The 72,089-nt window shown below is 41.1% G+C and overlaps 1 protein-coding gene across 32 annotated transcripts; it reads right to left on the bottom strand.

Annotated features, from left to right (window-relative positions):
• Nucleotides 1–15,837: 15,837 nt before the first annotated feature.
• Nucleotides 15,838–55,466, bottom strand: LOC112825159 (armadillo repeat-containing X-linked protein 1). Of its 32 annotated transcripts, XM_073889987.1 has the most exons (9): nt 55,304–55,366; nt 54,755–54,827; nt 53,920–53,987; nt 53,603–53,686; nt 53,248–53,338; nt 41,593–41,773; nt 27,058–27,119; nt 19,520–19,625; nt 15,838–19,258 (listed from the first exon to the last, which is right to left on the bottom strand). In XM_073889987.1, exon 9 carries the CDS (start codon nt 19,118–19,120, stop codon nt 17,744–17,746), a length of 1,377 nt encoding a protein of 458 aa, XP_073746088.1. In that variant the 5' UTR covers nt 19,121–19,258; nt 19,520–19,625; nt 27,058–27,119; nt 41,593–41,773; nt 53,248–53,338; nt 53,603–53,686; nt 53,920–53,987; nt 54,755–54,827; nt 55,304–55,366; the 3' UTR covers nt 15,838–17,743. The 32 variants fall into 32 exon arrangements, 31 of the variants coding, with proteins under 31 accessions (XP_073746088.1, XP_073746085.1, XP_073746086.1 ...); XM_073889984.1 differs by lacking the exon at nt 27,058–27,119; XM_073889985.1 differs by lacking the exons at nt 19,520–19,625; nt 27,058–27,119.
• Nucleotides 55,467–72,089: the final 16,623 nt, after the last annotated feature.

Below are 72,089 nucleotides of genomic sequence, written 5' to 3'. Positions count from 1 at the left end.
CATCAATGAACTGAAATGGGAGCGGGGGGAATGAAATGGAAATTCTAAAACTAAAAAATATAATAGTGACTTTTACTTTCAGCTCCAACATATAAAGAGCTTGGAAGTCCTCACCACCCTCCTCACAATAAGAAAAAATGCTGAACAAATAGAAAATCAACAACTTTTGTAAGATTTGTCAGAGAACTGAGGTGACAGGACAAACCAACACCCCCAAAATCTGGAGATATAGGCAGAATCACAGGTGAGACGAGCTTACTTGAAGCAGAAGCCTCTGGAGCAAATAACTGGTTAGAACATGTAAGTGGTAACTTTGATGAATTGCTAGAGGCTGAGTGTGTACTAACTTAACAGTGAAAATTCATGGGGGAGCGTTTTAAAGGGGGAGTGCCACACTTTCACTGATTTTACCTCAGGAAACCCCAACAAGTTATCACGACAAAGATTAGAGAAAAATCCCCTCTTGTTTCTGGCAGGGGAAGGAGAAAATAACCATTTTAAATTGAGGTCAGGGGAAAAGTAATCATTCTGAAATATGTCCAGAGTGTTTTTCATAACAGGGCTGTCCTGAAAAAGAAGCTACTTTTTCTTATCTGACCCAAGGGACAAACAACAGGCCAGCTCCAGCCCCATTCTAGACATCCTGTTTCATGTAAAGGCGGAGAAAAAGTACCATTAATCAACCGGATCATATTTCTTAGGCTCACATGAAATATTCACCAAGATAGATCACATTTTAGGCCATAAAACACATCTTAACAAGTTTAAAAGAGTAGAAAACATACAAAGTATCCTCTCAGATCATCTGGAATTAAACTAAGAATCAATAACAGAAAGATAGCTGCAAAATCTTAAAATATTTGGAGATAAAACAACACACTACTAAATAAACCTGGGTCAAAGAAGTCTCAAGAGAAATTTTAAAACATTTTTTAAAGATTTTATTTATCTATTTGACAGAGAGAGAGAGAGAGCAGCAGAGGGAGAGGGAGAAGCAGACTTCTCTGCTGAGCAGGGAGCCCGACATGGGACTTGATCCCAGGACATGAACCACCCAGACACCCAATTTTAAAATATTTTTAACTAAATAAAAGTGAAAATGCAATTTATCAAAAATTGTGGTACGCAATGAAAACAGTGCTTAGAAGAAATTTGTGGAATTTAATGCATGCATCTATTTAGAAAACAAGAAAGATATAAAATCTATAAACTACCACCTTCAAAAACTAGGAAAAGAAGAGCAATAAGAGCATAAGGCAAGCAGAAGAGAAGAAATAATCACAATTTGAGTAGAAATTAATGAAATTGGAAAATAGAAAACAATAGAGTAAATCATTGAAACCAAAAGCTGGTTCTTTGAGATGATCAATGAAATTGAATAACCTCTAGCCAGGCTAACCAAGAAAAAAAGAGAGAAGATACAAATTATTAATATTGGAAATGAAAGACAGGTCATCTCTATTGATTCTGTAGACATTAAATGGATAATAAAGGAATATTATGAAAAATTCTATACCCACAAATCGGATAACATAAAGTGGACTAATTCCTCAAAGGACACAAATTACCAAAAATTCACACAAGGAAAAATAGATAATCTAAATAGGCCTATTTATATATTAAAGTAACAGAATCAATAATTAATACCCTTCCAAAAAAGAAAGGACTAGGTATCAATGGTTTCATTGGTGAATTATACCAAATATTTAAAAAAGAAATTATACCAATTCTTTATAATCTCTTCCAGAAAATAGATGCAAATGGAACACTTCTTTATTTAAAAAAAAAAGATTTTATTTATTTATTTATTTATTTATTTATTTATTTATTTATTTCAGAGAAAGCACACCAGTGGGGAGAGGGACAGAGGGAGAAGGGGAGAGAGACTCTCAAGCAGATTCTGCACTGAGCTCAGAGCCCAACACAGGGCTCGATCTCACAACACTGACATCATGACCTGAGCCCAAATCAAGAGTCAACCAACTGAGCCACCCAGGCACCTTCAGAGGGAACACTTCTTAACTCACTCTATGAAGCCAGCATTACCCTAATGTAAAAACTAACGGCATTACAAAAAAGAAAATCTATAAACCAATATTTTCCATAAACATTGATGCAAAAATCTTCAACAAGATATTAGCAAATCAAATGCAGCAACATATAAAAAGAATAAACAAGTGGTTACTTATTACAAGTATGAAGGCTCATTCAACATCAGAAAATAATGTAATCCCTCACATCTACAAGCTAAAGAACATTCATATGATCATATCAATAGATGTAGAAAGAGCATTTGACAAAATCCAACACCCATTAGTGATTTTAAAAACTTTCAGAAAACTAGGAATAGAAAACAATTTCAACTTTATAAATCTACAGAAAAACTACACCTTGAACATTATACTTAATGGTAAAAAACTACATGCTTCCGTCCTGATTGGGAGCAAAACAAGGACACCCCCCACCACCACCACTCCTATTCAACACTGTACTTGAACTATAATAATACAAGAAAAAGAAATAAAATGCACACAGATTGGAGAGAAGCAAATGCCTTCTCTTTGTTTTGCAGTTAATAGGACTGTCTATATAAAAAAATTCCTAGGAATCAACCCAAAAACTGAAACTAACAGGCAATTATAGCAAGGTTGAAGGATACAAAGTTTATATACATAACTCAACTGTTTTCCTATATACTGGCAATGGACAATTAGAAAGCTAAATTAAAAATGCAACAGTGTTTACGTTAACACCAAAAATAAGAAATATTTAGGCATAAATCTAATGAAATTTGTACAGGGTCTATATGAGGAAAACTAGAAAACTTTGTAGAAGGAAATCAAACAAGATGTAAGTAACCGAAGAGATATTCCATGATTGTGGATAAGAAGACTCGGAATTGTTAAGATGTTGGTTCTTCCCAATTTGACCTATACATTCAATTTAATCCCAATCAAAATCCTAGCAAGTTATTTTGTGGTTATCAAGAAACTGATTCTGAAATTTATATGGAAATGCAAAAGAGTAGCCAACACAATACTAAGAAGAAGAACAAAGTCAGAGGTTGACACTACCTTACCTCAAGATTTACTACGAAGGTACAGTAATCAACACAGCATAGTATTGTGACAGAATATTCAAATGGATCAAGGACAAAAAGAAAAAAGAATCTAGACACAGATATTATTACCCTTTTCACAAAATTAAACCCAAATAGGACCATATATGCAAATGAAAATGCAAAACTATGAAACTTCTAGAAGATAACATAGGAGAAAATTCAGGTAACCTTGGGTTCAAAGATGAATTTTTAGAGACAACACCAAAAACATGACTCACAAAAGAAAAATTGGTAAGTTGGACTTATTTACTAAAATTAAAACTTCTGCTCTGCAAAAGAGGATGAAAAGACAGACCACAGACAGACTAGGAGAAAATATTTGCCAAACACATATCTTATAAGGAACTTGTATTCAAAATTTTTTAAGTTGGTAGACTTAAACACAAACATTGCAGTAATTAAACTGAACATAAATGTAGTAAATAAAGTGAGGAGTAAATAAATATATATATATAAATAAAACAAATACTCCAATTGGAAAAATAAGAGTGTCACACGGGACAAAAACCAAAATCCAATTGCATTCTGCTTATAAGAGATGCAACTTAAGTATAGGAACACTTAAATATCTAAAGTAAACAAATGGAAACAAACACACTATACAAATTTTAACCAAAAGAAAGACAAGAGGAGTTACTTGGGATGGAGGAGAGAATTTTATAGTGATAAAAGGGTCAATCAACCAAGGAGATACAACAATTCTAAATTTTGATGTAACCATAACATAAATTCAAATATATGAAGCAAAATGAATAGACTTAAAGGTGAAAAAGACAAATTCACAATCATAGAGGATTTAATATACCTAGCTTAGTAATTTATGGAGCAAGCAGATAAATTTATCCAAATATTTAAAGAAAAAATCATATTTTATAGAAACTCTTCTGAAGAAAAGAAAAAGAATCAGGATTCTCCTCAGAACAAAATCAATAGGAGGTATATATAGATAAATAGATATGGATATAGATATAGATGAAATAGAGAAATATATACAGAGAAAGAGAGAGAGTTTACTCATAGGAATTGGCTCATGCAATTATGGAAGTTGCCAAATCTAAAATCTATAGTGTGGGCCAGAAGGCTAGAGACTCAGGAAAGAGTTGATGTCCCAGAATGAGTCTGAAGACAATCTGGAAACAGAATTCCCTCTTCCTCAAAGCACCTCAGTCATTTTCTCTCAAAGCCTGCAACTCATTGGATTAGGCCCACTCACATGATGGAGAATGATCTGCTTCATTCAAAGTCTACTGATTTAAATGATAATCTTATCTAAAAAATAATTTCACAGCAACATCCAGACTGGTGTTTGGCCAAGTATCTGGGTACTGTGGCCTAGCCAAGTTGACACATAAAATTATCTATCTTACTACCCACCTTGTTTTATGATTCAAACACAAATGTATGATACCAAACCTGAAAAATATTACAAAAAATATGGGTGGCTCAGCGGGTTAAAGCATCTGCCTCTGGCTCAGGCCATGATCTCAGGGTCCTGGGATCAAGCCCTGCATCGGGCTCCCTGCCTAGCAGGGAGTCTGCTTCTCCCTCTCCCTTTGCCCCTTCCCCTACCTCCCTCCACTTGTGCTCTCTCTCTCTCTCTCTCAAATAAATAAAATTTTTAAAAAAAGAATATTACAAAAAATAAAATTACAGGCTAATCCTTCTTATGAACATAGATGCAAAAATTCAAACCAAATAAGAGCAAACCAAATTGAGTGATATACAAAACAGATAATACATAATAATCAAGTTGAGTTTCTTCTAAAAATGCAAGCTTAAATCAACATTTAAAAATCAATCAATATAGGGGCACCTGGGTGGCTCAGTCAGTTAAGCATCCAACTCTTAATTTCGGCTCAAGTCATGATCTTAGGTTTGTGAGATGGAGCCCTGCATGGGGTTCCTCACTGAGCATGGAGCCTGCTTAAGATTCTCTCTTTCCCTCTGCCCCTGCCCTCCCCCCACTTGCATAATCTTGCTCTTAAAAAAATAAAATAAAAACCCATTTTAAAAAAATCAATCAATATAATTTGCCACATTATTGTAATTAGAGGGAAAAACTTACATAAACATCTTCATGGATGCAGAAGGGACATTTGATAAAATTCAACCCCATTCATGACTTAAAACTCTTAGAAAACCAGGAATAAAAGAGAACTTCTATAATTTGATAAATATTATCTACAAAAACAAATATCATAGTTAATATTGAAATATTGAGAACTTTCCACCTGAGATTAGGTAACAAGAAAATTATGGCCACTATTACCACTTTTATTCATCACCATACTGGGGATGCTAGACAGTACAATAAGGGGAAGAAAAAAATAAAAGGAACAATAATTGAAAAAAAAAGACAATCATAATTCACATACAAAATGATTGCATATGTAGAAAATCCAAAAGAATCTATAAATAAACTATAAAAATTAATAAATGATTACAAGTCCACTCAACACAATGTCAATATAGTTTTTTAAATTTTTTTAAAATTTTTTGTTTAAATTCGATTAACCAACATATAGTACATCATTAGTTTTTGATATAATGTTCAATGATTCATTAGTTGCCTATAACACCCAGTGCTCATCCCATCACGTGCCCTCTTTATTGCCCATCACTGAGTTACACCATCCCCCATCCACCTCTCTTTCCACAACCCTCATTCTGTTTCCCGGAGTCAGGAGTCTCATATGGTTCATCTCCCTCTCTTATTTCTTCCCATTCAGTGTTCCCTCCCTTCCCCTATTGTCCTCTTCACTATTCCTATGTTCCACATATGAGTGAAACCATATGATAACTGTCTTTCTCTGATTGACTTATTTCACTTAGCAGAACACCCTCCAGTTCCATCCATATCGATATAAATAGTAGATATTCATCTTTTCTGATGGCTGAGTAATATTCCATTGTATATATGAACCACATTCTTCTTTATCAATTCATCTGCTGAAGGACATCTCGACTCCTTCCACAGTTTGGCTACTGTGGACATTGCTGCTATGAACATTTGGGTGCATGTGCTCCTTCTTTTCACTACATCTTTATCTTTGGAGTAAATGCCCAGTAGTAAATATACTTTTTAAAATCAGCTCTACTCCTATATACCAAGAGCAAACAATTAGAAAATGAAAATTTTAAAATGAGGTCGTCTAAAATAGCATTGAAAGACCACATGTCCTAGGAGTCATCCTAACAAAATGTGTACAAATCTGAACTAATATGAGTGTAAATTGGCAAGCTTATTTCAATAATCAATATGGAAATGCAAAGCACCAAGAATAACCAAGACAATTCTGAAAAAAAACAATAAAGAGGATTCATACTACCAAATATTAAGATGTATTAAAAGCTATAGTAATTATGATAGGATTCCAGGGCATTGGTGCAAGGATAAACAAAGAAACCAATGGACAGAATAGCAAGTACAGAGACAGACTCATACATATATGGCAACAATTTATCACAAATGTGACACTGTAGCATAGAGGGGAAAGAGTGATCTTCTCAAGAAATGGTGCTGGGTCAGTTGGATATCCTTATGGGGAAAAAATGGAATCTTGACCCTTACTTCACCCCATATATAAAAATAAATTCCAGGTGAATTGTTGATCTAAATGAGACAAGGCAAAACAATAAAGCTTCTAGAAGATAATCTTCATGACCTTGCAGTATGGGAGAATTTCTTTATAAAGAATAAAATAGATCCTGGAGCAAGATGGCAGAGGAGTAGGAGACCTAAATTTCATCTGGTCCCAGGAATTCAGCTAGATAGTTACCAAACCATTCAGAACACCTACAAACTCAAAAGGAGATTGAAGAAAAGAATAACATCAACTTTTCTGAACAGAAAAGCAACCGCTTTCTGGAAGTTATATTTTTCTGGGGTCGTTGTTACCCTTTTAGCATTTTTTTAGCGTTTTGTTCTCTCATTCATCTATTCTCCTCTGGACAAAAACTCACCTCAAAAAAAAAAAAAAAAGAACAAGAGGCAGTACCAACTGCCAGGGCACTAATCAATACAAACATTAGTAAGATGTCAGAACTAGAGTTCAGAATGATGATTATAAAGATACTAGCTGGGCTTGAAAAAAGCATGGAAGATAGTAGAGAGCCCCTTTCTGGAGAAATAAAAGAACTAAAATCTAACCAAGTCGAAATCAAAAAGGCTATTAATGAGGTGCAATCAAAAATGGAGGCTCTAACTGCTAGGATAAATGAGGTAGAAGAGAGAATTAGTGATATAGAAGACCAAATGATGGAAAATAAAGAAGCTGAGGAAAAGAGAGATAAACAACTACTGGATCATGAGGGCAGAATTCGAGAGATAAGTGATACCTAAGATGAAACAATATTAGAATAATTGGGATCCCAGAAGAAGAAGAAAGAGAGAGAGGGGCAGAAGGTATACTGGAGCAAATTATAGTGGAGAACTTCCGTAATTTGGGGAAGGAAACAGGCTTCAAAATCCAGGAGGCACAGAGAACCCCCCTCAAAATCAATAAAAATAGGTCAACACTCCGACATCTAATAGTAAAACTCACAAGTCTCAGAGACAAAGAGAAAATCCTGAAGGCAGCTTGGGACAAGAAGTCTGTAACCTACAATGCTAGAAACATTAGATTGGCAGCAGACCCATCCAAAACTGAACCAGGAAGAAATAGAAAACCTGAACAGACCCATAACAACTAAAGAAATTGAAGCAGTAATCAAAAATCTCCCAACAAACAAGAGCCCACGGCCAGATGGCTTCCCAGGAGAATTCTACCAAACATTTGAAGAATTAATACCTAGTCTTCTGAAGCTCTTTCAAAGAATAGAAATGGAAGGAAAACTTCCAAACTCATTTTATGAGGCCAGCATTACCTTGATCCCAAAACCAGACAAAGAACCCATCAAAAAGGAGAACTTCAGACCAATATCCCTGATGAACATGGATGCAAAAATTCTCATCAAAATACTAGCCAATAAGATCCAACAGTACATTAAAAGGATTATTCACCACGACCAAGTGGGATTTATTCCTGGGCTGCAAGTTTGGTTCAACATCTGCAAATCAATCATTGTGATACAATACATTAATAAAAGAGAACAAGAACTATATGATTCTCTCAATAGATTGCAGAAAAACCATTTGACAAAGTACAGCATCCTTTCTTGATCAAAACTCTTCAGAGTATAAGGATAGAGGGTCCATAGCTCAATATCATAAAAGCCATCTATGAAAAACCTACAGTGAATATTATACTCAATGGGGAAAAACTGAGAAATTTTCCCCTAAGGTCAGGAACAGAGAGCAGGGATGTCCACTATCACCACTGCTGTTCAACATAGTACTAGAAGACCTAGCCTCAGCAATCAGACAACAAAAAGAAATAAAGGCATCTGAATCAGCAAAGAAGAGGTCAAACTCTCACTCTTTGCAGATGATATGATACTTTATGTGGAAAACCCAAAAGACTCCACCCCAAAACTCCTAGAACTCATACAGGAATTCAATAACGTGGCAGGATATGAAATCAGTGGCATTTCTATACACCAACAACAAGACAGAAGAAAGAGAAATTAAGGAGTCGATCCCGTTTACAATTGCACCCAAAACCGTAAGATAACTAGGAATAAATCTAACCAAAGAGGCAAAGGATGTGCACTCAGAAAACTATAGAATACTCATGAAAGAAATTGAGGAAGACACAAAGAAATGGAAAAGCGTTCCATGCTCATGGACTGGAAGAACAAATATTGTGAAGATGTCAATGCTACCTAGAGCAATCTACACAAAGAAATGGAACAAATAATCCTAAAATTTGTATGGAACCAGAAAAGACCCCGAATAGCCAGAGGAATGTTGAAAAAGAAAAGCAAAGCCGGTGGCATCACAATTCCGGACTTCAAGCTCTATTACAAAGCTGTCATCATCAAGACAGTATGGTACTGGCACAAAAACAGACACATAGATCAATGGAACAGAATAGAGAGCCCAGAAATGGACCCTCAACTCTATGGTCAACTCATCTTTGACAAAGCAGGAAAGAATGTCCAATGGAAAAAAGACAGTCTCTTCAACAAATGGTGTTGGGAAAATTGGACAGCCACATGCAGAAGAATAAAACTGGACCATTTCCTTATACCACACACAAAAATAGATTCCAAATGGATGAAAGACTTAAATGTGAGACAGGGATCCATCAAAATCCTTGAGGAGAACAAAGGAAGCAACCTCTTCGACCTCAGCCGCAGCAACTTCTTCCTCGAAACATCGCCAAAGGCAAGGGAAGCAAGGGCAAAAATGAACTATTGGGACTTCATCAAGATAAAAAGCTTTTGCACAGCAAAGGAAACAGTCAACAAAACCAAAAAACAACCAACAGAATGGGAGAAGATATTTGCAAATGACATATCAGATAAAGGGCTAGTATCCAAAATCTATAAAGAACTTATCAAACTCAACACCCAAAGAACAAATAATCCAATCAAGAAATGGGCAGAAGACATGAACAGACATTTTTCCAAAGAAGACATCCAAATGGCCAACAGACACATGAAAAAGTGCTCAACATCGCTCGGCATCAGAGAAATCCAAATCAAAACCTCAATGAGATATCACCTCACACCAGTCAGAATGGCCAGAGTTAACAAGTCAGGAAACGACAGATGTTGGCGGGGATGTGGAGAAAGGGGAACCCTCCTACACTGTTGGTGGGAATGCAAGCTGGTGCAGCCACTCTGGAAAACAGTATGGAGGTTCCTCAGAAAGTTGAAAATAGAGCTACGCTATGACCCAGCAATTGCACTACTGGGTATTTACCCCAAAGATACAAATGTAGCAATCTGAAGGGCAGATGCACCCCAACATTTATAGCAGCAATGTCCACAATAACCAAACTATGGAAAGAGCCTAGATGTCCATCAACAGATGAATGGATAAAGAAGATGTGGTTATATATATATAATATATATATACATATATACATACACACACACACACACACACACACACAGTGGAATATTATGCAGCCATCAAAAAATGAAATTTTGCCATTTGCAACGACGTGGATAGACCTAGAGGGTATTAGGCTAAGCAAAATAAGTCAATCAGAAAAAGACAAGTATCATATGACCTCACTGATATAAGGAATTTGAGAAACAAGACAGAGGATCATAGGGGAAGGGAGGGGAAAAAATGAAACAAGATGAAACCAGAGAGGGAGACCAACTATAAAAGACTCTTAAACTCAGGAAACAAACGAGGGTTGCTGGAGTGGAGGGGGGTGGGAGGGATGGGGTGGCTGGGTGATGGACATTGGGGAGGGTAAGTACTATAGCGGGTGCTGTGAATTGTGTAAGACTGCTGATTCACAGACCTGTACCTCTGAAACAAATAATACATTATATATTAATAAAAAATATTTTTAAAAATGAAGGAAAATATTGATAATTTTTTCTTTATAAAGACTATTTTGTAAGTGGAAAATAAGCCACACAATCTTAATATCAAAATTTGATGATATAGGAATAGACCTAGAAGGTATTATGCTAAGTGAAATAAGTCAGATAGAAAAAGACAAATACCATATGATTTCACTTATACATGGAGTCTGAAACAAAACAAAACAAATGAACCAACAAAAAAGCAGAAACCATAAATACAGAGAACAAACTGGTGGTTGCCAGAGGGAGAGGTAGGGAGTGGGCAAAATTGGTGAAGAGGAGTGGGAGGCACAAGCTTCCAGTCACGGAATGAATTAATCATGGGGATGAAAGAGCATCAAGAATATGGTAAATGGTATTGTAATAGCATTGTATGGTGACAAATGGTAGCTACACTTGTGGTAAGCATAGCGTAATGTATAGACTTTTTGAATCACTGTTGTACACCTGAAACTAATGTGACATTGTGTAACAATCATATTTCAACTTAAAAAACCTTGGTGATATAAAAATAAAACTATGGATTAATCCCACCAATGGTGTATATGCAAAAATTCAAAATATCAAAATAATAAATACAATCCAGAAGCATGGCAGAGAAATACTGGGGACACCTGGGTGGCTCAGTCGGTTAAGTGTCTATCTTTGGCTCAGGTCATGATCCCAGAATCCTGGGATCTAGTCCCAGTCCTGCATCACATCAGGCTCCTTGCTCAGCAGGAAGCCTGCTTCTCTCTGCCTGCCACTCCCCCTGCTTGTGCTCTCTCTCTGACAAATAAAGTCTTAAGAAAAAAAAAAGAAATACTACACCATGACAAATCAATCAATTGCTACAGTAAGAATTCAAACAATTGTCTCAGTCCCAATGTCCCTCTTACACTTACTTCATTTTATCCTTATATTATTTTCTCTATTTGTACTGAAAACTTGTTTAAAGTTTTATCTGCATTTTACCCACTTTGTCAAAGAGGATATCACTCCCCCTTGCAGGTGTTGGCAAAGATGTCTTGATTAGTACTGCTCATGTGTGCAAGATCTAATAGCATGTCTTATCCTTGGTTGCAAGGCAAGATGACAATATGTAATAACTTGAACAACAGAATTAAGCAACAGATTTGAAAATGCTTAAATGCACTGATTAACTCATTCATTTTCATATATCCTGAGACAGAAGACATTATGAGCACTTTACCTGCTGACTCAGAATTTTTGGTCCAGACCACATTTTCAAATTGTAGAATTTGCATGGCCCTATCCCCATGGTGCTTTAGCATCCTTCACAATGGACTCATACCACAATTATTAGTATCACATTTCCCAATTCAACGTACATACCATCGAAGTTCCACTTGGCCCAACCACTTCCCCTCGCCATTCCTGGGCCCTGCCAACTGCCTCGCTTGAAATCCAGAAGAAATACAGCAATGACCCATGCTATTTCTGCTGCTGCCATTGTCACTGTTGTTCAAGCCACAGCTTGAGGAATGACCTAACACAGCATCACCTAACAAGAATAGACTACTACTGCTGCAAACTAGCCAAACTACACACATGAAAACACAGTGGACTTAATGTTCCAAGGGTTGAACTTTGACAAATGGAGACTAGCTACGTTCCCTCAATAACGGCTTTTCTAAGAATGATTGTGATTATTTTCTTTTTTTTTAATGTTTTATTTATTTATTCATGAGAGTCAGAGAGAGAGAGAGAGAGAGAGAGAGGCAGAGGCAGAGGGAGAAGCAGGCTCCCCACTGAGCAGGGAGCCCGATGCGGGGCTCGATCCCAGGATCCTGGGATCATGACCTGAGCTGAAGGCAGACGCTTAAGCATCTGAGCCACTCAGGCGCCCCTGATTATGATTATTTTCAATGTTACCTTTTTACACTCATTTTACATCACATCCCAAGCTACAGGTTTTTTCTGGTTTCTCCGAACTGTGGCTCTTCCTTGCCTTTAAACAAGAACTATCTTGCTACCATCCTAGGGTACAGAACTAGGATAATGGCCCTTGGTCTGCCCTGCTCTGAGTTGTGGTTTTAAGCAGGATAACAGATATTTATATTTCAGAATGGTGTACTTCCACACTTGATCTTGTCCATTGGGTCCCTCTCAGGCCTTGTGTTAAGGGTTTGGACAATGTGTATGTTTGCGGATAGGCCTGGGGGGAGGGAGAAGGGAGGTGGGGAGAGCAGGAAGCCCTACTGGAGGGATAAGTTCATCCTTACAGGTTCATGCGCATATAATTCGGTCCACCATTGAGATTGGGGTTAGTGTAACTCTCTGGCCCTGTTGACCATTGGAAGGGTAAGTGTAATAATACAAGGCCTTTGTTTGGGCATAGAGTGCCCTATTTATTGAACATTTGTAAGTCTGCAGAGGAAATAACACATCATCAAGTGGGGTAGAATTTCTTTTTGAAAATAAAAAAGAATGATAATTTCTGTTACTATGAGAAAAATAATTACCAATAGACCAGATTCTTAGTGTTTGCTACTTAGAACAATCCCTATGATCAGTCTACATCAGAAACCAAATTATTATAAGACGATTATTTATTTGGTGCTCAGGGAATCGGGGCAAGCTGACTTAGCTAGATGTTGGTGCTGTCAAAGTATGTGGATATCTAATTCATTTAGTGTTGCTCATCTTTTTCCCTATATAGATGATCAACTATAGGTAATCAAATCTTTCATATTTTCCCTTTATGGCTTCTAGATACTTGATCACACTGAGGAAGATCCTTCCTACCTCTCTCTAGGTTATAAAAATAGACTCTTTGTTCCCTTCAAGCTTTTTATAAACACATTTCAATGTTTTCCATTTTAAGTTTTCTGTTATATACAGTTGTATGTATTATGAGGTAGGTGTCTATTCTCAAAGCTTACCTTTTTCTGACAGCATACTTTGTGGAAGGACTTTTTATATTCTGTTAGTTCTTGGTTACCTCCAAAATGTTAATTTTCTCCATAAGGAGACACATTATTTTTATGTTTGGTACTTTTGAGGCATGGTACACTGAGCTGCTGTTGGTAATGTCTTATATTACAGAACTCACTTTCTTAAAAACAGAATGAACAGTTTGGGTGGTTTCTTAGCTCAAGGTTAGAAAACAGGGCCTGGGGCAACAGTTTACCTTGAGATGTATAATACAAGGAAACAAGTGTGAGGGAAAAGGGAAGCAAGGCAAGGAAAGAAGGAAAGCAGATACACGGGGGTTAGCTACCCATCTGGACAGAACTTTGCAACAAAAACACAGCTGATTATTTATATCACATGATGTCTTCAGTAAGGGTACATAAAATTAGTTTCTGAGCACAGTCTATGTAAGTGGAAGGATGGAAAAGAATTTATCTGTCAGCTCTCCTGAGTAGTCTCCTTTGCTCAAAGCCCACCCCACAGGGTGAACTTGGCAGAGAATTAACCAAAAAAGAGGTATAAACACAAAATTTGCCTGAACCACAGCAATTTGCTAAACCCACACTTAGGATGTTTATTGAGACAAGGCAAGTAAAACACGAATTTAAAAAAAGAAAGCCGCTTTGGGTGACAATTTATAAGAGAACTATACTCTATTTTTGTAAAATTACCTTTGAACACATTTGACTAGGGTAGACTCAAATTCCTAAAACCCTTAGATGAGAACAAAACCAAAATATCCTCCCAGTTTCTAATTTCCTCGGTTTCCCAGGAGCTGCCATCATCAGGACATCAGCATGTGGCTAGGCCTGCCATGTGGCCTGCCTGGACCAGGCTGTCACACATCTGTCTCACACAGCACTTCCCAAAGTCCAGGCGATTTGGTTCCAAGTAACACCAGGTGTGGGACATCCCAAGTACAGGCAGTGCACCTAGGGCTGTGCCACGCTAAGACTAGTTCCTTCTCAGTCTCTGTTCTACAAGACTTCCAGAAAATGTCTGGCATCCAGTCACACCCTGGGTCACCACATTACCACAGCAATGACAATTATTACTCTGTATTCAATGCCTACTGGTGCGTGACCTGGTGTCATGGGGATTAAATGGTCACAGAAGCACAAAGAGACTACAGCCAGTGATCCCCCAGCAGGAGGAAATCAAGATTGAAGCGGGAGGCAGGGAGAGGGGAAAAAAACGGCAAGGAAGGAAAGGAGGAGAAATCTGCTGAGAGCAGAGGAAGGCTGGTCAGGCCTGTGCCCATGCCACATGGTGGCTTTTTATGACTTAACCTCATTTTTACCCACATTTAAAATGAGGTTAAGCGATCAAAGTCACTCAGCACCCCAAATTCAACATGGCTTGATGTGAATATTTTCTAAGGGTTTTTTTTTTAATTCATTTGAGAGAGAGAGAGAAAGCTTGTGTGCACACACACAAGAGTAGGAGCAGGGGGAGAGGCAGAGGGAGAGAGAGAGAAGCAGACTCCCCACTGAGCAGGGAGACCGACGCAGGGGGCTGGATTCCAGGGCCATGGGATCATGAGCTGAGTTGAAGGCAGATACTTAACTGACTGAGCCACCCAGGAGCCCCATGAATGTTTTTTTAGATGTTCAAGCTATACATCTGGGTTAGAAAACCAGTCTCATTGTCTCTATTTTCTCAAGTATCTCCAATGATTATTTTTTAGGAGAAAATTAGAAAAATTTTTAATCAGGCTCCAAAAATTTAGTTACAATATCATCTAATTTTATAAAAGTCACTCAGCACCCGAACTTGAACAAATCAATACAAAGGTCATTATTATTTGCTCAACACCCAAACTGTTCATCCTACTTGACATATAGGAGCATCAGGATAAATATTATTTTCTCTGTTTCTCATCTGAGAAACAGAGAAACTCCCAAGAGTTTACTCTTTCTTCTACACCTTGCTATGTGGGTATCTATAAAGTTATGGACTCGACATAAAGAATATCATCTTCATCTGTGTCTTCATCAAGGAGAGTTTTGTGTCGAGTATCTAATAGAGGCATTATACAGACATTTGTTTCCATACAAAGCAATTTTAAAGCAACCAATTGCTCAAGTTTGGAAGGCTAGTGGCTCTAGCCCTTACTAATAAAGTGATCTTGGGGAAACTTACTTAGCTTCTCCAAGTCTCATTTCCTCTGCAGTAAAAATATAAAACTTACTTGACAGGATCATTGAGAAGATTAAGTGGAGGGGTTAGGAACTATATAAAATGCCAATCAGTGTCTGAAAAATATTAGGTACCACACACTTTTTTCTTCTATAATATACATGTCTTGTACATAAATGTGTTGCTTATCAAATTTGAGTAATACTATTCTTTAAAAAAGAGAAAACTCAAGGGCTTCTAGTTTTGCCTGAAATTATCACTTTAATCAAGAGAAAAGCATAGAAATTTATTTAACATCAGTTTTATGTGATATAGGAGCCCTTGTAAGGAAATGAAGATCCAAACAAGTGGCAAAATCTAAGTGCTTATATAGTAGGTTGAAGGAAGGCAGACAATTGTGTGAAAGTAACTAAAATATGGGGAAACCAAGGGAAGGTAAAATTTATTTTAACAAGATCTGTCTGTACAAAATTCTCTCAGCCTCAACTCCCCATCTCTGGTGATAAGAATTTGAATTTCCTCCTGGTATAGGGAAGACAATTTTCACGTGGGATTTTTATCTCCTGCCTTCAGGAAGAAAAGAGCAGGTCAGAGTGCCTTTCTTGTACCTATTTGCCAAATGCCTTTACTTTTTAATTTTTTTAAATGTTATTTATTTTTGTGTGTGTGAGAGAGAGCACGAGCAGCGGGGAGGGGCAGAGGGAGAAGCAGATTCCCCACTGAGCAGGGAGCCTGAAGCAGGGCTTGATCCCAGGGTCCTGGGATCATGACCTGAGCTGAAGGCAGACGCTTAACTGCTTAACCAACTGAGCCACCCAGGGGCCCTTCCAAATGCTTTTAGCTCAAAATAATCCTTATGCCAAAGGGGCATATTTGGGGGCGGTATAGTCTACCAACCTTCACTCTCATATAAAGTTTAAAACAAAACAAACCCACAAATTAAAAATAAACCAAGCCATAAAACTAAAAAAAAAAAAAACATTTAAATTAACACTAATGACATTGATTAAATGTTGCTTTGTTTGCTCTAAATCACTATCTGCAATATGAATACGGTAGTGTTGCAACAGCAGATTCCCTTGATTTAAACATTCCTTCAGTAGGGGGAGCTTGATGACTCCTCCTCAACCCTCTGCCAATTTCCTTAAACTCAAACTACCCCAAAACCTCTATCAGTACAAAATGATGTACTTATTATGGAGCAAATACACCCTTTAAAAGTATTAACACAGTTTCACATTTTTCTCGGTGACTAGAAACAGAATTTCACTGATCTAAGATGCCTCTGATTTTTAGATGCATCATTATTTTACATACCACTACAAAAGGAAAACAATACTTCTAATTAAAGTATGGAACAATGCTAAGGTGCCTTCAACTGTAAGATGCATCATAACTTCAGCGATACCACACTATGGGGGGAAGAAGTCTATCTAATACCAGTGAATACAGTAGTGCTACTTAGTGCCATGACAGTATTTAACATAACACGAGATTTGTCTCCAAGTCACCAGTTGGGTCTCCAAACATCCCCATTTTTTTCCTATCCTTCAAGCCCAGCTTACCTAAGTGTCCCCCTCCTCTGTACAGCTTTGCCTGAGCACTGCTGCCTGCAGAAGTTTCTGCACTGACGGGAAGGGTTTGGCCATGATCAGAGGCTTGTGGCTTTGGTAGCGTATTTTTGTTTCCACACATCTTACCTTTCCAAAGAGATCATAAACTCAAGGATGTGATCCAATTTTTTTTTTTTGCTGGTTAAAACACACAACTTTATTGATGAAACACGAGTCTAAGATTAACAAATGGAAACCAAAAAAGTGTAGCTTATTTATGATTAGCCTGCTGTCAGTTTAGGTAAAGAGTAAAAAATATCTCAATCTAGGTAGCAAGATGGAATCAATAAATGCTCTCTATACAAGCTCTAGGATTCATTAAATCATTACAATGGTCCAGACTAAAACCAGCCACCACAAGTAACATCACTGTTGATGACCCTTGATATCCATTATTCCAGAGTAGGAGCTGAAAGGATCTCCTTGCCATGTAAGCACAGTGGAAAACAAAGAATTTACAAAATGCATTGTTCCCAGTGCACACTAAAAAATTATCTCGAGATTGTTTGGGACCTACTCCCAATTAGAGTTTGGTCAATACTTTTAGGACTTTTACTTTCACCACCAGATCATTGTGATTTGCTAATGCCTTGATTTTCTTAACACACACTCCAGATTCTTTGAATAAGAAAAAAAGTGAACTTCTGCTGAATTCCTTCTTAGATGATGCAAGCCCTTCGTTTTTTATGTTGTCATTTATATTTTCAAATAGAGTAAGGATATTAAGAAGAATCTCTCTGTCCCATTCTTTATTAAAGAGGGAAATCAATTCTGATGGTACTTTACAACTGACCAGCTCTCTTGTCATGGCTGGATTTTCAGTAAAGTTTATAATTAGTTTCATAATCTGAATCTTGGTGAAGTAATTTCCCAGGAATAACAAAGCAAAAAAGTCTGGAAAAGAATAGGAAAGCAAATGTTGGTAATGATTAGTCACAGTCATGTTGGTTAACAGTCTTAGTCCAGCCATCTGCACAGCTGAGTCCAAGCGACAGATCATGGTATCATCACACACTTGACTGATATACGTCTTAATCTTGCCCTGATTTTCAGCATTCACACTCAAGTTATTAAGGGCATTGTAAGCTTTTTCCCTAATAATAGGATCTTTCGTTTTTATCAGTTTTGCAATAATTGGAAGACCACCCAACTCACGAATGGCATTTTGGTTAAAAGAATATGCTGCATTGTTACCCAGAGTGACCAAGGCTATTTCTTGAATAAAAGGATCATTTGATCTTTCCAGGATGTTAAGAACCTTTTGAAGGTCAGAAGCACCCAGAATATCATCAATTTTATAGGGAAAGTTGAACTTGCCCCTGCGAACAGGCCATGCTGTGGCTGGAGTCCTGGTGCTCTTCCCTCGGGTTCTTCCCTTGGTTTTTCCACTTGCCCTACCTCCAGCCCTAGCCCCACTCCTGGTGGGGTGGCAGCCTCCACCCCTGCCTCCTGGGCAGGGTAAACTGGGTGCCAGAGTCCTGTTCCCGGAGATAGTGCCCAACCGGGCTCCTCTGCCCACTTTTGCACTTGCCTGTTCCTTCAGAGTGCTGAAAAGGGCTTTGGCTTTGGCCTCTAGGCCACCTCCACTCCGGGCCCCCAAGTGGGCCTCTGCCTTTACATCCGAACCACTCTGGAGTTCCATGCCCACCTCAGCCTTGACCTTTGATTCACCCTGAAGTCGAGCCCCAGCCCCTACCCCAGCATTAGCCTTAGCTCCTTTCCCAGTCTCGACCCCAGTCTCTACAATATCACTAGATTCTTCCTCATCGTCCTCCTCATCGTCGTCCCAGATTTTCTCACTCTCATCTCTTCCCCAGGTCAGTCTGTAGACGCAGTAGCAGGCACCTGCCCCGATCACCACACCAGCGGCCACACAACCAGCTTCCCGAGTACGGCCCATGCTGGGGTGAAAGTCTGAACCAAATTCTTAACCAGGGTGGAGTGGGACTGCTCTGGCCCAGAGCAGGGCTCCTGTTGGGGGCGGAGTCTTCAGCGACAGCTGGCGGGCCCTGTGGCAGCTTGCAGGTAACAGCAGAACCTAGGAATGAAGAAAAGATTTAAGGCGTCAGTCTCCCCATTTTGTGCCTTTGCATGCGGACAGACTGAACTGCAGACCAACAAACGGACAGGGACGTGACAGGGACTCGGGGCTGGATCACTGATTCCTTTCCTCTACGGGGAAGGTAATTTTGGAAAATTTTCCCCACCTCCACCTCCAGGCTCTCCAACCTGACGTTCAACCATCCCACCCCAGCCCGTTTACATTCAAGGCATCTAATCAGTTCCCTACCTCCCCTACCCCTCCAGATGTCCTGGGGCTAGCGGCACCCCCACATACACCCGCACAGGTCCAGGCGGTTTCTTCCTTCTCTTCCTTGCCTGGGAGTCCACTGCGACCCGCAAACCTGCATACAAAGGGGTGGGGAGGAGGGTGCTGAACGCTCAAGGGACAGAAGAAGAACCTCTCCCTGGATGGGACACACTTCCCTCTCCGGAATCTCTGGTCCCAGTTCTGCGTAGCCCAACCCTCCACTCCTCAGTCACAGAGCTGTGGCTTGGAAATTCAGTTATCTCCCTTCCGCATCTCCTTTATCTCTTTCGATCCTCCACCCCACCCTGGTCAGTCACTTCCCTTTCCCTGTAATAAAAGGGATGGCGGTGGAGCGAGTGTGGAAGACAGACAGCAAAATGCACAAAGGTTTCCAACTGGCCCTTGCCTCCGCCACCCCCACCATCTCAGAGGTACCAGGACACTCCTCCCTCCACCCATTATACCAACCTCCACTGCTCCGGAGCAATTTCCTTCCTCCCTCATATCAGTTTCCGCCTCCTCCACTAAATCTAAGGACTGGTAACTCTTGAGACTGAGTGCTTGACCGACAGAGCAACCCCAGGACACTGTACTCCGAAGAAGAGTAATTTGGAGCAAGAGCCTCTCCACCCCCACTTCAGGATTCTCATGACACTCCGCCCCCCCAGCCACTTCCTTCTTTGTCGTCTACCTGCAGAGCACTTTGTTTTGAAAGCTCTGAAATGGAATAAAGAGGAAGAAAGGAGGGGGATGCGGAAGAAGTCCATGGGCTCCCCCGGGTTTGCAGTCCTCGCAATTCTCCACCCCAGGGGTCCCCGAATAGTGCCACCACCCTCACTCTGACCTACTTTTTCTGAACAATTTTCCTCTTCTGCTCGCTTTCTAGGGTTGAATTGGCCCTAAAGTGCAAGATCCACAGACACACAAACGACAGGACAGAGACAGACAGCTGGGCGGACAGGACAGCACTTCAGAGAGTCCCAATACCAGCTTTTCCAAATTCAGGATCCTGGTTGTCCAACGGATTTCATCTTTTGGTCTCTCACCCCTACCCCCACTTCTCAGGACTCTGCTGACATCAGCCTTCTTCCTGCCCGGCGTCCATTCACCCACTCCCGCAGCCCCCACCCTCACTGGTCGGCCATTTTCCCAGCAAAAACCACACCCCTTCTGAACAACTGGAAAGGGAGGAGGCGGGGCGAGGGAGTAAGGCAAACCTGAGGAGCAAAAGAAGAGCCCCCTCCCCGATGCATTTCCACCCCCCACGACAGCCATTTTCCCTGTGGGTACTGTCACATCCTTCTTCCTACATAAAATAACAGGAAGGCAGCTGAAGTCAGAAATGGGCCCAAGTTAAGTCAGGGACCGCAGCCACCCCCACCCCTCCGGGGACTGCGGGGCAATCCCACCTCCACCCAGACCTGCAGGGATTGGGGCAGATTCGTTCCTCTGCGTGGTACAGCGCCCTACTTAAAGACGTGGGGAATTACAGACGCACAGCCCCAAGATTCTGGCTTGGTAGACAGACCAGCACCCAGGGCAAGAATCTTACTATCCGCCCTTCCCGATTCAAGGCCCTGGATGCCAAAGTTTGCAGATTTCCTCCCTCCTGGTATGGGGTCGCCCCTGGAAGCCGCACCCCAGAGTCCACCATTTTTGTTCTTGGAAGGGCCAGGGATAGTGCAAGGCTGTGGAGAAAGCAGGCCTCGTCCCTCTTTGGTCTCCACCCTCCACTCCCCGCACCGCAGGGATTCCCCCAGGCAGCGCCCATCCGCACACAGACCTGCTGGGATCCCGGCAGTTACCTCCTCGTCCGTCCCGGGCCACAGGCCCGCCCTGGGGGTAATAGGGAGCTGGTAACCGGACCAAACCAGGATCAGGATTAGAAGGACGTCTGCAAACGTCGGCTCCTGCCCACGTGAGGGCCACGTCACCCGTGAGTTCAAGACCCCAATTACCACTCCCACCAGCAGTGCGTCAGGAGCTGGCCCACCCCCCCTTTCCTTCCCAGCTACATCGGGTCCTGCCACTCATTTTCTTCTGCCAATCCCAGAGACTGAGGAGAGCTTCTCCTTGTGGCCGGAATTTGCCTTTCTCTGGTTAACAGGGAGAAGATGCATCTGTTCCCTTGTCCGTTGGTCTTTTCTTCCTCTTTGAGGAATAGTTTATTTTCCCTTCTCTACTCCCTGTCCAATTGCTTCTCCCCTTCTCTCACTCCCCCCCACCCCCAGCCATGAAGGGCCAGCATTTTCCCTGCACCCCTCTATTAAATGGGAGGAAAGATCTCAGAAAAGATTATACGTAGTGGGAGTCTCTTACTTTCTTAAACTTTTCTGTTCATTTCTTAAAATCAGTACTGCATTACTTTTATATTGAGAAAATAAAATGATGCTATTTTCATTTAAGGGGGGGACCCAAAAGGCCTCATTAATTACGTTATATTTTGTTATAGTACAAGAAAAATGTTTCAACTGGTTATAACAAAATGGCAGCTTTCGAAACATACTAACCCGTTTTAAAATTGAAAACAAATTTTTCATACGATCTATGAATTAGTCCACAAAGAGATTTAATCCTTAGTCGTCTAAGTTTGGCCAGTTAATGTAAATGATCTACTACTTTTTCTACTTTGGGATCAACTTACAATTTGATAAAACAAAAGCAACACAATCCTGTCTTGTTTGATTAAAGAAAGATGTCTATTTACTGTCCCGAAGTCGACGAATGCTGCAGGAACCTGTTGTGATTTGATGGCTCTTCTGAGACCTGCCCCTGGATTACATTCCAGTCCAGGAAGACGGAGGCAGCCGAGGGTGTGAGGAATGTAGAAATGGTCTGATCTCTCAGCTTTGTCAAGTGGGGGAGGAAGGTGCTGACCCTCCACCTCCCCCCATATTCCAGAGCCTCTTATTCCCTGCATTCAGCCACTTGACTCTGTTGCTCGCTCTAAAAGTACACATGGACAGGTGACCAAGATGGTAAACGGCCACCTTTACTCAGGGGACCAACCTGAGCCATTGTTTCTGGCTTGCTTCTTCCCTTTCTCCCTCCCTCCCCCCAAATTCCCAGGGATGTGACTCAGGGATACATAGAAGGGACTGCTGTTCCCACATAGCCCTGCAGCTGTGGGTTTCCATGAAGAAGTGATTGCTGCCTGGGGGAAGCCCCCAGGTCGGCCTGCTCTGCCCTCATCCATGGCGCCTTGGTTAACATGGCTCCTAACACCACGGCTGCTATCACCTGGCTTGAGAGGTTCAGCCAGCTGGGCCTCTTACCTCTGGCCTCCTCGCCACAGGGCACCCCCGGGAGAACCTAACCTTGCTGCAGGGTCACTGCCTGCAGCCCACGCCCCCTTTGCTGCCCCCTCAGCCAAATGTATGCCGGGGTCCCAGAAAGTCTCCCCACTGAGCATACTGATTAACCTAGACTGGGCTTTCTCAACTGACCACTTCTGTGCTGTACCTGGAATTGTATCAACGTTATGCACATATGTTCATTTTAGTGGAGAGAGCAGTCATCGGTCTCACCAGATTCTCACGGGCATCTATGACTTTAACAAAATAATGGACTACTTGCCTAGGAAAAAAGATATATCCCCTGAGTAGAAATCAGTCTCTTCCTTTATCTCTCTGTCTCAATCTCTCTCTCTGCCTCTGTCTCTCTCATTATACACATTTCTTATTTTTTTAAATGTGCAAACAATGCAGAAATGTGTAAGGTAGAATGTGAAAGTGCCCTGCAACTCTTGTTCCACCACCAACCACTTTTAACAATTTCCACCTTTCTTCATGCAAATACAAAAAGTATATGTATGCATGTGTCCAGTTCCAGGTTGAACAACAATACACAGAGCGAGATGGTTGCCATTTAGTGACATAAAGTGTAATGAATCTGCACTTTGATTTGAGGACTGACATCTTTAAAAATTGAGTCTCTCTACGTCGACTTTTATGATCTTCAACAAATTTTGTTTCTTCAGGTAGGTTATACTCATTACTTGCTAAGTTTATTCCTAGGTAGTTTATTGTTTTGTTGTTTTGTAGGATGACATTCCTTTTATGATTATATTTTGTACTAGGTTATTGCCTAAGGAAAAATAATTAGTATTTCTTTTTTTTTTTAATAATTAGTATTTCTGATAATGTTTCAGTTGATACATCTAGCATCTGCAAATGATGATTTTGTTAATTTCCTCTTTTCCGATATTTATATCTCTTATTCTTTCATTTTCTGGATGTACTGCATTGACCAGAACCTCCAGAACAACGGTGAATAATGGTGATTGAGGGCCTCCCAACCTTGTTCCTGAAGTAAATGGGAATGCCCCTAATATTTCACCATTTAGTGTGAGTTTGCTGTTTGTTTCCAATGTGTTCTCCTTCTGTTTTTGTGTGAGTGGGGGGTGATGTCTAAAAGCTGCACTTCTCGCCCACTCCCCCTGCTTGTGTTCCCTCTCTCGCTGTGTCTCTCTCTCTGTCAAATAAATAAATAAAATCTTTTAAAAAGGGGGGGCGCCTGGGTGGCTCAGTCATTAAGCGTCTGCCTTTGGCTCAGGTCATGATGATCGAGTCCCATATCGGGGCTCCCTGTTCCGGGGGAAGCCTGCTTCTCCCTCTCCCACTCCCCCTGCTTGTGTTCCCTCTCTCGTTGTGTCTCTCTGCCAAATAAATAAATAAAATCTTTTTTAAAAAAATAAATAAAAGCTGCACTTTTAGGGTGCCTGGGTGGTTCAGTTGGTTAAGCATCTGACTTCAGCTCAGGTCATGATCTCAGGATCCTGGGATCCACACCCCCCCCATTGGTCTCCCTGCTCAGCGGGAAGTCTGCTTGTCCCTCTGCCCCTCTGCCTGCTCATGCCCTCTCCCTCCCCCCTCAAATAAATAAAATCTTTAAAAATCATTTAAAGCTGCAATTTCATAACCCCTTATATAAGACCGAGAAAAATTCAGTTGTCCACATCACAATATTGGGAGGGAGAGGGGACCAAGGAGAATTGCCATAAATCCTATGCTTATTATGAATATGTTGGTGAGCAAAAACAGACACTGATTCTGCTCTCATAGTGGAAACAAGACCTTAATGAAATAATCACACATGCATACAAACCGACAAAATATTGTGAATGAAAGGAACATTATTAATATAGTAAAAGAAGTGGCAGAGTCTGGGGATCAAAGAAGACTTCCTTGTGGGGGGAAAGGGAGTGAAAATTTGAGGTGAGATGAAGAAAAGCAAGTATTAACTAGGAAAGGAAGGGAGCTGAAAATAAGAATGTTCAAATTCTCCACCTTTCTCATAACCACCATGATAACCCATATACCTCAATCCTAGGATAAATCCTGGGAAAATCACTGTTAACTTTTCAATTGACTCTCCAGGTTTTGCTGTTGTTTTATATATATCATCAACAACCACTATATATATATATATATATATGTATATATATACACACACACACACACATATATATATATACACATATATAAGTAGGTACATTGTATGTGAGTGTATATACACATATAGCTTTTAAAAATAATTTTGGGTCATAGAATGCAACTATTTGTTCAACTAATATATCATGTATGTTATTTTATCAGATACAATAATATTCTGCAGTATGGATTTACCAAAATTTTACCAATCTATCACTGATTGATATTTAGCCTCTTCCCAATCTTGGTCTATTACAAAAATGCTAAAGTGGAAGCCTTAATACACATATTTTTTGACAATTGTGGCATTATTTTCTTATGATAAATTCCTGGAAGTGAAACCACTGGGTCAAAGTAGATGCTGCCAACTTCACCTCTTAAATTTTGATGTGTATATATTCCATGTTCTGCTCCAAAATTTTTCAATTTGTTTAATTATAAGTGAGATTAAGCATCTTCTCATAGGTTTGTTAACCATTTGTGTATTTCTTTCTATGAATTGCCTTTCCCCATTTTCCATTAAGCTTTTCATCTTTTTCTTATTAATACATAAGAACTTTCTGTATATCAAGGAAATGAGCTCTTTGACTATCATAAGTGTCATAAACATATTCCCAGTTTATAATTTTTTGGACTTCTGCAATATGGAATTTTTAAATCTTTATGATACAAAATTTATCAATTATTTATTTACATTTTTGGGGTTGTGTGCCCTGGTTAGGAAGACCTGTATTTTCTTCTAACGTTTTTGTACATTTTTTAATGTACATTTTTTAGTATTTAAATTTTTGGCTCATATGGAATTTTTTTGGTGGCATTGCCTTTGTTACCAGTAAGGCACCAGTAATTTTCCTCACCATTGTTTTTGAACCATTTGTATAAATGTCAACATGGTGAATAAAGCAAGTAACCTCCTAATGTCATTGTAAATACATTTTCTCCCCCTTTATTGAACACATGGAATAATTTTTTTTCCAAATAGTTAGGAAATTGTCCAGTGCCAATTATCAAATAATCTTTCTCTAGCTCACTGATTTAAAACGTCACCTTTATGAAAAAAAGAAGACAGAGAGAGAAAGGCAAACCATAAAACAGACTCTTAACTATAGAGAACAAACAAAGTTAATAGAAGGAGGTGGGCAGGGGATGGGCTAAATGGGTGATGGGTATTAAGGAAGCATTTGCTGTGATGAGCACTGGGTGTTATATGTAAGGGATGAATCACTAAATTCTACTCCTGAAACTAATACTGCACTATATGTTAACTAGCTAGAATTCAAATAAAAACTTGAAACAAAAAATAAATAAGTAAATAAAATGTCACCTTTATCGTAAGCTGAATATCCACGTATATTTGGATATATTTCTTGATTCTTTATTATGTTGCTTGAATCTGTTATTTTTTTTCTTTTTACATACCAAACTGTTTTAATTATAGTATCTTTATAATATGTTTTAATATCTGGGAGGATAAAGCCTCTTTAATCACTCTTTTTCATAATTTACCTGCCTATTCACGTGTGTTTATTTAGACATGAAATGTATTATCTTGTTATATTCCCTTAAAATCCTGTCTATTCCAATTTAGGTTACACTTAATTTATAAGCTAACTGAGGGATAACAGGCATCTTTATAAGAATATCTTACCACTTCACACAGGTCAGAGACAAAGGGAACCCTTGTGCACTGTGGGTGGGAATGTAAATTGGTACAGCCACCAGGGAAAACAGTATGGAGGATCCTCAAAAAATTAAAAATAAAAATACTATACGATCCAGTAATTCCACTTCTGGGTATTTGTCTGAAGAAAATGAAATCACTATGTCAAAGAGATATCTGCACCCACATGTGCATTGCAGCATTATTCACAATAGCCAAGACATAAAAACAACCAAAATGTTCATCAATGGATGACTGAATTAAAATAAACATATTATATTTATATATTATATATGAATATAAATGTGTTGTTGTTCATTCATAAAAAGAAGGAAATCCTGCCATTTGCAATAACATGGATAAACTTGGAGGGTATTATGCTAAGTGAAATAAGTCAGACAAAGAAAGACAAGTGCTGTATGATTATCACTTACATGTGGAATCTAAAAGAGCCAAACTCATAGAAACTTGGGAGTAGATTGGTGGTTGCCAGAGGCTGGGGAAAAAGAGAAATGAGGCGATGTTGGTACAAACTTCCAGTTATAAGATGAATAAGTTCTGGGGATCTAAATGAACAGCATGGTGACTATAGTTAACAGTACACTGTACTGTACACGTGGCAGTTGCTAAGAGAGTAGATCTTAAATGTTCTCACCACAACAACTACAACAAATAAGGTGGTAATTATATGGTATGATGATGTGTTAACTAACCATATTGTGACAATCATTTTGCAATATGTGTGTATCAAATCATCACACTGTACACCTTAAACTTACATAACATTATATGTCAATTATATCTCAATAAAACTGAGGAAGAAAGAATATCTTTCTATATAAGAACCTATTTCTTCTAGTCTTCATTCTTTTTCCTCAACGGCATTTCTAAATTAAAAAAATAATAATAACTCGTAGAGCATTGCCTGGCACACTATAGATTATTAATAAATACTTGTTGAATTAATGAGTATGTCTTGCAGATTTTTTGTTAAGGGTATTCTTAAGTAGCTTACTTTTCTCCGTGGCTATTGTAAGTTGAATCGTTTCTTTATCTTACATTTTCTGTTTATTGTTTTTATATATGAAAGTGGTTGGTTTTTGCAGTTGATTTTATAGCCAGCCTCTTTATGGAATTCCTAAAGTTTCAAATAGTTTTTAGTTGATTCTCTTAGATTTGTTTCATTTGCAGTAATGATCATCTTGTCTCCTCCTTTCCAATATGAATATCACATTCCCTTCTCAGATAATTGCATTAAGTAGTACTTCCAGAACAGTGTTAAATAATTGTGAAAAAACTGGCATCCTTGTCTTTTTCCTGATTTTTATGAGAATGCTTCTGGTGTTTGGGACTTCTTGGTCAGAACTAAGGTCATGGAAGAGGGACCTTCTGCAGGAGCTGAAGTCTTGGCCCATCACCGCCAGTATACTTATTGGCACTCACTGCCAATAAAACACAGCCCAAATCAGTGAGGAAACAGGAAAGAAAATAAATTGTCTTCTCTGTTCTTCCAAAGTTCTGTAAGTGTATTCCATTGGCCAAATCCAAAGAGACTCCAACTAGGAAAGGTGCTTAGGGAATACAGTCCATAGGAGTCAGCCTCCCAGGGCATAGAACAGGACCAAGGGGCAGGAAATTGATCAGGAGGTGAGGTAAAATAAAGTTTAGCCAACATGGTTCACCCCTTTAGCCACTCAGCATCCATTCTTGCCCTTTACTCAAATAAAGAAACTCATCTCCAACAGGGAAGAAGGGACAAAAAGACCCATCAGCCTCTGTACTGTCATTGAGTGATGTCAATTCATGCTCTCCACCTGAAACCTAATTCAGAACAACCATCTCCAGTATTTTTCATATATAACAGAAAGGAAGGAAAAAAATTATCAACAAAGATACGCCTAGCTGCCACAGCTCCCCTCTGTAGCTGGTCATGAGGCGAAAGTCAATAATCCATTTCATATGCCCCTTAGCTTTTCATAGTTCTTTCCCTGATATAGTGACCCTAACCTTCAATCCTATCTTTATTGGATTTTTGCATTTTCCCATTGACCAGGACTATTGGGCAAATGAGCACTAAGAGGTGCCCTAATGGGCTCCAAGCAAACTTCTCCTGTTCTCATTGTATAGCAGCAACTCTACTCCCCCTTGGTAATGGGATTCAATCACTCCAGCCAGTACAGTAACCCCTTTCTCTGCCTGTCAGTTCAATTGCATAAGGAGACCAAAATGGCCAAGCTGCAGTTTCAGCTTTCAATTTAATGGAACCATGGCCTTATTCCCTGTGGGAAACATTCATCCCTTGGAAGATGGAACCTCCAAACCTGCCGAGCCCAAGGTTGTGGGGACAAAAATATATTTATTTTCCTACTGGGTTAATTGGTGTGATAGTGAGAGGGGCCACTCCCTCCTCCATCCCTTCATTCCCAGACTCGTGTATCCTCACTATGAAGGAAATACCACCATATACTGGTCACTGGTTTTAAAGCAGCCATGTATTCTTGTAGTATTGCACTCTCAGCATGGAACATCTGATCCTATAACTGAGCTTTCAGTAATTCATTTACTTTTCTATCAGGCAAGCTGCTTCTGCATGATGGAGTAAGTAATACAGATTAGTGAATCTTTGGATATGACTCCATTATTGTACTTCATCTACCATTAAATGAGTTCCTTGGTCAGAGACAATACTATTACCTAGGATAACCCAATGATGATTAAGGCATTCTGGAAGTCAATGGATGGTGGCACTGAAGAATCATGAGCAAAGAAGATAAATGTGTGTCCAGAATATTTATTTCCATAAGGAAAAATGTTCTCACCATGATGAGTGGTGTCCCATATAATAATCCTACCACCATGGGGCTGACTGGTATCCCCAGGAAATACTGTCTTATTGTATTGAATGGTTCTTCATAATCTTATTTTGTTGTCAGTTTGGGCACTCAGCAGTGTTAGCACAAGATCAACCTTGGTGAGTGGAAGTCCATGTTATTCAGCCCATGCATAGCCTCCATAACATTGATGCTAATCTAATACAGATAGCACAAAGAATAGGGACCATTATCACTATTCTATTTACTACAGTGCTATATTGAATTTGATAATATTTTCTTTTGGACTTTTGCATTTATATTTATAATTTAGTGTGACTTCTGGTTTACTGTTTTAGTTCTAGTCCTCTTTGTTTTGGTGTAAGTCTTATGAAACCTTATAGAATTAATGGGGTAGATTTCCACCTTTCCCTATGCTCTAGAACACTTTAAATTATTTTTAAATATTTGTGGATCCTTGATGATGTTGTGGTAGGAAGAAGAATGTCTCCTCAAAGATGTCTACATATTGGAATCTGTGACTAAGTTACCTTATATGGAAAAAGGGACTTTGCAGATGTGATTAAATTAAGGATATTGAGATAGGAAGATTATGCTAGATTGGCTGGGTGGGCCCAATGTAATCACAGGGTCCTTTTTAAAAATTTTTTTACAAGGGTCCGTATAAGGGGGGCAGAAGTGTCATATAAGATGTGATGACAGAATCACACATCAGAGTGATGTGGGGCGATGGGCAAAGGAATTCAAGCAGCCTCTAGAAGGTGGAAAAAGCAAGGAAATGGATTCTCCACTAGAGCATCCAGAAGGAACATAGCTCTGTCAACCCATTTTAGACTTCTGACCTCCAGAACTGTAAGATAATGTGTCTTGTTTTAAGCCATTGAATTTTCAATAACTTGTTACAGCAGCAGTAAGGAACTAATACGATGTCATTACTGTTTTCAAAAAACAGAAGTTTTTTATATTTACCCAGATATTAACCATTTCTACTGCTTCTCCTTCATTCCTGAATTCCAGATTTCCCCCTGGTATCATTTCCCTTTAGGCTGGAGACCTTCATTTAGCATCTTTTTTTTTTTACAACACGTCTGTTGGCAACAAATTCTCTTGGTTTTCCTTCATCTGAGAACATCCTTATTACATCTCTGTTCTTGAAGTATAACTATGGTTTGGCAATTCTTTCCTTTAAACATTTTAAAGATGTTGTTATTCCACTATTTTCTGAGCTTCGTTGTTTGGGATAAGAAAACCACGGTCTTTCAAATTGTTGTTCCCCTATAAGTAATGTGTTATTTTCCTCTAGCTACTTTCAAGGTTTTTTCTTTACTTTTGGTTTTTAGCAGTTAGATAAGATGTGTCTAGGCATGCTTTTCTTTGAGTTCATCCTGCTTGGGATTTATTGACCTTCTTGAATATGTAAATTTATGATGTTCAAAATATCTGGGAAATGTTTAACAATTATATCCTCAAATAATTTTTCTATTCTAGGAGGGGCAAGCCCAAAAGACCAGGAACTGCTATCCCTTCCCAGCACCATCTCACAGAGCAGGAGTTTTACTCAGGTAAAAGCAGGTGCCTGCTTTCAGCTCTGGTGCAGTGGTTCAAGGGTTCTCCCCAAGAAGAAAGGCAGGACACAAAGATGAGGAATGCTGCAGCTCTGCCTGAAGGGACTGAAATAATTTGGAAAAGGTAGTAGAAAATTCCATGCATTTTGACAGGCACTGTCAAAAAAACAATGGAGATCTTGGTGGAGAGGCTAGTACCACTAATATAAGAAAAATGTCAGAACAGTCACAAGTTTCCTAGAAAGAACCAGGGAAAGAGACAAACAATAAAAGCCCTCTTGAGATCACATAAAATTGTGGGGATCAGGAAGACTGTGTGTATATGCTAGGCTGCATCCTCTTAGGAAAATTAGAGAAAGACATGGAACAAGCTTGAAAGGATTCCCCAAGCCACACAGAGACCCATAAACATAGGGCAAAAGCCTCACTGGCACAAAGAGCTTAAACACAACCTCTGACCAAGCACTGACTAAATCATAAGCTACTCTGACCCAGGGACAAATCCTAGAAAGCCGAGATTAAAAATAAAGTCACAGTCATCCTTGGCAGTCTGAAAGAATGTGCGAATGTCCAAGGCTATATCCTTTCAGGAACAATCAGAGAAGAAACCTCCAAGCTACTAGTCCCTGGCTGAATGGGAGAGAGGCAAAATATGTAAACTCACTGAAATGTGAGAGCAGCTACACACCTATCTAATGATAAAGGGTAAATATCTAACTGACTGAGGGAACTTAAGCACAACCTTTGACCAATAAATGACATGCTAACCCACAGGCAAAACCCAAGTAGCCAGGCTAAAAGATAAAAACAAGGGAAAAAGATCTGAGCTGGGACATCAGAGATGCACACTTTGAGTGTGTGGGGGGAATAAACTTCCCAGAATTAGTCCCACCAAGTCAACAAACAAATAAACAAATGACCACTGAGAGAAGCATCAGTATCCCGGGTTGCTGTATTACCTAAATGTCCAGCTCTCAACAAAGGATTAAAATACGTACCACAACTTATAGGAAACATGAAAGACAGTATAAATGTATTTTGTTGTAACTCTATTTTTTTCTATTTGATTTAAAAGACTTTATAAAGCAACATCTATGTTGATGTACACACAGTGTATAAAGGTGTAATTTGTATGATAATAACAATGCAAAGGAGTGGGTAGGGGATAGAGCTATTAGGAGCAAAGATTTGAAATTAAATTGGTATTGATCTGAACTCGATTTTTATAAGTTAAGTTGTTCATTGTAATTCCCAGGACAACTACCAAGAGAATATATTTTAAAATATAGTAAAAGAAATGACAAGGGAATGAAAATGGTACACTAGAAAATGTCTACTTGACATAAAAGAAGGCAATGGTGGAGGGATAGGGGAACAAAAAGGACATAAGTCATATAGAAAACAAATAACAAAGCGAAATAAGTCAATCAGAAAAAGACAATTACCATATGATCTCACTCATATGCGAAATTTAAGAAACAAAATAGAGGATCATAGGGAGAGGGAGGGAAAAATAAAACAAGACGAAACCAGAGAGGAAGACAAACCATAAGAAACTCTTAATCATAGGAAACAAACTGAGGGCTGCTAGAGGGGAGGGGGGTGGGGGGATGGGGTAACTGGGTGACGGACATTAAGGAGGGCAGGTGATGTAATGAGCACTGGGTGTTATGTAAGACTGATGAATCACTGAATTCTACCTCTGAAACTAATATTACACTATATGTTAATTCATTGAATTTAAATTAATTGACTAAAAATAAAATGTTAATGTGAAAGAAAACAAATAACAAAATGGCAGATATAAATTCTACCTTATCAGTGATTGCATTAAATATAAATGTATTAAACCCTCCTATTTATTTATTTAGATTTTACTTTTTTAATTTTATTTATTTATTTGACAGAGAGAGACACAGTGAGAGAGGGGACACAAGCAGGGCGAGTGGGAGAGGGAGAAGCAGGTTTCCCGCGGAGCAGGGAGCCCGAGGCGGTCTCGATCCCAGGACCCTGGGAGCATGACCTGAGCCAAAGGCAGACGCTTGACGACTGAGCCACACAGGCGCCCTTAGATTTTATTTTTAAGTAATCTCTACACCCAATGTGGGGCTCGAACTTACAACCCCAAGATCAAGAGTCACATGCTCCACTGACTGAGTCAGCCAAGCACCCCTTAAACACTCCATTTTAAAAGCAGAGATTGCAGAATGGATTTTTAAAATAAGATCTATGCTGCCTATAAAAGACATTCAGAATCAAAGACACAAGTAGGTTGACAATCAAAAGATAAAAAAAAGTTGTACCATGCAACAGTAACCAAAAGGGACCTGGAATGGTTATATTTATATGAGAAAAATTAGGCCTTAGGACACACATTGTTATTAGAGACTAAGAAGGGCCATTTATAATGATGAAAATGTCAATCTATAAAGAAGATATAACAATTATAAATCTATATGGACCTAATGACAAAGCCCCAAAATACATGAAGCAAAAACAGAATTGAAGGGAAATAAAATACATATAAGGAATAAAAATAATATATAATATATGCTAATTTATAAGTACTACTGAGTGTTGAATCATTTAATTATCACAGCAATCCTATAAAATAGATATTGTTGGGGCGCCTGGGTGGCTCAGTCGGTTGGGCGTCTGCCTTTGGCTCAGATCATGATCCCAGGGTCCTGGAATTGAGTCCGTGTTGGGTTCCCTGCTCAGCGGGAAGTCTGTTTCTCCCTCTACCCCTCCTCCGCTCGTTCTCTCTCTCTCTCTCTCTCTCTCTCTCTGGCAAAAATAAATAAATAAAAAATCTTTTAATAAATAAATAAAATAGATATTGTTATTTTCATTCTAAATATAGGGAAAGCGAGGCAGAGAGAGATTAAGAGATTTGCCTAAGATTGTACAGCTATTAAGTGACAAAACCAGGATTTGAAGTGAAGTTGTCCAGGGGCTTCTGTGCTCTTAATTACCCCTTCTTATGGTTCAGCTTTGAGTAATATTTACATAGACATAATATAAACACTTAATATTGATTCAATAAAATACAGAGAAGTAACAACAATATATTAGGAGAATGTAGGAGAAGTGTGGTTATATATGGAGTGGGAGGTATAAGATAACTGAATCCTTCCATTGTAGGAAGTCATAACTGATGTATAAAAATTAAAAATTAAGAAATAAAAGTATAAATAGGTTATTTAGAAATATGGAGGTGATTCCAGAAGAAACAGTTAAAAGATTTCAAAGCGATTGTCTCTGAGTAACAGAAATCTGGCCTGGGAAAGGATGAAGCAAACTTCTAGTGGATTTTTCTTGTTGCTGCTCTAGGCTTTACAGTACTCTGTAACTACAAAAATTACATTTTAAAAAACAAGGTTCTGGAACTAAACATAGAATAGGACTCCAATTCTATGTAAATAATGTACAGAAAACTTGAGGACTATTATGGACGACGGAATGTGTGTGTCTCCCCAAAATTCATACGTTGAAGTGTTTACCCCCAGTATAGGCTGTGTATGGAGATGGGGACTCTAAAGAAGTAACTAAGGTTAAATGAGGTCATAAGAGGGGTCCCTGTGGGACGCCTGCGTGGCTCAGTCGGTTTGGCATCTGCCTTCTGCTCAGGTCATGATCCCAGGGTCCTGGGACTGAGCCCCATGTCGGGCTCCCTGCTCAGCGGGGAGCCTCTCCTCCCTCCCCCTCTGCTGCTCCCCCTGCTTGTGCTCTCTCTCTCTCTCTCTGTCAGACAAATAAGTAAAATTAAAAAAAAAAAGAGTGGGTCCCTGATCTGATAGGATTAGTGTCCTTATAAGAAGAAATACCAGAGTGTTCACTCTCTCTCTAGGTGCACACACCAAGGAAAGGCCATGTGAGGTCATAGCAAGAAGGTGGCTATCTACAAGCCAGGAAGAGAGCTGTCACAGAAACCAAATTTACCAGCACCTCATCTTGGAATTCTCAGCCTCCAGGACTGTTAGAAAGTAAGTTTCTGTTGTTTAAACCACCCAGTCTGTGGTATTTTGTTTTAGCAGCCCAAGTGGACTAATACAAGGACATTATGCTAAATGAAATGAGCCAGTCACAAAAGGACAAACATTGTATGATTCCACTACATGAGGTAATCAAATGCATAGAGTAGTTAAATTCATAGAGACAGAAAGTAGAATGGTGGTTGCCAGGGGCTGAAGGAGGGGATCGTGGGGAGTTAGTGTTTAATGGGTACAGAATTTCAGTTTGGAAAGATGGAAAGAATACTGGAAATGGATGGTGGTGATGGTTACACAACAATGTGAATATGCTTAATGTCAATGGACCGTACACTTAAAAATGGTGAAGGTAGCAAATGTTTTGTGTACTTTGCCACAATTTTTTAAAAGGGAAGAAAAAAGAATGTATAGAGATACGTGTTGTAATATTGATGGGAGGCCATATCTTCCACTTCAGTTCTGCACTCCTTTCTGCCAAAGTCCCACATGTATTGAGCCTTTTCAGCATTCTGTCCTCAGTTTTTCAATCTGTATCCCTTGCTGGGGCTACCTGACTCACTCTCTGGCTTCAGTTATCATCTAAAATACATATTTCTAGTCAGACCTTTATTCTGAGCTCTAGATCCACACTTTTCAAATAAACACTGAACATCTCCTCTTGAAAGTCCCATAAGGGGGCGCCTGAGTGGCTCAGTCGGTTAAGTGTCTGCCTTTGGCTCAGGTCATGATCCCAGAATCCTGGGACCGAGCCCCGCATGGGACTTCCTGCTCAGCGGGGCGTCTACTTCTCCCTCTCCCTCTGCCTGCTCCTCTGCCTACTTGTGCTCTCTATCTTTCTGTCAAAAAAAAAAAAAAAATTCAAAAAAAAAAAAAAGATTCTCTCAAAAAAAAAAGTTCCATAGGCACCTCAAATTCAGATAGTTTAAACCAGATTCATTCCCTTTCCCTCTCAAATCTGCTCCTTTTGAGGAGTTTGAAAAATAAACTGTGCTCTCTCTCTTTCTCTCTGTCAGTTAAATAAGTAAAATCTTAAAAAAAAAAAAAAAAAGAAAAAGAAAAGGGGAAGAGAAATGTTAATACTCTTGCTGCCTCATCCTCTATTCCAGATTGCACTCTCTCCCCTATAGTACACTGCCTTAAGGGTCAATCGGTTTATGTGTTTTCTAGAAATGGGCTTTTTTCCCAAGAAGAACAGCATTTTCATTTTCAAAAAGTGATGTTAAACTCTTCCTCATATGTGCATGACCCGGCAAGGCCACTATACCCAAAACCTTAAACCAACCCCTGAGCCCTGAGTCTGCTACAACCTTAGAGTAAGAATCGGGACCTGAATGTCATCCACTGCTGTCCTAGACTCAGCCCTACCCTTAGATCTGGACATGAGGGACCCCCTCTAAATCCTATGTTTTGAAGGGTCCTGCATATCACACACACACACACACACACACACATTAAATAACACATGGGTGCCTGTGTCACACAGGATCTGGTGCTCATTGTTGGCACAGTGTAACTTATAACCCTAAACATCTGCACTTTGACTAGTACTGTTCAGGCTCCAGGAACGTGCTTCTCCACATCTGTCTCCCTTTATCTTCTAAATAAAAGGCAACTGTGTCCAAATGCCATGACCATTTGTGGATTGTGCCACTGCTGACCCAAAAGACAGACCCGATTTCAGAAGGCAGGGAAGATTCAAGCAGTGGGAGCTAACTTTTCAAAGCCTTCTCAGATACATGAATGCAATAGGTTTCTGTTGAACAAACTATCATTCCCCAATAGTGCCCATTTTCTTGCCTATTTTCCAGTCTGCAGCTCCAGAGGTAATAAAAAATTAGTGCAGTATTTGCAAAAGTTGCACAGAGAAGCTAACGGACATTTCACAATATTAAACAACTCATATTACTCTTGATTTTAGGGTGGATGGATTAGATAGATAGATAGATAGATAGATAGATAGATAGATAGATATAACATGCATAAAGCATTGTCACAGATTGGCTGTTCCAGGAAGCAGATTCTGAGACAAAGATTAGAGTATAGAAGGTTTATTGGGAAGTACTCCTGGGATCAACACTTATGGAAGGAAAGGGAAGAAAGCAGCAGGAATGAAAAAAGGAGAAATCAAATTTTAGCCCATTATCAGTGGAATGCCTCAGCATACTTTGGAGTGAATTATGAAGACAAAATGAAACTCCAAAACTATCTCAGTTAAGGGCAAGAGGGCCAGGCCTTTATACACAGCATCAATAAATCATTGGATGTGGGCCACCCTGAGAATGGGATGTGATCTGAAACAAGATAACTCTCAGCTAATGCAATCCCAGAAGAGGGCTGGTAGCCAAGGACTTTCTGATGGCAGCATTCCTAACAACTGAAGTAATAAGGCCTCGATTGCTAAAGGGAGCTCTGGGCAAGGTATTGCAGTGCCCACCACAGTCCACCCTTTGTGCCTCCTGGATCCGCTTCACTAAGTTCTGGGATCAGCTCTTCTAGGAGTCTGATGGGCCTCTCTTCCTAGGAGAAACTTAGGACAAACTACCACCCTCAATACTTCAGCTGGTCTCAAAGCAGCAAATAACCACTTCCCCTCCCACTAACAATTATAGACCCCCATCAGTCTTAAGGTTTTGGTGGTTTGCCTGGTGGTATGACCCAGACCCTCATTCCTGGTCACCATGGCTTTCTCAGGCTGGAGTTGCTATACTTGCTGATACCCACACACCAAGCCCACCAATCTAAGAACAATGCTTGGGCTTTTCCTTCCTAGTCAGCTTGTCAGGAGATCTGCCAGAGTGCCTGGGTGGCTCAGTCGGTTAAGCGTCTGCCTTCGGCTCAGGTCATGATCCTGGAGCCCCACATTGGGCTCCCTGCTCAGCGGGGAGTCTGCTTCTCCCTCTGCCCCTCACCCCACTTGTGTGCTCGCTCTCTCGCTCTCTCAAATGAATAAATAAAATCTTAAAAAAAAGAGATCTCCCAGGGGGCCACGCATGCATGGTGAATGAATGATGCTAGTGCATCAGTGGAGGATCTGTTATCATGAAGGATCCACTCTTGCTGATTGTGTAGGTGCTTGTGTTCTCCAGTCCTGCTTGTGCTTGATCCTGTGTGTAAAACTTCCTTCTGGTTGCTGGGCCTGCCCGCCCTTATACCCTAGAGGATCTGACAGCATTCAGTTCATGATGGGCAGTTCTAGCTGCATGGTCACTTGATGTCCTATGGCCAGGCATTCCGTCTCTTTCAGGATGCAGTAGCATGTGAGGAGCTGTTTTTAAAAGATATATAATTCTCCACCGTATATGGCATGGTTTGCTCCAGAACCTAAATTCTGGACTAAGTTCTCACTTTCCCACTGGGGCTTATCAAAAACTCCATGTGGCATCTTTTGCCAACACAGATATCTCTGATGCCATAGGGTCTGTCTATTGTATGGCTCAAGTGGCAGGACTACTTGAAACCACAGCCTGGACCTGCTATGGGACCTTCTCTTGCTCTAGGTTCCACTCAAAGCTGGCAGGGATTTTTTTAAAGATTTTATTTATTTATTTGACAGAGAGAGACACAGCAAGAGAGGGAACACAAGCGGGGGGGGGGGGGGGGGGGGGGGAAGCAGGCTTCCCGCTGAGCAGGGAGCCCGATGTGGGGCTCGATTCCAGGGCCCTGGGATCATGACCTGAGCCGAAGGCAGACGCCTAACGACGGAGCCACCCAGGTGCCTCCACAAAGCTGGCAGTTTTTTGTGTCACCCAGTATATGGGTAGAAACAGTAACTCCAGGTGTGAAATGTGCTGTTTCCAGAACCCAAAGAAGCCTACCAGGCATTGAGTCTCCCACTTTGTGGGGAAGGTGAAAAGTGCAATAATTTGTCCTTTAATTTGGTGGGGATCTCCTGGCATACCCCCCTGATCATTCAAACTCTAAACCCTGCACTTAATGTGGCCAGCCCATGGATCTTATAGGGTTTACCTCCCATCATGGCGAATACATGTGTCTCACCAAGGCCTCCAACCCACTAACCACTTCTTACTCATTTTGGTCCAATTAGCATGATGTCATCAACATAGTGGACTAGTATTATATTCAGATGGTCCAGCTATCTCCAGACTATAATATAACAGAGGACAGGAGAGCTGTAGACCTTTGAGGAAAAACTATAAATGCATACTGTTGAACATGAACACTTTCTGACATTTTATTCTGATAGGGATATGAAACTACATTTTCCAAAGCAATAGCTAATTATTAGGTATCTAAGGTCATGTTATTCTGCTTTAGCAAAGATATTACATCTAACATGGTGGCTGCACTTGTATCACTACTTGGTTGAGTTTGCAAGGGTCTGTCATCTACCAGGCTCTGCCCACATTTTGCAGGGGCCCAAGCTGGTGTATTAAATGTAGATATGATAGGGGCCACAATCCCAGCAATCTTTAGGTCTTCAAAGGTGGCGCTAAGTTCTGCCATCCTCCCCGAGATGCTATATGTTTTCATTTACTATCTTGGCTGAGGAAGGCGAGGGCAATCTCAGAAACTTCTGCTTTTCACCTACAAATATTTAGCTCTGACTCCACAAGTCAAGAAACCAATATAGGGTTTGTACCAACTACCGAAACGTCTATTCCAGTTCTACATTCAGAGACCAAGAATATAGCCATTAGGTAGGCTTGTGGACCCAGTGGAACCACTCTGAACCCAACACAGGCCAGGAGTCCATTTAATACCAGGCTCCCATCTGCCCTTACTCTAAGAAGGGGGACATGATGACATTTTAGGTCTCTGGGTCTATCAACTCATAACCAGTGTCTATTGGGCCTCAAAATGTTTGGGTATTCCTCTTTCCCCTGCATACACTTGCATGCATAAATAGAAGGACTAGACAAATCATTACTACACGTATGTTATAGGGTTCTTCTTCCTGGGCACCCCAGCCTCTCCTTCAGCCCCTCCTTCAAACAGTGCACCCTGGTTCAAAAACTGGCTTAGGATCAGAAGCTGAGCAAGGAATTGTGACTTTTTACTGAGGCACTGTCCTTCAGACTCCTGACCATCTTTGATTTCTTTTGGTTGTTCACATTGAGTACAGATTGTTGGCTGCTTATTTTCCCCAGGGCACTGTGTTATATTGACCACATAATCTACTAACTACCTCTTAACCATCTATTCACCAGGAGCATTGTGTTCTATTAACCCTCCCCACAGGTCTCTGCAGATCAGGCCCCCTGCCTCTCACTCTGACCCTGCAGTGCATTATGATATTTGCATCCAACCGACTTCTGATGGTTATGTGCCGTCATCCCGCCTCTATTGTTTTAGGACATCACCGTTCTATCAGTGATCCTTCATCGTCTAACATCCTCTCCTACTCTGAGCCCTGGCCTGCAAAGGCAAGCCACCACTGAACTTCTTAGCAATGCTGCCATTCCTCTCACCAGTGCATTCCTTGCAGCTTTAGCAAATAGTGTGCCTTTTGGGTCCTCCTGCAGAACCTAGTCCTCCAGAGCGTTTTCTGGACATACATATTTATTCTATCATTCCCACTTCCCTGAGCCTTTAATCCTTTCTCCCCAGTCTGCTATGACAACTTTGGCATTTATACTTTACTTAATTCTTTTTTTTTTTTCCTCCCGCACTCTGAGAAGCCATTCTAGTATTGAGTTCACTTGATCTCCCGGGGTCCTTCCCAGGGGGAGGGGTTAAATACTGTATTTTGGGAGAGAACTCTCAAAACAATTAATTTTCCCTTATTCAATTTTATATTCCAGCTCCCCTGATCAAGGCCCTCAGAATTCAGTCCCGTGCTTCCCCCCTCAGCACCTGCTAGTACATGCTGGCTAGGTCCTATAGCTTCTTCTTGGGGTAGTCCCTTTCCTTCCTGCTTAGGCCCAGCACATCCCCAGTGAAGCTATGCTGTGACTTAACTTTATATATAGGCCCAGTGGCCAAGATGGGAAGTGGGGCAGATTCTGAGGGAAATGCATATTGTCTTACAGGAGAAAGGGTTCTGCAGGATCAAGCAAGATGAAGCACTAGCCCTTAATAGGAAGGAGTGGGACCCTTCTGAATGTTCAAGGTGTCCAGGAAAATCTGAAGATACAAGATTTTTAGGGATGTTAATCCAGAAGCCCCCATCCCATGTGCCAGGGTCCCACGCCTTCCTAACCAGGGCTCTGATCTTGGCATAGCAGACTTGTCTTGGTTGGGATTTTAACTTCCTTTGAAGCTTGCGTTCAGTAAGTCCTGGGCCTGGTCCTCAGATTTCTCTACCCTCTACCTGGAAAAGAGGAGGGCCTCTTTTATATGCTATGAATGAAACCCTCTGGCTTTCACATACAGCACTTAATTGTTGAATAATTTAAGTTGGCTTCTCATTATTTTTTTTCTAGAAGTCAATCAAGCATAGAAATAGCTACCCAATTTTCTGGCCTTCCTTATATTTAATATTTCCCACCTATTTCTCAAAATTCTGCTACATAGAACCGGTTAATGCTTTCCCTTCCAGCAGTGCCGTCCCAGTTTGCTATCAGTGAAAGCTCTAACACTTCCTCTGTCACCTGTCCCAGGTGCTTATCTACTCCACCTACCATCAGTGATGGGGTCCTCATTGCCAGCTGGGCAGCAGGTGATTCATCTCCAAAATTTCATCACAGTGTATGTTTTCCTGAACTACTCCTCATACCAACTGTTGTAGGTTGGCTTCCTGGAGAGCAGACTCAGAGTTCAGCATGAAGGGCTTTTACTAGGGAATGCTCTTGAGATCAAAATCTGTGGAAGGGAAGAGAAGGAAGCAGGATTGGACAGAGGGAGAAGTTAAGTTGTCCCTTTTGGGGCAAGAAGGGCCATGTCAATCAGCCATCAGATGGAAGTACCCCCAGGAAGAGGGTATAACCTTGGAGGAGGTGACTTTCCTGTTAAAGCAGTTCCTGAAAAGGGATGACAGCTGAGGGCTGTCTGTTGGCAGCACTCCTAGCAAGTAAATAATAACCTCTTTATTCCTGAAGGAGGATTAGGGCAGCAGATTGCAGAAACTATCACAAGTACGACATCATTTTTTTCCACTAGAAATTTAGTGGCCATTGAATAATAGAATTGACAACAGTTATACTTTTAAAACGGTGAGTAAGATTTAAATTTTCAAACATTTACACGTACATTTACAGCTTTATTTAAATATTTATTTATTAAAATTTTAATTTATACCTTCCAAATATCTAGACATCAATATGTGAGCCTCCATTTATACTTTTGCTCTGGTTCCCTGAAATGCTACTGACCGGTCTGCTTAGCCCAAGCCCATCCATTTCCTCTTGGTAAATTATGTAAAAATTCTTGTTGTGTATTATATAAAAATCAGAAAATACAGATGAGTAAAAAACAGGTAAAATTACCCATTAACCTAACACCCATAGGACACTATTAACCTCAAAGTACACGCCAAAGCTTATACATGAGATAATTTAAATATACACTTTTTCTTTATAAAAAGTATAGCGTGTGCTCTTACAGCTTCTTTTCCCCATTTAAGATTATATGCTGAATTTTTTCCAAGTAAATGAGTGTAGATGCCCACCACCATTTTCAATTGCTGCAAGATGTTTTTTCATTGTGTAGACACACCCTAATTTTTCAGCCAAGTGCCTATTCTGAAACCCTTGGGTCATTCACATGTTTCCACTCTTCAAAACAGTATGAAGATGCACAGCTTTGTACAAGCCAACTATGTGATCATTTTCTATAGATAAATTTCTACGAGTAGAATTACTGGCTCAAAGAGTATGCACATCTTTAAGGCTTCTGGAACATGTATCCAAATGGACCTTGTACCAATGTATGCTCCCACCAGCCCAGTTTGAGAACGTCCCCCCCCACCATACCCTCACCACACTCTAGGGTGGGAGAGAGGTGGGTCTTCTACAGTATTGATGCCAACACCACTCTCAATGGTTCCACAAAGCCCTGCCTCAGTCAACCTTCTAAAAGAAATCTGATAGAAGCACTAAACGTTGTTCTTTCTTCTATTATACTTTATTATTTCAAAATAATAACCTAATGTATTTACTTACATCGACCCCAGAGTTGGCCCAGAAAGAGAACGTTTTCGAATTAAATGCCACCAGGACCCTAAAATAAAATTATACCTCTCTGTATGCCCTCAAGATATGTTCTATCACTTCTTTGTTCAAACAGCCTCTCATTTCCTTCTTCCCTTTGCCATTCTCGTGGCTGGTAGTGAAGTCTCACACTTTTATCATCTCGTGCCTGGACCATGACAGTGACTTCCTAACTGCTGTTCCAATCTCCAGTGGCCACATCTGTCCCCACCCCAAACTCTGACACATCCTGCACACACATCAGCTACATCCCTGTCCTTTCATTTTCATTCCTCTGGTCACAGAAGGCTTTGGGGTCTCCCAGGGGTGGATGGAGTAACATCAGACACCTCAGTTTAGCAATAAGGGATCCTGCATGAAGGGGCTCACCCAGACTGATGGATTACATTTCCCATCATTCCCCTCCCACACCTGGAGCTCGAGGCAGGCCAGCCTCCTCTCCGAAGCAGGATTCCCGCCTCCAAGCCTTTCTTCCCACCACTCCTCCCTCCTCCAATGCTCTCCTGCCCTATTTTTTTCCTATCCTTCAAGCCCAGCTTACCTAAGTGTCCCCCTCCTCTGTACAAGCATTGCCTGAGCACTGCTGCCTGCAGAAGTTTCTGCACTGACGGGAAGGGTTTGGTCATGATCAGAGGCTTGTGGCTTTGTTAGTATATTTTTGTTTCCATACATCTTGCCTTTCCAAATAGATCATAAACTCAAGGACAAGGATGTGTCTCTTTTTTTCTTCTTAAAACACACAACTTTATTGATAACATAAAAATAAAGTCTCAAATGTAGAAACATAAGTCCACACAAAGGACCAAAAATTACCTTACTTATGAAGAATCAGGTCGTTTCTGCTCATGAAGCATACTAAAAATATCTCAATCCAGACAAGGTAATAATCAACACATGTATTTCCAGTACATTTGGTGTTCATAAAGTGATCCAGCTACAGACCATCACAAGTAACATCAGTTTCAAAGTTGTAATGCAATTTACAATATGCATTACTTCCAGACTGCAAAACCAAAATATTACTCAGATTTGTTTGGGAACATACAACTAATCAGAGTTTACTTAATAATAGCTCAACTCTTTCTTTCACCTCAGGGTCACTGTACTCTGCTGCTAAGACTCGGAGTTTCTTGGCACATGCTTTAGGTCGTTGGAATATGAAATAAAGAGAATTTTTACTGAACTTGTCCTGCGTAAACACTTTTGCCCTTCTTTTAAAATGATAATTTATATTTTCAAATAGTGAAAGAGCATTAAGAATATTCTCTTTTGTCTCTTTCTTGCTAAAGATATTAATCAGTGACGCTGGTGCATTGGCAATGAGTAAGTCTTTTGTCATAGATGGATTTTTAGAGAAATTCAAAAGCATTCCCAAAATATGGTCTTTTGTTTCTCCACTTCCCACAGTTAACAAACGAAGAAATTCTGAAATATAATTTGTAACCATATGCTGATATTCACTAATAATAGTCAAGTGCTTTATCAGTCTTAGTCCAGCTAGCTGGACATTTGAATTCAAGGGATAGGTGACTGTGTCTTCACATACTTGGTTTAAGTATGTTTTCACCTTCCTATGATTTTCAGCAGCCACTGAGATGTTATTCAGTGCATTTAAAGCCTTCTGCCTAACACTGGGATAGGGATTATTGAGCAAACTTTCAATAATTGAGATTCTACCTGCATTTCGAATGACTTCATGGGAAAACGGATAATCGGGACTGTTATAAAGGGCATTATTGGCTATTTCATGAATAGAAGGATCTTCAGTCATCTCAATCATGCAAATGAGTTTTTCAAGCTCTCGTGGATCCATATTAGCTTCACGTTTACAGCGACAGGTCCAGGGCTGAGTTTTCTCCTCATCCCTGATCTGCTTTCTTAGCTCATCTTCAGGTGGGAAGCAGGACTTATTTTGGTATGGAAATTTCATTTCCGTCCAGATCATGGCTCCTGCCCATGACCCCATTCCTGCCCCAGGGACCATGGATGGATATGTGCCTCTTGACTCAGCTGACTTTTTGGCTTTAGTCTTAGGTGCAGATTTGTCCTCACTTGTGTTTTCATTACCATCCCAGAACCAAGACCTTTCATCAACTCCACCGGCAGTTGGTGCCTCAAAGTTATCCTTGGCGCTGGCCTTATCTCCAGCTCCACACTCAAAATTGACATTTCTCTCCCTCTCGGATCTGAACTCATTACTCTTCTCACTGTCGGCCCAAAACAAGGACCTTAAACTGATCTCCTCAATATCAGGGCTAGATGCTCTACTTAGCTCATCCTCATCTACATCCTCAGCCCAGGTCCATGACCCCATGCAAACCTCTTCCTCAGCCCCAAGCCTAGACCCTGTAGTGGCTGCATCTCCATCCCAAAGCCAAGACTCCTTCCTGACCTCTGCCCCAGCCCCAGCCTCAGCCCCCATACAGGAATCCATACAGTCTGCCTCTTCAGATCTGATCCAGGACCCAATATTGGCCTTATCTTCAGCCCCAGATCTGGAACTAATGGCGGCCTCCTCTTTAGCCCCTGATCTGGATTCAATACTGGCCTCATTTTTACCTCCGGGTTTGGATACAATACCAGCCTCTTCCCCTCTCCTGAAGCAGCACCCTGTACTAGTCTCACCCCCAGTCCCAAACCAGGATCTTTCACTGGCCTCCATCTCAGCACTGATCTGGGGTCTTCCACTGGCCTGGTCACCAGCCGTAGCCCAGGGCCCTCCACTTGCCTGGTCCTTGGGCCCCAGCCTGGACCCTCTACTGGCTTCATTACCAGGCCTAGACCCAGCCCAAGATTTTCCACTAGCCTGATCCCCAGTGCCAGGCTGGGAGCCTTCTCTACCTGCTGGGTCCTCAAATCCAGGTTTGGAACCACTATCAGCCTGACCCCCAGCCCCAGCCCAGGACCTTCCACTGGCCTGACTCCCAGTGCCAGGCCTGGACCCACCACTGGACTGGTTTGCAGGCCCTGGATTGGACCCTCCAACAGCCTGGTCCTCAGCACTAGAACAGAACCCTCCTCCATTGGCTTGATCCTCAAATCCAGGTTTGGGACAGCTACTAGCCTGATCTCCAGTCCCAGCCCAAGACCTTCCACTGACTTGACTTCCAGCATCAGCCCAGGACCCACCACTGGATGGGATCGTGGGTCCTAGTCTAGATCCTCCTATAACCTGGCCACCAGCCCCACCCCAGGACCCACTTGCATTAGCCTGACTCCCACTGCAAGCACAGAACCATCCATTGGACTGATCCTCAGGCCCTGGCCTACGTTCTTCACTGGACTGGTCTCCAGTGCCAGCCCAGGAATCTCCAATGGACTGGTCCTTGGGACCCAGCCTAGACCCTCCACCAGCCTGGCCCCCATTATCAGCCCAAGACCCTCTTCCACTTGCCTGCTCTTCAGATCTAGGCTTTGTCCCACCACCAGCCTGATCCCCAGGTACAGCCCAGGTCCCTCCATTGGCCTGGTCCACAGCCCCAACCAAGAACCCTCCACTGGCTTGGTCCCCAGAGTCAGCCCAGGACCTTCCACTGGACTGGTCCTCAGGCCCCAACCTAGGCCCTCTACCAGCCTGGCCACCAACCCTAGCCAAAGACACTTCTACATTTGCCAAATCCTCAAATCCAGGCTTGGACTCACCAGACTGATCACCAGTCCCAGACCAGGACCTCCCACTGGCCCGGTCCATAGTCCCAACCAAGAATCCTCCACTGGCCTGATTCCCAGTATTAGCCCAGGACCCAACACTGGACTGGTCCACAAACCTTGGCCTAGAACCTTTGTTGGCCCGTTCCCCAGCCCTAGCCCAGGATTCACCACCAGACTGGTCCACAGACCTCAGCCTGGACCCTCCACTGGCTTGGTCGGCTGTGTCAGCCCAGGACATATCTTCACTGGCCTGATCCTCAAATCTAGGCTTGGATCCACCAGACAGGTCACCAGTCCCAACCCAGTACCCTCCACTAGCCTGGTCCATATCCCCAGGCCAGTGCCCAATACTAGCCACATTCCCAGCTCCAGCTTCAGCCCAGGACCCTCCATTAGCCTGAATCCCAGCCCCATCCCGGGACCTTCCACTGTCTTGTTCCTCAGCTCCCATCCAGGACCCTCCAATGGCATCTTCCCCAGCCCAGGACACGCCACTGGCCTGACCTCCAGCCCAGGGCTCCCCAGTAGCCTGGTTCCCAGTGCTAGCCCAAGACACCCCACTGGTCTGGTTCTCAGCCCCAATTCCAGATGCTCCAATGGCCATGTCCCCGGCCTCTGACAAAGAACCCCCACTGGCCTGACTCCCAACCCAGAGCCCCCCACAGGCCTGGTCCCCGGCTGTAGCCCAGGATGGAAAACCAACTTCATTCTCAGCCTTAGCCCCAGCCCAGGATCTAATATCAGACTTATCACTAGCCCCACTCCAGGACTCAATACTGGCTTCATTCTCATCATCAGCCCAGGACATGCTATTCTCCCAGTATCCATCCCTGGCCTGAAACCTAAATTTGATCCATCGCTCAGAAGCAATCCAATCCTGAATACCAATCCCATTCCAGTAGTAGTCATGGACCCTAGGCCGAGTCTTTCTGCAGGCCTGAGTGCCTGTCCCACCCCCACTCTCAACAGTGGGTGTGGCCTCAGCCTTGGGCTTTGCATAGCCCTCATCTGCCTCAGGCTTGGGTATAGCCTTGTCCTTTGTCCCAGACAAGATCTTACTCTGGGAATGGGCTGCAGACTGAGGCTGACCAGAACCCATCATATGTGCCCCAACCTCTACCTTAGACTCAGCATTGGTATTTCCCCTGACCTTACTTCTGGCACCAAGGAGGGCCTCGCCCTGAGAAATGGCCACGGCCTTTGGTGAAAGAGAGCCTATTTTATCTTGCCCAGCCCCTGCCTTAAATACCACATCGAGATTGTCCCTGACCTTATTTCTGGCACCAAGCAAGATTTCACTTTGGGAATTAGACATGGCTTGGGGCTGGGCAGTGCCTGTTATATCTGTTTGAGGCTGAGCTGAACACATTATATCTGGCCCAGTGCCTGCCTTAGACATAGCAGTGGGATTGCCCTGGACCTTACTCCTGGCACCAGACAGGGTCTCACCTTGGGAATAAGACACAGCCTGAGGTTGGGCAAAACTTGCTGTATCTGCTCTGGCCTCTACCTTAGACACAGCATTGGGATTGCCTCTGACCTTATTCTTGACACTAGGCAAGGCTTCACCCTGGGAATTGACTATAGCCTGGGGCTGGGCAGAACCCACCGAATCTGGCCCAATCCCTGCTTTAGACACAGCACTGAGATTGCCCCGGACCTTATTCTTAGTACCAGCTAAGACTTCACCCTGGGAACTGGCCACAGCCAGCAGTTGGGCAGAGCCTGTTGTTTCTGTTTGAGGCTGGGCAGAGCCCATTGTATCTGCCCCAAACTCTGCCTTTGACACAGCATTGGGATTGCCCCTGACATTCTTAGTACCAGGCAAAACTTTACCCTGGGAAGTGGCCACTGCCTGAGGCCAGGCAGAGCCTGTTATATCTGCCCTGGCCTCTGCCTCAGATACAGCATTGGAATTGCTTCTGACCTTACTCTTAGTACCAGACAAGGCTTCACCCTGGGAATTGGTCACAGCTTGGAGCTGGGCAGAGCCTGTTTTATCTGCTCGAGGCTGGGCAGAGCCCACTGCACCTGCCCTGGCCTCTATCTTACACACAGCATTGGGATTGCCCCTGACCTTATTCTTGACACTAGGCAAGGCTTCACCCTGGGAATTGGTCACAGTTTGCGGCTGGGTAGAGCGCATTGTGTCTGGCCCAGTGTCTGCTTTAGACACAGCACTAAGATTACATCGGACCTTACTCCTGGCACCAGGCAAGGCTTCACCCTGGGACTTAGACTCAGCCTGAAGCTGGGCAAAGCTTGTTATATCTGCTCTGGCCTCTACCTTAGACACAGCATTGGGATTGCTGCTGACCTTATTTTTCACACCAGGCAAGGCTTCACACTGGGAATTGGCCACAGCCTGGAGCTGGGCAGAGCCCACTGTAACTGGCCCAGTCCCTGCTTTAGACAAAGCACTGGGGTTGCCCTTGACCTTTTTCTTGACACCAGGCAAGGCCTCACCCTGGGAATTAGCCACAGCCTGGAGCTGGGCAGAGCCCACGGTATCTGGCCCAGTTCCTGTCTTAGACACAGCATTGGAATTTCCCCTGACCTTGTTCTTAGTCCCAGGCAAGACTTCCCCTCGGGAACTGGCCACAACCTGAGGCTGGGCAGAGTTCACTGTATCTAGCCCAGCCCCTATCTTAGACACAGCACTGGACTTGCCCCCAACCTTATTCTTGATACTAGGCAAGGCTTCACCCTGGGAATTGGCCACAGCCAGGGCCTGGGCAGAGCCTGCTGTATCTGTTTGAGGTTGGGCAGAGCCCATTGCATCTGCCCAGGCCTCTGCCTCAGACACGGCACTGGGATTGCCCCTGACCTTGTTCTTAGTACCAGACAAGACTTCACCCTGGGAATTGGCCACAGCCTGGGGCTGGGCAGAGCCCACTGTATCTAGCCCAGCCCCTGTCTTAGACATAGCATTGGACTTGCCCCTAAACTTATTCTTGATACTAGGCAAGGTTTCACCTTGGGAATTGGCCACAGCCAGGGGCTGGGCAGAGCCTGTTGTGTCTGTTTGAGGCTGGGCAGAGCCCATTGTATCTGCTCTGGCCTCTGCCTTAGACACAGCACTGGGATTACCCCTGATCTTCTTCTTAGTCCCAGGCAAAACTTCACCTTGGGAACTGGCCACAACCTGAGGCTGGGCAGAGTTCACTGTATCTGGCCCAGCCCCTATCTTAGACACAGCATTGGACTTACCCCTAACCTTATTCTTCATACTAGGCAAGGCTTCACCTTGGGAATTGGCCACAGCCAGGGGCTGGGCAGAGCCTGTTGTGTCTGTTTGAGGCTGGGCAGAGCCCATTGCATCTGCCCTGGCCTCTGCCTTAGACATACCACTGGGATTGCCCCTGACCTTGTTCTTGGTACCAGACAAGACCTCACCCTGGGAATTGGGCACAACCTGAGGCTGGGCAGAACCTACTATATCAGGCCCAGTCCCTGCTTTAGACAAAGCACTGGGATTGCCCTTACCCTTCTTCTTGATACTGGGCAAGGCCTCACTCCGGGAATTGGCCACAGCCAGGGGCTGGGCAGTGCCTATTGTATCTGTTTGAGGCTGGGCAGAGCCCACTGAATCTGCTCTGGCGTCTGCCTTAGGCACAGCACTGGGATTGGCCCTGACTTTATTCTTGGTACCAGACAAGGCTTCACCCTGGGCATTGGCCACAGCCTGGAGCTGGGCAGAGCCCAATGTATCTGGCCCATCCCCTGTCTTAGACATGGCATTGGACTTGCCTCTGACCTTATTCTTAGTACCAGGCAAGGTTTCACCTTGGGAATTAGACACAGCTTCAGGCTGAGCAGAGCCTATTGTACTTGGCCCAGTCCCTGTCTTAGACACAGCATTGGAATTGCCCCTGACCCTGTTCTTAGTACCAGGCAAGGCTTCACCCTGGGAACTGGCCACAGCCTGGGGCTGGGCAGAGCCTGTTGTATCTGTTTCACCCTGGGCAGAACACATAGTATCTGGCCCAGTCCCTGCCTTAGACACAGCATTGGGATTGCCCCTGACCTTGCTCTTATTACCAGACAAGGCTTCACCCTGGGAATTGGCCACAGCCTGGAGCTGGGCAGAGCCCAGTATATCTGGCCCAGTCCCTGCCTTAGACACAGCAATGGGATTGCCTCTGACCTTATTCTTAGTACCAGGCAAAGCCTCACCCTGGGAACTGGCCTCAGTCTGGGGCTGACCACAGGCCCTCAGTTCCGCCTTAGCCCCTGACCTAAAAATGGCATTAGGATCACCCCTGCCATCAACCCTGGAATCAGGTAAAGCATCATCGTGGGTCTTGGCCCCAACCTGAGGCTGCGCACAGGTTTTCATTTCTATCCCGACCCCTGCTTTATGCTTACTTTTGCCTTTTCCCCTAGTCTTACCTCTAGTACCAGGTAAGGTCTCAACCTGGCTCTTGGTGGAAGCCTGAGACTGTGCCTTTGTGTCTGTCCCAGCCCCTTCCTTAGATATGGTGTTGGCATTGCCTTTAGCCTTCATCCTACCATCAGGCAAGGCATCAACCTGGACATTGGCCACAAGCTGAGGCTGCATATAGAGCTCCATATCTGTCCCAGCCCCCATCTTAGACATGGCATTGGGATTGTCTCTGGTCTTAACCCTGGCATCAGGCAAGGCCTCAGCCTGGGAATTGGCCCTCAAGTTTGCCCTGGCCCCTGTTTTAGACATAGCATTGGAATTGCCTCTTCCTTTAACCTTGACATCAAGCATAGCCTCAGCCTGAGCACTGGCTGCAGCTTGAAGTTGAGCAGCAACCTTCACGTCAGCTCCAGCCACTGCCTTAGATGTAACGTCAGCATTTCCCCTGTCATCAACCCCAGCACCAAACATTGTCTCGGCCTGTTTCTTGGCCACAGTCTGAGGCTGTGTAGAAACTCTCATATCTGCCCCTGTCCCTGCCTTACACATGGCATTTGTATTACCCCCAGCATCAACCTTTGCCCCAAGCATAGCCTCAGCCTGGGTCTTGGCTATAATCTGAGGCTGGGCAGGAGCCCTCATGTCTGCCCTAGACTCTGCCCGAGACATGGTTTTGTGATTCCCCTTGACCTCAACCCCAGCACCAGGCATGGTGTCAACCTGGATCTTGGTCACAGCCTGAGATGGTACACAAGACCTCATGTCCACTCCAACTTCTGCCCTGGACACGGTATTAGGATTTCCCTTAGCATCAACTGTGTTACCAGGCCTGGCCTCAGACTGAGTCTTGGCCACACTCACAATCTCTTCCAGGGCTCTTGCCTTGGTCTCAGCCACGGTTCCGGTCTTACTTATGGCACTGATCTTGGCCACTTCCCTGATCACTCCTAAGGCCTCACTCTGTGTCACCATTATTCTTTTCATCTCTTTTTCAGCCAGTATACGAGCTTCCACTTTGGTCTGGGTCATTACTTCTTTCTTGGTCTCTGCCCTGGCAGCCAGCGCCCAAATTTTAACCTTGGTCTGGGTCACAGCTTCTTTCTTGACTACTCTCCCAGCCTCAGAGTCAGTTTGGGTCACAGCCTCTTTCATAGCCACTTCCCCGGCTTTGACCTGGGCCTCGGTCACAGTCACTGCTTCTGTCGTGCCCACTGTTCTGGCCACTGTTTTGGCCTCAGATTGTATCGCTGCCTCCGCCTCAGCCATTGTCATGGCCTGAGAGCTGGCTTTGGGTCTGGCTTTAGCAGTGGTGGTAATCTCTACTTCAGCCCCAGCCCTACCTCCTGCTTCAGCTTCTGCTCCAGATGTGGCCTTGGGTCTAGTCTCAGTCTCTGTCCCAGCCATGGCTTCAGCCGTGGCCAAGGTCTGGTTCTGTACCCCAACCACAGTCCCCATCTTGACTCTGGACCCATTTTTGGCAAGTGTCCTCACACTCTGCGCTCTTCCCTTGGTTAATCTGTAAAGGTAGTAGCAGGTACCAGCCCAAACCACCAGTCCTGCAGTCACCCAGCCCACTTCCTGAACTCGACCCATGTAATCAGCCCTACTGAAGGCACGAACAAGGTACAGGGGGCTCAATCAGGATGGGGAAAGAGGGTAGTAGGTCTGGGTGTAGGCCTGTGAGGGCGCTGGTCTTCAGCCACTTAAAGGCCACTACAGCTGCCACTGGAGGTGGACCTAGAAGTGGAGGAAGGAAATGAACTAAAATTTCTCTTCTAATGTTGTACCTCATACAGATAGATACACGAAGGACAGGAAAGTGTAGAAATGATGTGCGTGGTGGGAGAAGAGGATGATGAGCCAACTCTCTCTCCATCCCTTTTATTTTCTCCCCTCCCATTTTCCCCAGTGCCCAACAACTTTCCCCTAAGGTACATCCATACGCACTTCCTTACACCAAATGAATAATGGAAAAGATGGTGGGGGGGGGGACTGACTATGAATGGGAGAGACTGAGAAGCCTTCAGACCTTGATTTTTACTGGACCAACTCTTGTCACCACTCCCAAAGGTCCCCACCCTCATACCAACCTGTAATGATCAAGGCAGTTCCCTCCTCTTTCCTTCTCTTGATTGGTGATATACCCTAAAGTAGATCTATTAACTCATGAGATCTGTGGACCTAGAGACAGACAGACAGACAGACGGAGGGACAGATGGGACTGGGGATTTTGTTCTTGATGTGACAGGCATATTATCAAACTACCTTTCTATCTCCCTCAGTTCACCCCACTCTCTGTACCAAAATAAAGGTGAGAGCATGACAGGGATGGTGGGAAAGGGAGGGGCTGAGGATACTCCAGACTGGACCTTGACCACACAGGATGCATGTTGATCTCCACCAACCCACCCTAGAGGTCTACCCAGGCAGTTCCCATCCTCTTACCAGGCTATACTGATCAGGGGCAATTTCCTCCTTGTTTCTTTGCTTCCAGTAATCTCAAGCCCTACAGCAGACCTGCAGGCCGATCTATGGACAAGCAAACAAACAGGAGGTAATAGACACCAAGTCCTCACAGAACAGACAAGCACCCTGATTCCGGATCCCAGTACCTGCCTCAGCAGGGGATGTAGCAACACTGTGGAAATCGGGCAGAGTGTAGGAGAGGCAGAAGTACCCTCCCCTGAGACCCTCTCAAGTCTCAGCCCCCTTCTGTGCTCACCCTCTTTTTATCCCCAGGCGCTGCCCACCTTCACACCAACCTTCATGGTTCCAGGCCAGTCTCCCCCTTTCCCTGGCTTCCAGCCCTACTGTAGGCCTATGGGAAGACCTAGGAAAAAAAAAAAAAAAAAAAAACAGAGAAAAAGGGGAGGGTAACTGTTGAGGGCTTGTGACATCCCAGCATCTAAAACAGGGGTCCCAGTACCTGCCTTACTAGATCTAGAGACACATTCTCTGGCTAGCAGAACCTGGGGCTTCCCCAGCACTGAAATGGGCAGAGTGTAAAAGGGAGGCAGGAGAAATAAAAGGGAAGAGACAGGGGCAAATTATTTTAAAACCACCTGTAGGATTCTAAGGTTTCTCCCAAAAGTCCATCATTTCCTTCACCAAGGTGCTCAGACAGGCGGGGGAAATCTGGAAAACTGGAAAACGGAGAGAGAGATGGAGGCCCCCGTCCCCTACTCTAGAATCAAACATAGCCTACTGCCATCTACTTCCCCTTAAATCCATCTCTAGGAGTCTCCAGCAGAAGACACAAGGAGTGAGGGAAGGCTTTTTCTTCTGCAAAATCACTATCCCTCCTGGCAAAGGCTATCTCAAAAAACAAGTAATGTTCTTTGATACAACGATTTGTATTTTCTTAATATTATCTGAAGTGCAAATGAAAGCATCCATGGAAAAGTTCGCTGTCTTTACTGGTCTTCAACATACAATTTAAGTTAAAAACCCTAAGCTTAGTAAGTAAACGCAGTTTAGGGAAAGTCCCCTAGGTAGCCCCACCCCACATCCCAACCGGACAGCGGCGCCTAAGTTCCTGTCCTAGAGAATTCCTACCAAACTTCAACTATTCAGAGGCCGGGCCGTGCTCACACTAACCTCCACAGATCCTGTGCAGTTTTCTTCTCTCCTTCTTCCCTTGCCTCGCCACAAACAGTGCCACACGGAACTACTGTCCATCAGACAGGAGAGAGTAAAGGCACTGAGTGCTTGGGCCAACACCCAGGACACAGATCCTAGTTCTCACCTTTCGGAATTCAGGATCCTGGTTATCAAACGTCCCTCCCCGCATTCCCAGACGCCACCCCCACCAACTCCACCGTCCAGTCACCAAGGCCCACCATTTTCTCTGTAAACGCCACGGTGGCATGTCCCTTCCCCTGAAATGTGCAGGAAGCTGGGCGGACGTGTGCGGTCGGCGATTAGGGTCAGAGAGGATGGGACATCTCAATCTCTGCATTTCCCTCTAGAGCCACTCCCCTCCACCCCCAACCATCCGCTGTCAGAGCCCAAGGTTCCCCAGCACGGACGGAGGCAGGGGGAGGGGACTCGGGAGAACCACAGCGAAGGCTCCTGGAACTTAAGCCCGCTTTGTCCCCCATCCCCGAACCGGCTACCGGCCTCCGGGGTAGGCCGACAGCTGCCTACCTGGCCTCGGCGCGCGGGCCCCGGAGTCCTCACCTGCTCCGCTTTCCTCGGGCCCGACGCCAGCCCGCCCGGCGCAGGACCACGGGGAGCCGGTACCCAGACGGGAGTGACGACTGCACCGAAGGCTGCGTCGCTCTGCAGCTCCAGGTCACGTGGGGGCGCGCGTCACCAACGCTCTCTCTCCCCTCCCACCCCACCCTCCGGCCTGCGGGGAGTTCTACGGGACCCTGCCCCCCACCTCCGTCCGCCCCAACTGCCCCTCCACCGGTCTGTGACCCGAGCCCCCGAGCGCACCGCCTGGTCGCTCAGCTCTGTCCTCTCCAATCTGAGGGCCGATTAGCGAGTGGCCTCACTTCTTTGCGGTTGAGGTTTGCCCTTCTCTGGTTACTGGGGAGGGTCTGCATATCACCCTCCCTCAGGCCTTGGCTCTGGCCTTTTCTTAGAGGAATCCCCTCCTTCTCTCTTAGGCTATGAGACTAACACTCCCCATCAGGTGTGTTGCTGCACCAAAATGGGCTAGGGAAGGGGTGTCCGGAAAGGAAGCAGAGAGTGCGAGTAGATGCTTAACTTTCTTTTTTTAATGTTCTTCCCCCCTCCCCGCCCCGCTTTTAACATCGCATTCAGTGTTTTTGTCATTGGGAAATGCAGGCAAGCCATTTTCATCCGACATTTAAAAACTAGGTCGTAAAAATAGCAAAAGACTCATTTGTTCACATTATTTTGTGCCACATTAATTGCTATTAACGATTTCAGTTTTCAACACATACTAGTAATTATTGACATTGTATGTACAAAATTTTCCTAAACAAAACCAGGCTGTTTTCAATGTGATCTGTAAATTAATCTGCGGAAAGACATTCAGGTTTCTAAAATTGGCAATTTCCCACAAGCAATTTACAACCTTTTCAAGTTCTGGCTGAACTTATTGTAGTCTTGTGTCAGGTGTCTGAGAACTTCCTCACAGATGACTCCTGGATGATTGAATGAAGACCCAACTCCTGATGAACCCAGTGCCTGAAAACTGGTGACTTCCCAGATTAACCTGCTTTCCATTCAAGGGACTTTATTTGGATTTTACGTAAGCGTGTGATCAAATCGGTCTCATCACATGCTGGACAGGACCAACTGCTCTCCCACTGATGGAAATGAGGCTTAGCGGGTGGAATTTTCATTTAATCGTGACACTGGTGAGATATCTCTGGGATCTGTTGTTCATGTACTATATGTCTGTCATCCCCAGCAGCCCCTAGTGCTCAGCATCTTCCAGTGGAGACAGCGGTGAGGGTCTGTGGGTGACTGTGAATCACTGCAATACCCCTGAAATCGGTGTCATTTTTCCCTCACGAAAAGCATAGTTTACAGGCTGCCAAGCAGTCACCACCAGCTGAAAGAGGCCTTTTCACTCCCTGCCTTCTGTTACAAGTTCACTGCACCACCCATACAAGCCCCTCAGAATAATCCCAGAACTCAGGGACAAAGTATGCAGAAATTTGTTCCCAGATATTCAGCTGTCCCTGATAGGGAGTCATACTCTAAATATAGACCTTTCAGGCAGCCTCTTTCTTTGAATGCTGAAATCTGACACTCCAGCAGGAAGCTCCCCCTGTGAGGGGCCCCTGTGTGGGGGAGGCCCCTCTAGGAAGGGAGCCAGGGTGCCCAGAGTGCCAAAGAACCTTACTAATGTAGTGACTTTTCAGAACTCAATTGCCTGTGACCAACTTATATTCTCCATCGAAGGGAAAGATTCAGAAATCGATTACATAAACATTTAAAACTTTAGGAAAGTAAAATATAAAACCCATAAGCATAGGATGTCAAGTGACTAATTTGTAATAATCTAAAAACTTACAAATCACTAGTAAAATGATAACTGAATAGAAAAATGTGCCAAAGACCTGAATGGATTTGTTCACAGAAGTGAAATACAAATGACTGATAGACATATGAAAAGGTGCTCAACTTCAAAGAAAGGCAAATCCAAACAACTATGTCTTATCTTGTTTCAGCTAGGAGTTTGTCAGAATACAGAAATGTGAGGGATGCCTGGGTGGCTCAGCTGGTTGAGTATCTGACTCTTAGTTTAGGCTCAGGTCATGATGTCAGGATGTTTGTTTGATTAAGATTCTCTCCCTCTCCTTCCGCCCCAACCCACGCACACTCTCTCTCTCTCTTTCAAATAAATAATTAAATCTTTAAAATATATATATATGTATATATATGTATATAGGCGCCTGGGTGGCTCAGTTGGTTAAGTGTCTGCCTTCTGCTCAAGTCATGATCCCAGGGTCCTGGGATCGAGCCATCGGGCTCCCTGCTCGGGAAGCCTGCTTTTCCCTCTCCCACTCCCCCTGCTTGTGTTCCCTCTCTCACTGTGTCTCTCTCTGTCAAATAAATAAAATCTTAAAAAAATAAAAAATATATATAGATAATTTTGATAATATTGTTGATTGGTTTGTGGGGAAATGGGCACTCGCACACTCTGTTAGAAGCAGATACTCTGATGCAATCTTTTTTCGGTTGGCAAAAATCTATTAAATGATAAATATAATATCACACAAATTCTTTGAACCAGCAATGCTATCACTAGGAATTTAACCAGTGTATATACCTACACAATTTCTCAAAGATATGTGCATATTTCACAAAGGGTATCTATTGGATTTCTATTGCAGTACCTGTAAAGGTTAAAAAAAACACTGAAGAAACATAAAGGGAAAGGTTAAATACATTATGTCAAATATACAATATGGTTGATAAAAAAGAAAGATTTAGTTCTATGTATCCTGATGGAAATATACTTAAGGTATTTTATTATTCGCTCTTTATTTTCTGTAATTACAGGCAAATTTCACAAGAATACATTCTAGTATAAGAGTCAAATCCAGGAAAAACACTTGTACCACTTTAACTCCACCATCCTCATCCAAAGCACAGTTACCTCCCCATTGTTATAATTTTGCCATGTTAAATTATTTTCTATACATTATATATACATGCATATCTTACTAAATATATAAGTGAGATTATATTTAACATACTGTTTTGCAACTTATTTTTTTCATTTAAATTTACATCTCAGAGAGCTCTACATTTAAATTTAAATTACATCTCAGGGAGCCAGTACATTTATTTTTTAAAGATTTTTTTTTTTTATTTATCTGAGATAGAGAGACAGAGAGAGCATGCACGAGCATGCATGAGGGGGAGGGGCAGATAGAGAGGAAGCTAGAGTGTTAGGCAAACTATATCCTGAGTGCAGAGCCCAACACGGGGCTTGATCTCACAACCCTGAGATCAGGACCTGAGCCAAAACCAAGAGTTGGTCGCTTAACCACCTGTGCCACCCAGGTGCCCACATACCAGTACAATTAAATATGTTTTGTTATTTTTAACTGCTATATACTATTCCATAGCTTGGTTATGCTACTGTTTATCTAATTTCATTTCCCAACACCCCACTGATGAACATAAAATTATTCTGGGTCTGGGTTAATAAAATCAAGGCTACAGTGAAAAATCTGGTACCCACAGATGGAAGGATTTCTTTAGGATATTCTGATATAAATAAAATTTATTTACATTTTGTAGTGTATGGGTATGTAAAGAGTATGAGATTTTATACATTCAATACTGCCCAAGGAAGGAGATGAGATGTTATATATTTAACAGGTATACCACCAAACTGCCCTCCAAAGACACTGGGTAATTTATACTCCTGTCAAACACATGACAGCACTCCATCCCCATGCTTTCATGCACACTGTAAATTAGTAATTAGTGTCAATATAAGAAGCAAAAAAAAAAGTATGAGGTTGTTGTCCTTTTAATTCACATTTTCCTAAATATCTATAAGCTTTAGCATCATTGCCTATGCTTATTGGCCATTTACATTTTTTCACTGAGAATTAGTTGTTAATATCCTTTGAGTATTTTTTTCATTCAACAGTATTTTTCTGACTATTTGTAGTTCCTTGTGCATATCTCTACAGTAGTTATTTTTCTGTTATATAAGTTGCACATATATTCTCCCAACCTGTCACTGACATCTTAATTTTATGGTATTTTTTGATATCAGAATTTTTATATTTTGATGTAGTCAAATATATCAGTTTTTTCCTGTATGGCTTCTGGGTTATGTAAGCCATGTATATTTGACTATATGCACACACAGATACATACATACATATATATATAATATACATGTGTGTATAAATATACTCAAATATAGGGCCAAATTCCAGTACAATTCATGTAACAGTCCATTACCCCTCAAATAATTTAAAATGACTTACTCTAGGGGTGCCTAGATGGCTCATTTGGTTGAGCACCCAACTCTTGATTTTGGCTCAGGTCATAATCAGGGTCCTAGGCACGAGCCCTGCTTCTGGCTCCACACTCTGCTCAGCAGGGTGGGGGGGTGGGGCAGTCTGCTTGAGGAGTCTCTCCCTCTGCCCCTCCCCCCACTTGCGATCTCTCTCTCTCTCTCTCTCAAATAAATAAATAAATCTTTAAAAAATAAAAAAATGACTTATGCTAAACTCTCATTTATACTCAGACATGTTTCATGGATTGACTTTTCTGTTCTGCTGATATATATATATATATATATATATATATATATATATATGCGTGTGTGTGTATATATATGTGTGTGTATATGTATATGTGTGTATATATGTATATGTGTGTATATGTGTGTATATATGTACGTGTGTATATATGTATATGTGTATATATGTGTCTATATATGTATATGTGTCTATATATGTGTGTATAAATATGTGTGTATATGTATATATATACATGTGTATATATGTATGTGTGTATATATGTGTGTGTATATATGTATATATGTGTATATGTGTATATATGTGTGTATATATGTATATGTGTGTATATGTGTGTATATATGTATATGTGTGTATATATGTATATGTGTGTATATATGTGTGTGTATATATGTATATGTGTGTGTGTATACGTATATGTGTGTACACACACACACACACACATAACTACCTCAATAGCACACTGAATTGGTATAGCTTTGTAGCAAGTTTAGGTGTCTGAGAGGACACATCTTTCACTGTTCTGTTTTTTCGAACTATTTTTGGATATGCTTGGTCATTTCAAGTAAAGTTCCAAGTTCCATTTTTTAAAAAATCCTGTTTGGCTTCTATTACAATAGCATTGAATTTATAGATTAACTTGGGGAATAATTAAAATCATAGTAATAAATTATTATTTTCATCCAGAGTCATGTGGTATTTTATTTATTTTTATTATTTTTAATTTTTTAAAATTTTTTTAGAGACAGAGTGCATGTGAGCAGGGGGGATGGTATGCAGAGGGAGCAGGAGAGAGACTCTCAAGCAGGCTCCACACTCAGCATGGAGCCCGACACAGGGCTGAATCTCAAGACCCTGAGATCATGACCTGAGCGGAAATCAAGAGTCAGACACTTAACCGACTGAGCCACCCAGGTGCCCCGGTCTTTTTTAAATTTATTTATATCTTTTATGCCTTTCAGTAAAATTGTAGAGCTTTCTTCATGTAGATTTTACATATTTCTTATTTGCTGTATTCCCATATATTTTATAGTTTTGGTTAACATTGTGAATGGTGGCTTTTTGTACGTGATATTCTTTTTTGTTTTTTTTGGAAAACGGTTTCAGTTTTTATAAAAATCATGCATGCTGGGGCGCCTGCGTGGCTCAGTCATTGGGCATCTGCCTTCTGCTCAGGTCATGATCCCGGGATACTGGGATCGAGCCCTGCATGGGGCTCCTTGCTCCGGGGGAGGCCTGCTTCTCCCTCTCACTCCCTCTGCTTGTGTTCCCTCTCTCACTGTGTCTCTCTCTGTCAAATAAATAAATAAAATCTTTTTAAAAAAATCATGCATGCTAATTATAACTAAGTGATTCAATGCAGTAAAGTACAAAGAAGAACGGTAAACCATCACTCACATTCCAACGCCATGAAATAACCATCAAACTTTCAAAGAACAACTAAACTTCCTGGAAGATTATATGTTCTTTAGATCTGAGCATTTCATTCTTTAAGAATATATTCTTGTGGGTCAGAGGGGCGCCTGGGTGGCTCAGTCGCTTAAGCGTCTGCCTTCAGCTCAGGTCATGATCCCAGGCTCCTGGGATCGAGCCCCGCATCAGGCTCCCTGCTCAGCAGCGAGCCTGCTTCTCCCTCTCCCTCTGCCTGCTGCTCGCCCTGCCTCTGCTCTCCCTCCCTCTGTGAAATAAATAAATTTTTTAAAAAATCATTAACAACAATAAAAAAAGAATATATTCTTGGGGCGTCTGGGTGGCTCAGCTGGTTAAGCGTCCGACTCTTGATTTTCGGCTGGGGTCATGATCTCAGCATCCTGGGATGGAGCCCTGCCTGCCTCGTGCTTTGCACGCAGCACAGACTCTGCTTGAGATTCTCTCCCTCTCCCTCTGCCCGTCCTCCCGCTCAAATTCACTCTCTCTCTTTTTCTCTCTCTCTCAAATAAAATAAATAAGTCTAAAAAAGTTAAAATAAATAAAAATTAAAAAGAGTATATTCTTAATATCTGTGTACATATGTTATATCTCCTTATTTCCTTTAATTTTTTTTTGTCTTTCTCATCTCTAGTCAATGTAATTATCTCAAGCTCTTCTGTCTGTAATTCAATTTTTAAACACGTTTTTCTGGTTCAGCTGTTTATAATTTATTACTTCTATGATAATTTTTTGGGGCCTAATTGGTTCCTTAGTTTGCAATCCTCCTTTTTATCTAAATCTGCTGTCTTATCATCTTATCTTTGAGCTTTTGGGTTTTTTTTTTATTAAGTCTATATTCTTATTAAGTTATTCCATAGCTTAAAGTACTTGTTGGAAATTTCTTTCTGTACTTTGGGGTATGTTCTTTCTCCCTTCAATTCTTTGCTTTTCACATGCCATATCTTAGATGGCTCCTGAGGGGCAAGGGCAAGGTTAAGGACCTGGCTCCTCAGCATCACTGTGCTCAGCTCTGCAATCTTCTGTTTCTTTACTTGCCTGTGACTTTTTGAAGTTTGTGTAATTAGGATGTGCCCCTTTCTTTGTTTGGTTGCTGATGATGACTCCCACTCCGCCCCTGCTGGGTTTTTACTCCCTTTGTTTTGCCTTTTTTCAAGTATTGGGAGAGATTCTGTCAATCAGTGTCTTTCTTCTAACACAGAAGCGTCTTCTAGTATAATAGTCTAGTCGTTCAACACTGATGCAAAATGAAGCTACAACTTTTGTATGTTGCTCTTATATCCGGCCACCCTAATGAATCTCTATTATTAGATCTAAAGTTTTGTCAGTTGATTCTCTCCGATTTTTTAAAGAGACAACGATATTATCTGTAAATGACAATTCAGATTTTTCCTTTCTAATATTTTATATTGCTCATTTCTTCTTTTCAGTTTATGCACAGAACAAGAACTTCAGAATAATGTTGAATAGTAAACGTGGTAACAGACATCCATACAGCCAGAGTCTAGCTCCTGACTATAATGGGAATACTTCATCTTTTACCATTAAGTACAGTGTGTACATCTCTGGCACAAACCCTTCACCAAATTAAGGAAACCTCTTCTATTCCTAGAATGCTAAGAGTTGTTATCAGGAATGGGTGCTTAATTTCAACAAATGATCTTATGGTACCTATTGGGATAATCATATTTTAATATCACTTTACCAATTTGTATTATTTTACATGATTTTAAAATTATTTTACTACAGTGGATTATAATAAAACTGTTCACATAATAAATTGCACTTGAATTCTTGGGATAAATCTCACATGGTAGCGGCTATTTTTTAATACAATGCTGGATTTCAATTTGCTAGTATTTGATTTCCTATTTTTTGTACATGTTTGTTGATGAGATAGTTTCCTTTTTTGTGCATCATCCTTTTCCAGTTTTTGCTGCTAAAATTATACTAGCCTTGTAAAATGAATTGGAAAGTTGTCTATGTTCTGGAAATAGTTTATATAACCAGAAAATTTTCTACTCCTTGAATGTCGGAAGAGCTTTGCTAGAAAACAGTCTGAGGATGATAATTGTATTTTTTCCTTTTAAAGTAGTAGGTCTTTAATTATTTTTTGACATCTTCATTGGTTATTGATCTATTCAAATTTTCTACTTCTGGAACCAATGTTGATAACTTATATTTTCTTTTTTCTTTTTTTTAAGATTTTATCTATTTATTTGACAGAGAGAGACACAGCAAGAGAGGGAACACAAGCAGGGGGAGTGGGAGAGGGAGAAGCAGGCTTCCCGCGGAGCAGGGAGCCCGATGTGGGGCTCGATTCCAGGACCCTGGGATCATGACCTGAGCCAAAGGCAGACGCTTAACGACTGAGCCACCCAGGTGCCCCATATAACTTATATTTTCTTAAAATATCTATTTTGTCTGAATTTTAAATTTGTGGTAAAAAATTATGACATTTTCTTATATTTTTTTCCAAATGTCTTCTATATTTGCAACTACGGTTCCTAATGTTTCTTTTCTTAATCAGATTTGCCAAATTTGTTTCTCTAAGAATAAGGTCAGGTTTTATCAATCAATTGCACTGTGCTTTTTGTTTTGTTTCTTATCTTGTTTTCAATTTTTATTGTTTTTCCTTCCTTCTATTTCCTTTGGATTCAGTCTATTGTCCCTTTTCTGTATTCTTGAGTTGAGCACTTAATTCATTTATCTAAAATCTTTCTTGTATTCAAATATGTATTTGAGTCTATAAATTACCCTCTTGATATTCCTCTAACCACATCCCGCAGGTATTACAAATGGTGTTCTCATTTTCATTCTTCTCTACATAATAAGAAGTGTTGATTTTTGTTTCCTCTTGAACCCAAGAGCCATTTAGAAAAGTTGTTTTTCGTTTTGGGTTGGGTTAGAATTTTTTGTATTAATGTCAAATTTTATTCATCATATCATGTCACCTCCTCTTCTAGGCTTTCCTTAAACATGCAATTTAAAATATCCCCCCTGCTTTTACGATGTCATCCAGTTGGATTTCCAGTAAAGGATTTATCACCTGTTTATATGTTTAGGTATTATTTGATTCCTTTCTTTAAGATGTAAACTCTTTGGGAACAGGAACATTGTCTTATTCGCCACCACATTTTCAGTACCTAAAACAGGGCCTGGAATACAATAGGCACGCAATAAATATTTGCTGAACAAATAAATTATGGTCAATAAGTATGAACCCTATGATTATTATTTCCATTTCTTTTTAATGAAATTGGTGGATTTTAACTGTTGAATGAGCATGTTCTAATACATGAACAAAATTTGTGAATCATGTGCTCTTGAAAAGAATGTTATTTTCTGTTGTGTGCAAAGTTGTTTATATTTGGGAGATTAGTTAAAGTTTATTGATTGTGTAATCTAAATCCTCTATATACTTGCTAATCTGTGGATTACTGAAAGAGGTATGGTTAGCTTTTCATTATGACTGTAGTTGTAACAATTTTTCCTTCTATTTAAATTATATTTTGCATTATGTATTTTGAAGCTATATGACTAATTACACAAAAGATTGTAACTGCTGTGTTTTCTAGGTGATATAACCATGCTTGTTAATATTAAATATCCCTCTTTGATCCTTTTTGCCCTTTCTGTCTGAAGTTTTACTCTACCTGAGATTATGTTACATTTGCTTTCTTTTTATTTGTTTTTTCTTCATTTATCTTTTTATTTAATACAATATAGAAGTGGATCTTTACTTTTAGGTTCAACACAATCTGAGAGTCTCTTTCTCTTTTTAAGTTAGTTTAATTGATTAATTATGATATGTTTGGATTTATTTCTGTTACCTGTTTTTATATTCTCTATTTACCATGCTTTTTGTTGCTCTTCCCCACCCTGCTTTATGTTGAATCAATTTATTTTACCTATAGTGGTCTGGAGGCTATCACATTTGATTTTTATTCCGTCCTTTTTGTCAGCCATGAAAATTTTTTCTTTTGCAAATATTTTTATTAGACATATTTTTTAAATTTTATTTTCAATTATTTATTTATTTTACTTACAATTATCAATTTTAGAGTAATAGGAAATGTAACACATATTAGTGTTAGATCTGTGTTTCTTTTTTTGTTATATAAAATTGCTTTATTATTTTTTTGGAAAAGCAATGTGTTTGTTGTGGAAAATTAGAACAGAGGAAAAGAATAAAAATCACCCTTGAGGCCATCGTTGTTAACATCTTTATACTAGCCTCTCAGAGTTTTCTTTTTTTTTTAATTTATTTTTGCTACTTTTTTTAGTAATAGGAAATCCAACACATATCAGTTTTTAGATCAGTGTTTCTTTTTTTTTAAGTTATTTTTTGAGATATAACTTTTTTTAAGATTTTATTTATTTATTCATGAGAGACAGAGAAAGAGAGAGAAAGAGAAGCAGAGGGAGAAGCAGGCTCCCCGCCGAGCAGGGAGCCCGATGCGGGACTCGATCCTAGGACCTTGGGATCACGACCTGAGCCAAAGGCAGATGCCTAACCATCTGAGCCACCCAGGCGCCCCATAGATCAGTGTTTCTTAAACAAGGACAATTTTATCCACCAGGGGACATTTGGCAATGTTAGGAGACATGGCCAAAACCATAAGTTTTCTAGAATAAAACATAGGGGAATATCTTCATGACATTGGGGTAGGCAAAGATGCCTTGGACAAGATACAAAACTATTAATCATAAAAGAGAAAATCAGACCTTATCAAAATTTAATTTTTCTGTTCACCTATAGACATTATTAACAAAATGAATAGGCATGCCATAGACTTAGAAAATACATACACGCAGTACATATATCTGACAAAGGACTTGTATCCAGCATATGTATAAAGACATACAAATCAATCAAAAGAAAATCCAATGTAAAATGAGGCAAAAACTTGAATGGAAATTTCACAGAGGAAGATATCCAATCCTCAACATCTTTGGTAATCAGAGAAATGCACATTGAAACCACACTGAGATCACCACACACTCACTAGAATGGCTAAAAGATTAACAACACCAAGTTGGTAAGAATGGAGAAACCAGAACTCTAACACATTGCCGTTAAGGATGTAAAATGGTACAAACACTTTGGAGACCTTTTTCACAGCCTTTTATGAAGTTTAATATTCACTTACCATATAATATGGTGAAATACCCAGTTTATTTCTGGGTATTTCATCAAGAAAAAATGAAAACATATGTCCACACAAAGACTTGTACATGAATATTTATATCAGCTTAATTCATAATCGCCCAAGACAGGAAAACAATAGGAGAAAAGATAAACAAATTGTTGTACATACATACAATAAAATACTACTCAGCAACAAGTAATAAAATACTGATACATGCAAAAACATGAATAAATCTCAAAAGCAGTATGCTGAATGAAAGAAGTCAGACACAAATGCGTATTATAGGACTCTATTTAAATGAAATATGAGAACAAAAACAACCCATGGTGATAAAAATCGGCAAGTAGTTGTCTGGGGAATAGTGGAGAATCAACTGGAAAGATGTATAAGGGACCTTTCCCGGAATGATGGAAATGTTCTATATCTTATTTTGTGTGGTGTTTGCATGGTTATATGCAATTATTAAAACTCTTCAAACTGAACCTTTAAGATATGCGTGGTATACTGCATGTAAATTATGCTTCAATACATCCCAATTTCCTCCCCAGAAAGAGTTGTATTATTAGTTTGGGTATAACATACCAAACCTTTTTCTGTGAATTTCATATACGTATATGTACTATGGAAATATTGTTAGGGGACATCATATTGTACATACGTTTCACAACTTGATAGTTTTCACTCACCCAACATATCTTGGAGCTCTTTCCATGTCAGTAAACGTGGATCTTCTTAACTCTTATACTGTATTCCATAGTGTGACTATAGTAAGGTTTACCTAGCCATTCCCTTACTGATAGACATTTAGCTTTTCTTTAATTTTTAACAATAACAAACAATGTTACAAAAATTATTTTTGAAAAATTTGCCAATCAGAAAACTGAGAAGTGGTACACCAATGTTGTAGATTACATTTTTTCTATCAAGTAGTGAGATCGCACATCTATTCACATGTTTATTGGCCATTGTAGTCCCACAAATTGCCTGCTCACATCTTTTTCGTATTTTCCTGTTGTATTATCTTTGTTATTGTTTTTGCAGAAGAGCTGCATTTGGTGTGGATAACACCTGTTTCTCTGTTTTGTACGTTATAAATATTTTCTTACAGTTTGTAGCTTGTTTTGATATTATCTTGTGTTTCCACATACAGAAATTTCTCACTTTTGATGTAATCAAATGTATCTTTTCATTTATGGATTTTTTTCTTCCCCAATTAAAGCTTATGAAAAATACTCTCATATATTGTTATGATACTGTTTTAAATTTTAAAAATCAATGTAGAATTTAATAAATGACAATAGATAGTCTCTGACGTCATTTTTTCCCAAATAAATATCCAGCTTCCCAAAAGTATGTATTGAAGAGTTTATCCTTTCTCCCACTGATATTTTTATTGAAATATAGTCTACACACGGTGTTACATTAGTTTCAGATGTAAAACATAGTGATTCAACAAGTCTGTGTATTATGCTATGCTCAACACACATGTAGCTACCATCTGTTGCCACACAGCACAATTAGAATATCAGTGACTGTATTCCCTATGCTCTACCTTTCATCCCTGTGACTTATTCATTCCATAACTGGAAGCCTGTATATTCTACACCCTTCACCCACTTTGCCCATCCCCCCACCCCTCCCATCTGGCAACACATCAGTTTGTTCTCTGTATTTATGGGTCTGTTTTTGCTTTGCCTTAGCTTGTTTATTCATTTGTTTTGTTTTTTAGATTCCACGTATAAATGAAATCATATGGTATTTGTCCCACTGATCTGAAGTACAACCTTTACCATATATTTAATTCCACATATATTTGGATCTATATGAAAATATGTAAGTTAAACACAAAAGTCATCTTATACATACTTTTCTGTACTATGTTTTTCTTCAAATTAATTTATAAATTTAGCACTATGCAATCAAGCTAATTCTTCTTTAAATGACACTCAAAGCAACAGTTTGAACTGGAACAAATTTCTTATATTTTCTAAAACTATGAGACTGAACAGAACTAAGACTGAGCAAAACCAAGGCACAGAAGCCTTGGGAGCAATCTGTTTCATTAAAGGAAAAGAACTGGGCATTTACCTACCTCTCTAGCAGGAACATATTTCAAGTAACAAAATAGCCCTGTCAATGAGGGAAAACACTTCCTTATAGATTAGAAGAATGTTAGCTAATAAGCAAAGAAGAATGATAGAATTCAGAAATTATCACTGTGTGATCCTCAATGAAATAATTGATTCAGGCAAGGATCATCTATAGATGTTCAAATCATCAGATGGTTGTCATGAGGGGAAAAGTATAACTTTACAAAAGAGGAATTATGTCATCACCAGCTTAACCCAGTTTGTTTGGGTTTTTTCCTTAGCTTCTTGAAGTAGATGCTTTGATGGTTTATTTCTAACCTTTTTTAATTTCACAGGTTTGTTTGTTCGCTTGTTTGTTTTGGTCAGGTTTATTGCAGTAAAATTTACACACAGTAAAATTCACTTTTTTATAGGTAAATTTTTGTGAGTTTTCACAAATGTATGCATTCATGTAACTACCACCACAATCAAGATATGGACTATTTTCTTCATCCCAAAAATGTTCCTTTGTACCCCTTATAATCAGTCTTCTATCCCCAACCTCAGCCTCTGGAAACCACTTATCTGGTTTCTGTACCTCTAGTTTTGCTTTTTTCAGAATGCCATATAAATAGAATCAGACTTTTAGTGTCTGAGTCCCATTTAACATAGTGCTTTTGAGCTTGTCCCTGTTCTTACTTGTATTAATAACCCGATCCATTCTCTTGCTGAACAGTATTCCACTGTATGTATGTAGCACAATTTGTTTATCCATTTGCTAGTTTATGGACATTTGGGTTGTTTCCAGGTTGAGCCATTTACCAATGAAACTGCTATAAATATTTTCATACAAGTCTTTTTGTGAAGTTATGTTTTTACTTCTTGGGTAAATACTTAAGAGTGGGATTGTGGGGTCATATGGTAAGGATATGTTCAACTCTCTAAAAAACTATTTTCCAAAGTGGCTGCACTATTTTACATTCCCACCAGAATTATATGAAAGTTCCAGTTACTTCAATCTTTACCTGCACTTGGTTTTGTCATTTTTTTAAAGCCACTTTAATAGATGTGGTTATTCTAATCTTTTGCCCAGATTTTTCAGTTGAGTTGTTTGTTATCTTATTATTGAACTGTGAGAGTTTTTTTAATATATATGTTCTGGATACAAGTCCAGAATTATATTAGCTATGCTGATTTGCAAATATGTTTTCCCAACCTGATGTTTGGCTTTTTGTTTTCTTAACAGCATCTTATAAACAGCAGTAGTTTTAATTTTGATAAATCCAATTTACCTATTTATTGGCTATGGTTTGTACTTTTTGTGTCCTATCAAAAGTTTTTGTTTCAGTAAATGGTGTTGGGAACACTGGACAGCTACATGTCAAAGAATGAGACTGGACCAATTTCTTATACCATAAACCAAAAAAACCCACCTCAAAATGGAATAAAGACCTAACTATAAGATCTAAAACCATAAAATCCCTAAAAGAAAATATAAGTAGTAATCTCTTGGACATCGCCCTTAGCAACATATTTATGGATATGTCTCCTGAGGCAAGGGAAACAAAAGCAAAATTAAACTATTGGGACTACACCAAAATAAAAAGTTTTTGCACAACAAAGGAAACCATCATCAAAACAAAAAGGTAACCTAGTGAAAGAGAAAAGATATTTTGCAAATGATATATCCAGAGTTAATATCCAAAAATATATACAGAACTTATACAACTCAGGTGTCTGGCTGGCTTTGTTGGTAGAGCATGAAACTCTGAATCTCACAGTCATGAGTTCAAGCCCCACGTTGGACATGGAGCCTACTTTTAAAAAAAAGAACTTACACAACTCAACACCAAAAAAAAAAAAAAAGCAATTTAAAAATGAACAGACAACCTGAATAGACATTTTCCAAAGAAGACATCCAGATGCCCAACAGACACCTGGAAAGATATTCAACATTACTAATCACCACAGAAAGGCAAATCAAACCCACAATGAGATATCACCTCACACCAGTCAGAATAGTTAGAATCAAAGATAAAAAATAACAAAGACGGGGCCCCTGGGTGGCTCAGCCAGTTAAGCATCTGCCTTTGGCTCAGGTCATGATCCCAGAGTCCTGGGATCGAGTCCTGCATCGGGGTCCCTGCTCGGCAGGGAGCCTGCTTCTCCCTCTGCCTCTCTCTCTCTCTCTCTCTGTCTCTTATGAATAAATAAATAAAATATTAAAAAAAAAAGCGCCTACCTTTGGCTCAGGTGATACCGGGGTCCTGGGATCGAGTCCCTCATTGGGATCCCTGCTCAACAGGGAGTCTTCCTCTCCCTCTGCCCCTCCCCCTGCTTGTGCTCTCTCTCTCTCTCTCATGCTCTCTCTCTCAAATAAACAAATAAAATCTTTAAAAAAATAACAAAGACATCCTTGTTGGCAAGGTTGTAGAAAAAAGGTTATCCTGTGCATTGTTGGTTGGAATGTATATTGGTGCAATCACTGTGGAAAACCGTATGGAGGTTCCTCAAAAAATTAAAAATAAAAATACCATATGATCCAGTAATTCCACTACTGGCTATTTACCCAAAGAAAATGAAAACACTAATTTGAAAAGCTATATGCACCCTTATGTTTATTGCATTATTTATAATAGACAAGATATGGAAGCAACCCAGGCGTCCATCCATAGATAAATGGATAAAGAAAATGTGGGTTGGTATTTGTGTGTATATATATATATATATATATATATATATAGTGGAATATTACTCAGCCATTAAAAAAACGTGAAATCTTGCCATTTGCAACATGGATGGACCTAGAGGGGATTATGCTAAGTGAAATAAATCAGACAGAGAAACACAAATACCATATGATTTCACTAATATGTGGAATCTAAAAAGCAAAGCAAGCAAACAAACAAACAAAACAAACTCTTAAATACAGAGAATAACTGGTGGTTGCTGGAGGGAAAGTGGGGGAGGTGAGGAATGGGTGAAATAGATGAGGGGAATTAAGAGGTACAAATTTCCAGCTGTAAAATAACTAAGTCATGGGAATGAAAAGTACAGCATATGAAACACAGTCAATAATATTGTAATAATATTGTATGGTGACTACACTTACCGTGGTGAGCATTGAGTAATATATAGAATGGCCAAATCAATATATTGTACACCTCTAACTACTATAACATTGTATGTCAATTATACTTCAATAATTTTAGAAAACCACAAAATGAGATGATAATACCATGATTTCAAAGAAAAAGACACGAAATATGATGTGTAGGTAAGCATGTGGAGCAGCCAGAACTGTTACTGGTTAAATTGAAGAAAATATCGGTACAACCACATTGGAAACATTTTGGCAGTATCTGCTGAATTTGAACACATACCCTATACTCCAACAAGGGATATATTTGTGTACTAAAAGACATGTACAAGAATTATCCATGAAAACCTCAGCCTTGGAGCTACCCAACTGTCCATCAACAGTAGAATGGATAAATAAACTATAGTCTGTTCATACAAGAGACTAGAGCAATGAAAACAAATTGCATCTATATGCAATAACATGAGT

Source organism: Callorhinus ursinus, unplaced genomic scaffold, assembly GCF_003265705.2.
Source record: "Callorhinus ursinus isolate GAN/ISIS: 27379988/994484 unplaced genomic scaffold, GSC_fseal_2.0 scaffold124, whole genome shotgun sequence".
NCBI lineage: Eukaryota > Metazoa > Chordata > Mammalia > Carnivora > Otariidae > Callorhinus > Callorhinus ursinus.
Note: the sequence above shows the minus strand (reverse complement) of the source record. Positions and strands in the feature narration are given on the sequence as shown.

Excerpts from the sequence above, each read along its gene's own strand:
- LOC112825159 (XM_073889980.1), bottom strand. The coding sequence starts at position 52,750 with ATGGGTCGAGTTCAGGAAGTGGGCTGGGTGACTGCAGGACTGGTGGTT.